The sequence below is a fragment of the Desmodus rotundus genome, chromosome 1, assembly GCF_022682495.2.
Source record: "Desmodus rotundus isolate HL8 chromosome 1, HLdesRot8A.1, whole genome shotgun sequence".
NCBI classification, from domain to species: domain Eukaryota; kingdom Metazoa; phylum Chordata; class Mammalia; order Chiroptera; family Phyllostomidae; genus Desmodus; species Desmodus rotundus.
In genome coordinates, this window is record NC_071387.1 from 212132162 (window position 1) to 212202916 (window position 70755).

Below are 70755 nucleotides of genomic sequence, written 5' to 3' on the forward strand. Positions count from 1 at the left end.
ACAGAGCTTGTCTATAACTCACACGGCTCAGATCCGCGCCCAGCCCTGCCCACCTCCACCCTCTTATCCTTCGTGTGCAGCCCCTGGAACGAGAAACGGGCTTAAAACTGTGTCATGAGTCAGTTCACAAGACAAGTGGCTGTCTGAAGTATGTGGAAAGTGAGGCCGTCACCCTGGGTTCTAGAACCCCCGGAAGCCACACAGGAGACACTCGCAACAGCGCAGATCGCTTCTTTCCATCCAGGGTTGTCGTCACCTGCAGCCACCGACTTTCCCTTCCTACGACAAACACCAAGAGGAGGTTTGTCCGCCTTGGCCAGATGCTCAGTTAGTTGGAGCGTCGTCCCATAACTGAAGGGTTGAGGGTCCAATCCCTCGTCAGGACGTGTATGGGAGGCAAACAATCATCACATTGATGTTCCTCTCCCCCGTCCCCTCTCTCTAAAAGCAATGACAAAAATGTCCTTGGGTGAGGACAAAGAAGAAGAAAAGAGGTGGGTCAGTGTCCGGGCCAACGACGCTGTAGGAAACCTGGACTTTCTCGTCCTTGTTCGATTTGATCTGAAGATGACGCAGGAACACAACCTGCAAAGAACAACCCCCATCAGGACTAAATCCCCTCAGTGGGGCTCCGTGAGTGAGACCAGAGCTTGCCCTTTGCCATTCCTGTCAGGTCCGACTCGTTCAAGAAACCAAACGGACGCAGCAAGCTAAGGAGCAGGGTTTATTAGCGGGGGAAAGTGGAGAAAGTGGAGCCAACCAAGGGAGGTTGGGACTTGCTTGGTTGCTCTTAGGGCAGGGTTTTAAGTGCAAAAACCCTCGAAGGGTAACTGGTTGGGGTGCCAGAGTCTGACTGGCTGGAGCTGGTGGCTGGGTGCCGTTTCTGCTGACCACTGTTCTCGATACACCTTGTCAGCCTCAGGTTAAAGCTGCATCCTGTTATGCTGGATGGGCCGACCCCACACCCCAATCTTAGCTGAGCATCTGTTTGTCCTGGGTGGGGTCGGCAGGCAGTGTCCCACGGTGCAGTTTCCGGCCTGGTGGTTTTCCATTCCTCCACGGCCTGCCCAGGTCTGTCGGTTCCTGACCTACATTCTTGGGAATGGGCCTCAGTCATTCTCTGGGAAGTAGGTGGGAGGGATAGCCCAGTCTCTCTTTTGCCCCTTGAGACCAAGGGGGGCATTGGGGAAACTCAGTACGTCCGTCTGGTGCCCAGCGAGAGCTTCCTGAAAGGACAACAGGAGAGAGACCACAGCACAAGCCTAAGTGTCCAGTAAGCCCAGCGGCTGTCAGCGCCACGCTGACCTGTGGGAAGGGCTTGGGTTTACTGCGTCCTGACCTTCCATTACCAACCACAGCATCTGAGGCATCTTGGGGGCCCTCGTCAGAAGGCATCACCTGGGCAGAAAGCTGCAAAACCAAAGAGAAGTAGGCTGGGGCACAGAGGACAATGCCCGTGGTCCCGTCTGAGAGGCACCATTCAGCGCTGTTTCTCCTCTGCTCCCCAGAAAGCAGGCCCTGACCCCCACCACGGCCTCAAGGATTTTGAAGCACCTTCCTCAGGGGAAGAAGGCTGAGAGGAGGACGCTGACGTCCTGCGAGGCCTGGGGTGCAGTGTGCGTCCCCTTACATGCAGGGCACTGGAGAGCCTTCCCGGCCCCAAGCGCACTGCACACACTGCACATTCACATCCGTGCCGGGGCCAGGCCGAGATGTGCTGCACAGACTCCGCCTGGAAACCCCACTCGTGTCCAGCAAGGGGGCTGGTGAGACCTCAGCCAGCCCGGGGTGTGGGACCCAGGGTGGCTGTGGAAACTGAAGGAGGGTGCTCAAGGCATTTGGAAGGGAAGGAGGCTGCTGAGGGAGTCAGACGGGGCTCTGCCGTTTGTAAAGGAAAGCTGCGGTGTGCCCGTGTGCGTGCACAGGGAGCGCTCACTCGCTGTGCTATCTGTGTGCCTCTGGATTATGGAATCGGGGTGGTTTGGTTTTCTGTTTCCCAAACTCACTCTTTTAAAACAGTAACTGCACATCATCAGAAGGAAACAGTAACGTCCCATCAAGTACGCGAGTCTGCAAAAGAAGATCTTAAAGTGCAAACTCCAAAATGTTACAGTTTTCTCCAGGTGATGAGATTAACAATCTCTTACTGTAAAAAAATCATTAAAAAAAAGCTTTTTTTAGTAACTTTTAAGAAGTCTGACATTTGAAGACAGCATCTGTGGGTGACATACGTCCCCAGGGGCGGCTCTCAGAGGCTGGGTCAGGGACTTCCCAGGGCAGTTAGGACCAAGGGTCAGACCAGGGGCCAGACCAGCAACAGGCAGGGAAGGGTCTGGGTGTCAAGACAAGTCTGCGAATTTCAGAAAGGCCTACCTGACTCCAGCTTGGAGGGCAGTGAGCTGGTCTGTGTTCGTGGCTGACCATTCTGGCGAGTAACCCCCTCAACAGCCCAGCTACAGTCCCCAAGCCAGCCCACAGCCCCCTTACCTGGGTGGCAGACAATCAGAACATAAACCAGGTGGGACTGGCCATAGCTGCGGTGGCCACTGTAGTGAAGAGTCAAGTGTGTGATGGAGGCAGGTGGCCGTGCCGTCTTGTCGCCTCAGCCACTGATTCCTTTTTGCCCAAGGACTCTTGACCTGCCCCATCCAGGTCCATCAGTGTCAGGTGGAGGAGTTGGGAAGCCAGTGGGTGCAGCTGGAGTGGCCTTGGAGGCACCCCAGGTGTTATAGGGACAGGACAGTGACTTCAGCTGCCCATCAAGGGCAAGAGACGCAGAATCCAGCAGATGTCCGGCTGCACTCACTCCTTGGAGCCTACTCTTCCAAACAAGGATGGTGGCTGCCACACTGACGGGTGGGCGGGAGGGGAGTGTAAACACCCAGCTCCCTGCACAAGGTGGTCTGAGACCCTGTGAACTACAGGAGCAAGGTGGAAACAGAAGGGCCTGTTATGACTTAGCTTGGAGAGCCGCACACCATTTTCCCACCACAGATCAGCCTGGTTGTGTGAAGGAGGGGCTGTACAAGGGCAGGGGTGACAGCATGTGGATTTGGGGGACACCTTGGAGGCTGGCAGCTACACTAGGAATGTGGTTTGCTGCTGAAGGGGAGGGAGAGGGAACAGACCTCTCTCTACTCATCTGGGATCGCTAAGCCTTCTGGGAGAGCTCCAGGGTCTGTCCTGGTCTGGGGTCATGGTGACCATCACCTGGCAGTCTGTGGTCCCCTCCCCACTGTATGTCAGTGCAGCCCCTCTGGCAGCATCACACCAGGACTCTGCCCCTCTCCCATGCTGAAAGCCACAGAATATTGAGTTTATGGTGTTCTCTCTGGGCTGCACTGGTGGGGGGGGGAGAAACAGGGAAGGGAAACAAAACCCAAGACACACACCTTCCTTTAAAAAAGCATAAAAAAAGAAAATAGTGGATATTTATTACTGGAATCCACACAGTTCATGTAGACACTCTTCATTCACAAGCCTGGCTCTGGGAGGACAAAAAAGTCATCGTCCAGGTCATGGGACTTGGGTGTCCCCCTTTGGGGAACCCACCCCAGCAGGAACAGGGTGGGTCGTGCTTAGGTCTCCCTCATGCAGGAGAGGGTGTGATGGGGTCCTCACTGATTGTTCGCCATCTCTCTGTATTGAACTTGGCTCTGGTTCTAAGAAAAGTGTGACCTCTGGGAGCTGTTAGCACCCTCGCTATGATTGTGCAGATGGGGATGTTTACCCTGTTCTCACCCTGAGTCTTGCTGGACTCCCAGCCATTGGGTCCACGGGAATTTTGTGCTCTTGGGCCATTGTGGACATCATCTGGGAACGGGTGGCCAGGAATGACCACCATTGTGCATGTCCATCATCCCATCAGACTCTACTTCACAAACAAGTTTAAAGATGCAATAAGTACTAATTTTGAGATGGTGTTAGTGATGCATGAAGCCCTGTGGGGCCCGGGTATGAGGGAAGTGCAGCACAGAAGCTGCTGTGTTGTTGGCTTCATGAACGCCATACGCAGATGGGGCGCACCTGTCACAGGAGAAACTCGGTTCTTCTTGCCGATGCAGTAAAGGATCACAGATCAGCAAGTGTACTAGTGTGCAAGCTGGGTGTGTTCGTGATACGCTCGCATGGATGAGGACAGGCCTTGCCGAGGTCGGGGTGAAAGGCAAGAGCACCAGGTCCTTCGTCCTGAGGACTCACACAGTTGCTGGGATGGGGGAGAAGTTACATACTAATTGGTGGGTAAAAGTGGTGCCAGTTTCCACGGGGTGTGTGACTAGCCAAATGTAGGTATGTGCTGGGGTAGTTAGCTCGAATCCTTATCTCGCTTCAGACACCATTTGGACATCTTGTAAAACAGATCCATGACAGAAGACAGTCACCCAGTTACCTAAGGGCTCTTTCTGTAAGCACTGGGGATCCTCTCATAAAGCAGACAGGGCCAGAGGAAAGCTATTAGCCAAGTTTGTTTTATGGGTCCTTCCCTCGAGCTCTGTGGACACCCTCCCATCTTCTAGGTCTTGGGATCAATAGTTTGAAGGCCTCTGCCAGATAGTGGAAACGATATCTAGAATCTCAGCGTGTTAGCACGGTGTTTCTTGTGATGCTGGAACATCTGGCAATAGAACTGGACCAGGCTCAGGACTGCTGAATTAGTGGGAGAGACATGTCTTCCTCGTCCTCTCTGCCTTGGCTTACCGTCTATCCCACCTAACACACCAGTGCAGGGACATGCTGTTCCCAGGGTCAGTCCTCAGTAAGGGGTGGGCAAGGGTCTTGCTTCACAGGTCACTCTCAGTAGCACCTGCCTGTGTTGAGGAGGCTCTGAGGGTGCGCAGGCTCAGTGGGAGGGTGGTGACCCGGAGGGAAGTGCATTCCCCACCTCAGGCCTCCTTCTCAGGGCAGCTGAGTCTTTGTGGGGAAAGCAGTGGGGTCTGCTCAAAGTCTGAATTTGTCTACAGACCCCTACCCTGTCCTTATCTTCCTTTGTCCAGCACTAAAGACCCGGGAGACATGGGCACTGAAGGCTGTTCAGCAGGACTTGTGATCTCAGCGATCCTCTGTGCTCACTCAACTTTGAATGTCAACCCGAAAGGCTAGAGTTCCCATTTCCATTGTACAGACTAGGAAGCAGGCACAGAGTTGAGAATCTTGCCTTAGGTCACACAGCTGGAGGAGACAGAGCTGAGACTCACACCCACTACAGACTGATGTGGAATCTGTATGCTGTGCACCAGGAAATGCTGACCCTGAAGGGGCAGCAAGGAGACTGAGGAAGACCAGGTGCCCAGACTGAGCCAGGCTCAGTCCGTGCACAAGCATACGTCCCTCCCTGTCAATCACCTCTGAGGCTTCAGAGGTTGTAGGAAATCAGGAGAAGAGCCCAGAGAAGCCAAGGGAGGAGGGGTAGGGGGATGATTAGGAGAAAAGGCCCCCTTCCCAGGAGTCTGGGGAATTCCCTTCCCTGGTGAGTCTGTCTCAAATCCCTTTCTCTGGGCAGTAACCAAAGTAGACGGACTCCAGACTTACACATTTGCAGGAGTTGAATTTCTGTAGCTGAGAGTATGAGTTCTTTGTGGCTCTTCCCAAACTCTCTGCTTTTAGTGATGGGGGGAGTGAGGGATGTGGGCTTCATATTTGTATGGAGACAAAACTTGTTAGAATAGGACGTCAAAAACCATGAATGAGATTGGTGGTGACATCCCCATATCACTATGGAACCGTTTGTCCATCTCGTCTCTTGTCATGAAACTGGAGGGTTTGTTTAACCAGTTACTTCTGTACTAATTACAATCTTGGGGAGAGTAAGGAGCCCTAGACTTCCTATGGCTATTGATATGCGACTTAATGCTAATGACTCACTCAGTCCACCTGCAAACATAGGGCTTCTCCCGAGTGTGTCCCCTGGTGTGTGATGAGATGTGACTTCCGTGTAAAGCCTCTCCCACACTCCCTGCAAACATAGGGCTTCTCCCCGGAGTGTGTTCTTTGGTGTATGATGAGATGTGACTTACATATAAAGCCTCTCCCACACTCCCTGCAAACATAGGGCTTCTCCCCTGAGTGTGTCCTCTGGTGTATGATGAGATGTGACTTCCGTGTAAAGCCTCGCCCACACTCCCTGCAAACATAGGACTTCTCCCTTGAGTGCGTCCTCTGGTGTCTTATGAGATGTGACTTCCGTGTAAAGCCTCTCCCACACTCCCTGCAAACATAGGGCTTCTCCCCGGAGTGTGTCCTTTGGTGTATGATGAGATGTGACTTACATATAAAGCCTCGCCCACACTCCCTGCAAACATAGGGCTTCTCCCCGGAGTGTGTCCTTTGGTGTATGATGAGATGTGACTTACATATAAAGCCTCGCCCACACTCCTTGCAAACATAGGGCTTCTCACCTGAGTGTGTCCTTTGGTGTATGATGAGATGTGACTTACATATAAAGCCTCGCCCGCACTCCCTGCAAACATAGGGCTTCTCACCTGAGTGAGTCCTCTGGTGTCTATTGAGGACTGATTTGCATGTAAAGCCTCGCCCACATTCCCTGCAAACAAAGGGCTTCTCCCCTGAGTGAGTCCTCTGGTGTCTTTTGAGGACTGATTTGCATGTAAAGCCTCGCCCACATTCCCTGCAAACATAGGGCTTCTCCCCTGAGTGTGTCCTCTGGTGTGTGGTGAGATCTGACTTGCGTATAAAGCCTCGCCCACACTCCCTGCAAACATAGGGCTTTTCCCCTGAGTGTGTCCTCTGGTGTGTGATGAGATCTGGCTTGCGTGTAAAGCCTCGCCCACACTCCCTGCAAACATAGGGCTTCTCCCCTGAGTGTGTCCTCTGGTGTATGATGAGATGTGACTTCCGTGTAAAGCCTCTCCCACACTCCCTGCAAACATAGGGCTTCTCCCCTGAGTGTGTCCTCTGGTGTCTGATGAGATGTGACTTCCGTGTAAAGCCTCTCCCACACTCCCTGCAAACATAGGGCTTCTCCCCTGAGTGTGTCCTCTGGTGTGTGATGAGAACTGACTTCCAGGTAAAGCCTCGTCCACACTCCCTGCAAACATAGGGCTTCTCCCCTGAGTGTGTCCTCTGGTGTGTGATGAGATCTGACTTGCGTGTAAAGCCTCGCCCACACTCCCTGCAAACATAGGGCTTTTCCCCTGAGTGTGTCCTCTGGTGTGTGATGAGATGTGACTTGCGTGTAAAGCCTTGCCCACACTCCCTGCAAACATAGGGCTTCTCCCCTGAGTGTGTCTTCTGGTGTATGATGAGATGTGACTTCCGTGTAAAGCCTCTCCCACACTCCCTGCAAACATAGGGCTTCTCCCCGGAGTGTGTCCTCTGGTGTCTGATGAGATGTGACTTCTGTGTAAAGCCTCTCCCACACTCCCTGCAAACACAGGGCTTCTCCCCTGAGTGTGTCCTCAGGTGTGTGATGAGATGTGACTTCCAGGTAAAGCCTCGCCCACACTCCCTGCAAATATAGGGCTTCTCCCCTGAGTGTGTCCTCTGGTGTGTGATGAGATGTGACTTCCAGGTAAAGCCTCGCCCACACTCCCTGCAAACATAGGGCTTCTCCCCTGAGTGTGTCCTCTGGCCTCTAATGAGATGTGACCCATCATTGAAGCCTTGCGAACACCCTCCATGCTCGGTCGTTACAGTTCTTGACATTCCTACTTTCACAAACAACTTGCCTGTGTCCTCTGGACTCTCTTTCTGGCCTCTATGGGGCTCTTCCTCCATCATTCTCTCATGCTCGCTGGAGCTCCTCATCTGTTCTGTGGAAGTTTGGAAAAAGGGTCTTGAGATTCTCCTCTGACTGATCCTTTTAAGCAAAGGTTTGGACGTTTCTTTAACCTCTTGACCTTCAGCTTTATCATTCCAGCTGTGAGTACTAGTTTGTTGCTGCTGCTGATTCTGATCTTCTGAGCAGGGTTCCTCTGCTTGGAGGTGTTTTCTTGCAGATGTTCCCACGAGACTCTGAGAAGGGTGGCTGCGTTTCACGTGTTGGCTGAGGAACTTCTGACTGGAGAAGGCCAGAGGGCAGGAGGGACACAGGTGGACCTCTGGCTTTGGTTCTGCTGAAAGAGAAAGGTTTGGTCAGGGCAGATGTTGATGAGAATGCCTGGGCTGCACGACTTGGCTGCTGGTGAGACCTGCCCCGTGAGTCTTTCTTACTGTGGTGACAACACAAGCTCCGTCTCCCACAAAGCGTCCACTCGCAGCCTATTTTCCTTTTTAGTTTTGTGCAGTGCACCTTCTTCAGAAATCCAGAAAGCCCCCATCAGGAGGGTCTGTTCTAATATTGCCCAGAGTAGGGGCTTTTGAGGAGCACGAGAGGCCATTTCACTCCCTGTGCGGATGGGACTGCAGTGACCTTTCCCTTCTATAGGCATCTTCTAAGTCGTGTTAAAGAGCAAACCACAGGCTACAACTAGGAATTGCTTCTCTGCTTTCCTAAACAGTAAAATAAAATGTCCTCCCTGACCTTGATTGTGTGGCTCAGTGGGTTGAGTGCCAGCCTGCGAAGCAAAGAGTCACAAGTTCGATTCCCAGTCACTCCCCTGAGTGTGTCCTAGGTTGTGGGCCAGGTCCCCAGTAGGGAGCGTGGGAGAGGCAACCACATATTGATGTTTTCCTTTCTTTCTCCCTCTTCCCCTCTAAAAATAAATAAAATCTTAAAAAAAAGTCCTTCCTCAAGCCTCACACCAGGCATTTATGCTTCATTGCATTCGGTATTAGCCCATTTCAAATACACTGAGAAGTCCTGTTTCAAAATATTTCTCCAACCACACTTCTTCCACGCCCGACTCCTGTTCCTCTCTGACCCACTGCCATACTCTCTCACTTGGAGATGAAACAATCTCTGAGGGGATTCCCCCGTGGAGTTTATTTTCTACAAATTAACAAAGCCCAATCATAACAGAGAACACAGCACTCTGCGGCTGATGACTACACGCTTTCACTCAGGAGAGTCCCCAGTGTCTCAACTCGGATCATTGGCGCTGCATTTCCGGGCTGCGGAGCATCTGTCTGATCTCCATTCTTACCCTCTGTGCTGTGACGAGACCCGAGTGACCCTCAGCCAATTCAACATCCCACCTCTTTTCTTCCCTGCACTAGTGGCTCCCTCTGCCTGGGACCCTTTGCCCGCAGGTATTGTTGTAAATGTTATCTCCTGAGAGAGAGCCCTTCCCGGACCACCTGCCACACCGCTTGTCTCCCACACTGATCCCTAGGCTCTCGTCCTGGATGAGTTTTCTCCAAAGCACTAACCGCTGTGCAGTGTTATGTACATGCAAACACGTGTGCCTGGGTTTCCCTCCTCCACCCGTCAGCCCATCCAGAGCAGTGATTCTCGTCCTCATGTTAATCTGTACTTCCTGGTCCCAGGACCCTGTGCGCAAGAGTAGGATCTCACCTGACGATTCACTGAAATGACGGACGAATGTGCCCTGCCTGAAGGGTGTGGCTCGGTGGGTTGGGTGTTGTCCCACAACCTGAAAGGTTACAAGTTCGATTCCCAGTCCGGACAAATGCCAGGGTTGTGAGCCAGTTGGGGGTGTGTGAGAAACCACCGATTAATGTTTCCCTTGCACATTGATGTTTGTCTCCCTCCTTTCCACTCGCTGTAAAAGTAAATCATTTAAAAAATAGGTTTTATTTATTTATTTATTTTTTGAGAAACGGGAAGGGAGGTGAAAAGAGAGGGAGAGAAACATCAGTGTGTGGTTGCCTCTCCCGTGCCCCTATTGGGGACCTGGCCCGAAACCCAGGCATGTGCCGGTGAGCCACTGGTTCACAGTCCAGCACTCAACCCACTGAGCAACACCAGCCAGGGCGATCTTTAAAAGATAATGAATGCCTATAAAAAATGTTTTACTTAGAAGTATGGAGGAAAATTAATAAGAAACAGCTATAAAGGTGTCAGAAAAACTGCTTTGGTGAGAGCTGGTCAGTGCCTGAAAACTTTTTTTCTTTTTTTTTTGCCTCTCAGCCTTTCAGCACTATATGCATTTGTGTATTTTGGGCATGAAATATTTTAAAAAGAGGAAAGAGAGAAGCAGATGGCGGCGTAGGTAGACACACTGCGCCTCCTCACACAACCAGAACTGACAGAAAATCGAACGGCAAGGAAGTCAGACACCAAGGAAATAAAAAATAAACATTCATCCAGATGGGTAGGAGGAGCGGAGACGGGCAGCCGGGGCGGAGAGGACTCGCGTTGCTGTGGAGGGACCGAGACTGGCGGAGTGTGGGACAAACGGGGCAGGCAGTCTGACCACTAGCAGACCTTGCGGCCCCACATTCGCGCAGATAAACCAAGAGGGCCGGACTCAGAGTGGTGGAGAACGGGGCAGGCAGAGTGCGGGTAGCACACTGCAGCCCCACATTCGCGCACAGATGGACCAGACAGACGGCAGGGAGTGAAGCAGACCGCGCAACCCAGGCAAACCTCTGACTGAAAACACCCGTGGGGGTTGGGGCGGCAGCAGGAGAGACTCCCAGCCTCACGGGAGAGGTCGTTGGAGAGACCCACCAGAGCCTAGAGTGTGCACAAGCCCACCTACTCAGGAACCAGCACCAGAGGGGCCCAGTTTGATTGTGGGTATCAGAGTGGAAGATTGGAGTCCGGTGGAGAGTGGAGCGGGCACCATTGCTCCCTCTCAGCCCCTCCCCCACATATAGCGTCACAGCACAGCAACCAGCGTTACCCCGCCCCGGTGAACACCTAAGCCTCCGCCCCTTAAAGTAACTGATGCGCCAAGACCAAAAAAAAAAAAAAAAAGGCCCAAATGACAGAACACTTCAAAGCTCCAGAAAAAATACAACTAAGCGAGGAAGAGATAGCCAACCTATCGGATGCACAGTTCAAAGCACTGGTTATCAATATGCTCACAGAATTGGTTGAATCTGTTCGAAAAGTAGATGAAAAAATGAAGCCTATGCTAAGAGAAACAAAGGAAAATGTACAGGGAGCCAATAGTGATGGGAAGGAAACTGGGACTCAAATCAATGGTGTGGACCAGAAGGAAGAAAGAAACATCCAACCAGAAAAGAATGAAGAAACAAGAATTCGGAAAAATGAGGAGAGGCTTAGGAACCTCCAGGACATCTTTAAATGTTCCAACATCCGAATTATAGGGGTGCCAGAAGGAGATGAGGAAGAACAAGAAATTGAAAACTTATTTGAACAAATAATGAAGGAGAACTTCCCTAATCTGGCAAAGGAAACAGACTTCCAGGAAGTCCAGGAAGCTCAGAGAGTCCCAAAGAAGCTGGACCCAAGGAGGAACATACCAAGGCACATCATCATTACATTACCCAAGATTAAACAGGAGAGAATCTTAGAAGCAGCAAGAGAAAAGGAGACAGTTACCTACAAAGGAGTTCCCATAAGACTGTCAGCTGATTTCTCCAAAGAGACCTTACAGGCAAGAAGGGACTGGCAAGAAGTATTCCAAGTCATGAAAGGCAAGAGCCTACATCCAAGATTACTGTATCCAGCAAAGCTATCATTTAGAATGGAAGGGCAGATAAAGTGCTTCTCAGATAAGGTCAAGTTAAAGGAGTTCATCATCACCAAGCCCTTATTACATGAAACGTTAAAGGGACTTATCTAAGAAGAAGAAGACCAAAAATATGAACAGTAAAAATGACAGCAAACTCACAGTTATTAACGACCACACCTAAAACAAAAACAAGAGCAAAGTAGGCAAACAACTAGAACAGGAACAGAACCACAGAGATGGAGATCACATGGAGGGTTGTCAATAGGGGAGTGGGAGGGGGAGAGGGGGGGAAAGGTACAGAGAATAAGTAGCATAGATGGTAGGTGGAAAATAGACAGGGGGAGGGTAAGAATAGTGTAGGAAATGTAGAAGCCAAAGAACTTATAAGTATGACCCATGGACATGAACTATAGGGGGGGAATGTGGGAGGGAGGGGGTGGGCAGGATGGAGTGGAGTGAGGGGGGGAAATGGGACAACTGTAATAGCATAATCAATTAATATATTTAAAAAAATAAAAATAATATATTAAAAAAATAAACTGAGGACTGAAAATTAAAAAAAAAAAAAAGAAATATTTTAAAAAGAAAAAATATAAACATTTTGCCTAAGAGTCAAAGGCATATGAATTGTGAATTTCTGAAGCATCTGATTTGAAACTTTACTGACTTTAGAGTGGATTTTACTCTACTTAGGAGTTGGATCATGAATATTTCTATGGAGAATTCTCTCTTCTCTTTCTGTTTTGAAGAACAGTGGTGCCTACCTCTCCCGGCCGCGAGATCTCTCTTCCACTTGCTGCCCCACTTGCTGCCCAGCTCCTGGCCATACTCGTCCCCGCACCAGACCAGCAGCTCACAGCCCGGCCTAACGACCCGGCAGGTTCGGTAGAAAATCTGCCCGTGGTATTGAAAGGCCACCAGGTTCTGCTCTTCATCATCCCGGGCGCAGTTCACATACCTGGGATTGAGGCAGATGAAGGGAAAGAAAAGCACAGCGATGAGTTCCCACTACCTGAAAAGCCCTTCCCGGATCACTTGCCACGCCGCACCATCCCCTCCAGCAAAGCAAAGTCCATGTTCAGCTCCTCACTGACTCTTACAGCCCTCAGGCTCTGGTGTCACCCACAGCCCCTACTGCTCCCGGGGACCTTCTGTTCAGAGTCTGAGGTCTGTCAGCGTGTCATGTGAACTCCTACCTCCAAGTCCTGCTCGCAGTGCTAATGCTGCCTAATACCATTATGTAAAACCCAGGTCCCGACTTAACCTCCACCCTGACTGGCCATAATATCCAATGATCTCTGGCTTCTCCAAACTCTAAATCAAGTTGTCTCACACCACAGACCCTGGTGCTTGATATAGGGCCTGCTTCTAAATTAGCTCACTAATTATTCAGTACTCAGCCCACGTCTGTTTTCTCTCAAGAGGCCTTTCTCCAACCCCCCTACACTTTATTTAGGGGGAGGTCTTTTTGTCTTGGTAGAATAAAACAGAAAAATACTAGTTGATTCCCATTCTGTTATCCCTGATAAGAGAGGGCCCCTCTCAGGAAAGGGGCCCGTGACCACTCCTCTGCAGGCCTCAGAGCCCAGCTCTAGTTAGAAGTGAGGCTGGGACGGTTTGCTGACCCCCAGGTTTGGGCCGTCCTTGGTTTGTGCTATCTTGACACTGTGCACTTCTTGGAAATTATAGTTAAATGTTTCTAAAAGCAATTGTTTTATGTCTGTCTGCAAGAAGTCCTACATAAGGACATGGGTTGTGTAACCTGTTCAAGTAATGTATTCCTTCGTCTAAACTGGAATATAGTGAGTGCTTAATTAATGCTCATTTGATACATTAAAGTGTAATCCAGTGTCCCTGGTGAATCTAGGCTGTTCAAGGTCCTTTCCAGTGCCCAGACTGTGTCTAGCAGAGAGCTTTACATTTTGAGGACGTATGCTGTACTTTTTTCCTAAATGTCCCCTGAAATGAAAGAACACTGTATGGAGAAAAAGAGGAAAAGGGATTAAGGGAGACAGCTGAGCGAGGCACGATGAGAGGGAAAGACATATGGGCCTGTGGGGGATGAGTTCCCTCTGGCACCCAGAGACCTGTTGACCTCACCTCATCCAGTTGGCCCAGGACTTGTCCTTTCCATCCACATACTCATAGCAGTTTCTCCCCTTGGCGATCTGTGTTTCAGAAAAGAAGTTGAAGACCTTTTATTTTTTTTGTGGGGAGGTAATAGAGGAATTATTTTACTCCACTGTCATCAAAGCTCTTGCAGCTTGCATGGGGATTCCACTGCCAGTTGTGACCACACGATATTTTCCTTCCTCATCATCTACACATCCGAGTCTGTCTGTCCAATCAGAGCAGGAGCCCCACAAGGGAAGAGGCACTCCTTTGTGTCTGCACCACTTTGCTCCCACTTACGCTCTGATCCTTAAACAGGAGCTCTGTGTTCATGTGAAGTCCCTTCAGTACACACAGCTAACCATGTTGTCCCTCCATGTCTAGCATGTAGGAGGTGAGGTCCCTCCAGGCCTCAGAAGGAATGTGGGAAGCCAGAGGACAGTGGAAGAGGCAAATACTTCTCACCAGCCAGGAGTATCTGCTCTTGGCTGCCTCTTCATCTTCTGTGATGTGTCCTTCATAAGGGCCAAAGTGCAGACCCACTGGCAAATCAGCTGCCTCATTCCACACTCCAAGCCCAGCCTCAGGGATGCCCGATGGCCCGATTCTCAAACCAGGGGGCAGGGTGAGGGCCGAGCGGTTGGGATGCCCCTTGTCCACTGCACTGTCCTTTACAAATGCAGGGGGCCCATGCACAGCACAGCTGTCGATGAAGAAGTTCTGACACTTCTCACAATCTGGAGGCGAGAGCAACAGGGGTTAGGGAAGGTATAGCACATGTTGCTGGACACAAAGAGCTTCAGAGGGCATCCAGCACTGACATCACTGAGACTCAATGCTGTACTCCAGGTCACTAGAGGGAGGGAATGATTTGGGGACCAAAGGACTAGATGAAATTGTTATATCATAACATGCTTCTTAGTGAGTCACTTACAGAGGTAGTCATCATCCTGGGGCTCGCTGACCTCTTGGTACACACGGCCCTTTCTTTCTCGTAGGCTGTACATCTCCACGTCAATCTCCTCTCTCCTGAGTGCTGAGTTGGAGAAGAGCAGGTGAGCGAGGTTGGTGGGGCCTGGAGTGTTAGTTCCCATTTTGTCAATTAACACAATCTCCTCCCATCAAATTATTACCTGTCCTTTTGCATACTCTGGTATTTTACTATTAACTATTGGTGCAGAAGACAAAGACTCCACACCAACTACAGATGACCGATTCAATTTTAGTTCCTAGATCTTCCCATTACCAGGTTTAACTTGCCAACCTGTAATCATTCATAAAGTATTTATGGAGTGCACATTATGTGTTAGGCCTTGAGTAAAGGCCTGAGCACCCAACACCAATAAAGTGTGGCTGCTATGATCACAGATGCATTTGTTGGACAACTTGCATGTCACTTGTTTTAAATGTAATTTAATGTTTTCAAACAATATATGAGCAATGTCTCCTTATCTTCACTTTACACATTAGCATTCAGGAGCTCAGAGCATTTACAGGATTTGCCCACAGCTCCAGTGCTAACTTCAGCCTCAGCTTAGTCCTTCTTAAAACCAGGCCCATCCAAAGTCCGCCCAACAGACCCAGGCCATAGTTATCAGCCCTTCTGTAGGACGGAGAGGAACTAACGTTTCCAAATTATGTTCTCTTACCCGACTGTCGTCTAGTGTGCTGTCCAAAGGCACACGCTTCTCCAGGAGGGGACGCTGGATTCTGGGCCTGCTCTGAGTCACTTGCAGTCATCAAATTTGCTGTTCCTGACAATTCCTTCAAACTGTACTCATTGCTTAATGGCACCTTCAGTATAAGAGTCACATATTAAAAAGGTAACATGTATTTAATTTTTTAAGGCCTATGATACATTTTACATGCACGTCTTTAAAACTTCAACCCTTAGAAATACCTAGGGAGTATGAATATTAGAGGGGATAAGGCCAATGTGAGTAGTGAATCCAAGATTAGAACTCATGCCTTATGACTCTTTTCTTTCAACTGTCTCTGTAATATTGAGAGTGGAGGATATTTGGAAGAGAACAAAGAAATCATTGGCAGAAACATATCTAGACAGTAAATAAAATGGTGATAAAATCTGCAATACCTTAGAAAGAATATTTGTACTTAGATTAGTTGGTTCCCACCAATTCTGTTTCAATAAGGCTGTATCAGTAGCTAGTTGTCTTCAGCCTCATGATCTAGAACATGCTAACTTTCAATGTTACAGTGAACGTGCAATTAAATAATGCTCACCAAAGTGTTCTGTGAATTGTGTAAAACAGTGTGAATGTGAGGTTACAGTCCTGCCATCAATTTACCCCTCAGCTCTCTCCATATTTCAAATCTCACAGAAATTATCTTCCGTGTTCATTGATCATCTTCTAGTTTAATTTGTAATTGTGAATTCATTCATTCAGCAAACATTCGGGGGCCCTCAGGGGCCCTGACCTGGGCCTGTGACCTCTGAGAAGATTTGGGTATGGACCTGCCTCTCAAAGAGCTCACAACGCAGAGGTAGGCAGGCTGAAGAAATGATTCTAAACAGGATGAGAGTGACCTCACTGGAACTCAGAGAAAGAAGCTGTTACGTCACCTTACAGGAAACGGCATTTGAAATCAGTTCCAGACAGACGAGTTTCTGTTGAAGAGTGTGTAACCTACATGAATTCCTTAAGTCATTGTATTATTTGTTGTTTCTCAGTCATCAAACCTGAAGCTCCTCAGGGGTTAGAGATGCTCTTTGATTAAAGCGGGAGGCTGTGATCCTGGACATTTTACATTCTTCTTCATCTGGGACCATCCACTGTGCAAACTGCCTATACACTGCATGCTTTCCTCAGTCAGAGGGTCTCAGTGCACCTCTCACGGGAGCACAGCAGAGAAGAACTTCGGCTGAAACCATCAGTCAGACGAATGATGTAATGACATATCGATAAAACAATGCAAACTTTAGAAAAGTATGACAGTTTATTTTTCTAATTTTTAAAAGATTTTGTTTATTTTCTTTAGCGAGCGGAAGGGAGGGAGAGAGGGAGAGAAACATCAATGTGAGAGAGAAACATTGATCACTTGCCTCTCACATGCCCCCCAACCGGGAACCTGGCCCACAACCCAGGCATGCGCCCTGACCAGGAATCAAACCGGCGATCTTTCGCTTTGCAGGATGACACCCAACCGAGTCACGCTGGCCAGGGCAAAACCATGAACGTTGTAATGAGTGTGTAAGTGGTTTAGAGAAGACACTGTGGGTTAGATTGCACCACCCCTGACACTGTGATCTTAGACATATAGTCAAACATTTATGTATCTCTGAAAGCTCACTTTCCTCATCGTAAATGGTGATAGTTATAGTGTGCACCTCATCAGGTTGTTGTAATGTTTAAGTGAGTTTATTCACGTAGAATTCTTAAAGTCTGAAACATTGTGAGAATGAAACAACTGGCAGTTACTATTGTTGCTGTAGTTGTTAACTGTTAAGCTGATGATGAGCCCTGGCTGGTGTGGCTCAGTGGATCGAGCGTTGCCTGCAGACTGCAAGGTCACCAGTTCCATTCCCGGTCAGGGCACAAGCCTCGGTTGCGGACCAGGCCCCCCAGTTGGGGGCGTGCGAGAGGAAACCTATACAAGGGTGTCTCGCACATGCTTCTCTCCCGCACTTTTTCTCTCCTTTCCCCTCTCTCTAAAAAAATCAATAAATAAAATCTTTTAAAAAAGATGATAATATCGGACAATGTGTTGAAGGGACCAGGAAAGGAAGGCAGAAGTTACCAGGGTACTTTCTGCATTTTCCTACTCTTACCTGCATTCCTGTCTATGAGGAAAATTTTCTTGTCAACAGGATTTGGGAAATACTCACCTTCTGGTGTTTACTCCGTTCCCTTCTGAAGGCCACCCAAGAAGGTTTCACTGAAAGATCATGAGAAATCAGTGTTTTGGTTGGTAAATGTTTCCAAAATCTGGAGATCCTTATCAGGGACACAGAATTCTGAATGAGAACAGTCCAAGAACAATCCAGGGTGATTGGAAAAGGCTTCCTGAGGTATCGTAAGGCCTAGGCTTCTGTTGGGGCCATCAACTAATTTCATTAGAAAGATAAAGAAAACAGACAGAGTGCCATCCACACTTCATCCGATGTTCATACAGCATCTATCACATTTATTAGAAATAAAGTGGCCTCTCCTGACAAAAATGTCGTAAAAGTGACTGCACAGAAACTCCCTGTCTTTAACACAACCCTTCCTCCGTCCTGCTTTCTTCATTCACACTGGCCTTGTCCGGGCTACGGCACCACGGCCACCTCGCCTCCTTTCTCTGGTCCCCTCCCACCCGGGCACTTACTGGCCGTCCCCGCCCTTCCTTAATCATTAGACTCCGGTCAGCACCCACAGTCTGCTGACCACAGAAGCAGAATCCCAGTCAAGTGAAAGACTGGACCTTGACTTCAGCTGTGTTTCAACCCCAGACCCATGGAAGTGGACTGGCCCTACCAAGCGAACACTCGTGATGCTGGACAGAATGGCACCAGGGCCGACACCAGGAAAGATACAGTGACCAACCCTCCCTACCCGGGGCCTCCCCCAAACTCCCGTAATCTCCGTGGTTAATACCGTGTCCGTCTGTCCCCATGCAGGCCGTGGGCAGCCGGGTGTTGGAACACTCCTCACCGACCAGACTGCCTCCCTCTCTTCCGATGACAACTATTCGCAATCAGTTATTTCTTACTCACTTGTATGTTCTCATACACTTACTGCTTATTACTGTATCTATAAATACATGTGATTATGTTGCACTTGAAAGTTTACACGAATAGCCCCTTACTGTGCGACACACTGTTTGGCATCTTGCTTGTTCGCTGGACAAGCGAACCTGCTCCCTGGTTAAGTCCCGAGATGCAGCCTGACCTAAACAGGTCCGTGTCGGCAGGCGGCTCTGGTTCCTCCTGCCCCTCACCTTGCCGCCTTGGCGTCCACTCTTCATCAGAGTCCTCAGGGTCCTCCTCCTGGAGCTCGGCGGCCGGCCTGCGGTGACACATGAAAGCTGGTCGCGGGGCCCTGAGACCTGGAAAGAGACAACACCTTTGTCCTGAATACAAAGAGCCTGGAGGAGGAATGAGCCCCAGGAAGCCCGTGTGACTGGCTCCCACGGGATGGGAGAGTCTACGACCAGTCGCTGTCGGCGCTGCACTGTCAGCGCCGGCCCTGCTCTGACCCGAAGGAGCAACTACCCCCCCCTTCGGCGTCCACTCGGGAGGGAGACGCAGGCGGAGGGAGGGGGCCGCCCCAGCCGCAGCCCGCCCAGCAGCCCATCAGGTCACCGGGCTCGTCCGGCCGGAGCCTGCGCACTACCTCGGCTGAAGAGCACGTCGAAGTTCCTCTTCCGGTTCCGGTGCCGGCCTTTCTCCCCGTCTCCCATCGCCGCCCACTCCTCCCCGGAGAAGTAGAGGGAAACGTCTTTCCAAGCTTCTTCAGCCTGGGGAGGAGAGTGGCACCAGTAATTCGATGATGCGCGCGAGAACGCAAGCGCTGTGGGCCCTCGGTGGTCCTTGTGCCTCAAGCACCGAGCCCGAGTCTCTCTCTCGGTCGTGTCCCGGGTCCCCGAGCGGCTGTTCCTCCGGGCTGCGTCCCGGGCGCCCGCCCGCACTCTGCGCCTTCCCCCGCTTCCCTGACCCGGCCCTGCCACGCGGAGCCCCGTCTCTCCCACCAGCGCCCTAAACACGCGCAACGAGGGTCACCCCGAGGGCCGGGCGTCTGCTGAGCCTTGACCCCCGCCGACACCACAGCTCACCTGAGGCTTCCGCCCCGTCCGCCTCGCTTCTCCCTCAGGGCGCTCCCGCGGGCCCCCGTCGGGGTTCATGGCGTCCCAGCCCCGAGTCCGAGGCGCCTGTGGAAGGAGAAGGCGCTGAGAGGGCCGAGCGCCTTTCCCGCGCTGGCAGGGCGCGGGGAGAGGGGGACGCGGGGCGCTGCAGGAGGAGGGGCCGGACAGAACGGGCCGCGCGGCCGCAGACTCGCCCGCGGGGGGCGCCCTCGTTCCCCCTTTCCCCCCTGCATGCTGCCTCCGCGCAGGCTCCGGGGCCGCGGCCGGGCGTCGGAGGGCCCCTCGGCCGGGCGGGCCGGCGGCGGCGCCAGGAAACGCGCTCTTCCCTGGGGAGGGCTCGGACTCGCACCGGGTTCTGCAGACACCGGCACGCGACGCAGGCGCGGCCTCCAGCACACCGCCGTCTCTCGGGCGGAGACGCGGGCCTGGTGCTCCGGGCTGCGGACTTTTGGCGCGCCTGGGAGAGGGGGCGGGACCTCTGAGGCCGAGGGGCTTCAGATTCCCCGCCGTTGAGTTAGTTTCCAGGACAACGGCATTCAGGGTCTCTGAATTGGGGGAAGCTTGGTCTTCCTGGGCGAGCTGCAGGTAGGGTGCCCGAGCTGAGGGGAACTGGGGTTTTCAGGCTGTTTGGGGGTCTAAGCGTTGGGGGTTAGGAGATGTGGGGTCCTCCAGGTTAGCGAAGGCGGGCCCCTCGATGCTCAAGGGATCTGCGGCCCCGCAGGATGAGGGCATCTGGGGTCTCTTAGGTTGGACTTTGAAGGTTTCGGGCTAAGGGTCCCACATGGCAAGGTTCCCGCTTACGGGTCAGTCTCCCGGGGCCCCTGCCGCGCTGCCCACCACGGCGGAGAGTCCTCTCCGAGCTCCCTGGTTTCCCACCCTCTGGAGGTGTGAGGGCGCGGGGGTGGGGCGAGGTTTCTGCCTGGACAGCCACGTGAGAGCAAGCCGCCAATCAGTGCTGCGATCCCAGGGCCCTGCCCGCCAATGGAGTCAGAAGAAGCTGAGAGGGCGGGGCAGGGGGCGGAACCAGCCTGTTATTCCAGGGTTCGAGACTGGCGGGAGGAAGACCCATCCCACCCCGCGGGGATTGGCTGCTCTCGGTCCAGTGAGCTCCTGTCACACAGCCTGCAGCAAGGACAGTGGCTTCGGGGTTTCCGTGGCTTGTTTTCCTGTGGCTGGTGAGGGACCCACCCTGCAGGAGCTGGGAGCCCCGAGCCGGGTGGACGTGGCCCTCCTGCCGCCTGACAAAGTGTCTTTGTTCCACCAGACTGTAGTCGGAATCCCCAACTTTCGTCTAGGCCCTTCCGTGCCCTCCCTTTTCAAACCCACTTTCAGCAAGAGCTGCTTAACCACTGAGGACACGGTCAAAACTGCATTGCATTCCGGGAAACTGTTAAGTCAGTAAATTCTGACCACCCAATTGGTAGGCACAAAGTAAGTTCTAGCGGGTTCAAAGATTTAAACACAACAAATGACATAATAAGTACACTGGAAAACACACAGGGAGAATTTCACGTCTCACAGAAGAGGCGTTATGAGTAATAGGTATGTTTAAGTAACTCAGGTCTAAAAACATTTCAGAAATAGGAAGACGAGATAAAACTAAATAAAAAAATACTGAGAAAACCTGCAAGTATTTTGCATAAAAATAATATACCAAATTTGAGGACCGGTCCACAGAGCAGGGGCAGTGTAACTGCTGCTGGCTTTCACAGGATAAAAAGGGAAGCGTGCCTCTCATCCTTACCTTGTTTCGAGCACATAAATATACCTTGATTTCCATGGATTGCAAATAAGCCAACTAGCTAATTATTACTGTGAAATTGCATAAAGGGAAACCTCACTAAAGTGGAGTTGGGGTCAGTGGGGGTGCTGTCACATAGCACCACCGGGGGTCAATTGCAGGAAAAATTGTCACAGGCCCCAACATGAAGATGTACCTACATGTGCTCCCAGGAGAAACCGACTCCCCAGCAACTCAGCCAGAGAGAAGCCATGGTCACCCTGAACCCACGCTTTTCTCCTCTGCACTTTCATTTGAAATGACCCCTCTCAACTTCCTCCTTTGTCCCTGTAAGGTAACGTACCTCTCCTTTAATTGTGGAGCTTGCCTATGGTTTTTGTACAGCTTGATTGTCCTAAATTGCATTTTTTACTGTTTCCGAATAAACCCTTTATCTGCTGGTAAAATGACTGGCTGCTATAGTTTTGAGGTCAACACAGTTTGGTGGCCCGTATGGGGATCCAGAGGACTCCTGGAATCCCTGAGGCTGATGAGCAAGCAGGTGCAGTGTCCCTGCTCTGAAAGGCTCGGGGAAGGGTCCTTTGGTGCAGACTCTCCGGTGATCATTTCCAGAATAGCCATCCAGAAATAGCATCCTCATGCCCTCTGACCCAGAAATCTCACTTTTCAAAATTTCCCGTGGTAGCCCTGGCCTGGTAGCTCAGTTGGTTAGTGTCCTGCCTATGTGCCAAGGTGGTCAGTTCATTCTCCAGTCAGGGCACATACGAGAAGCAACCAATGAATGAATACATAAGCAGAACAACTCTCTCTTTCAAATTAATAAATGAAATTAAAAGAAAAGCATAAAAAATGTCCCCCAGTTTTGCTTCCCTGTGTATGAAATGAAGTATGTTTAATATATTTTATCCAATACTTATATAATAACAGGTATAATTTTAGTATATATCTTACTAAATAGTAATATATCTTACATAGTTTAACAAATTCAATAGAAGAGAATTTGTTAAGTTATGGTTTCTAACACTGTGAAATATTATAGAACATTAAAAATGGGTGAGAATATATAACATTTCATTCAAGAAACAACCTAGTAAGGTGGTTCTAGTAGAATTTAACAGAGAATAATTTTCTTAGTAATGTTGTGATGTGAGAACAGTATCCTGCAAAACACGTTGTGTTAAAGAAAAACCAGGCAGAAGACACGTGCTGAAAGGAGACGCAGGGATCAGGGTCTGGGCAACGTGCAGGGGAAACTTGCTTTTCCTTCATGTCATTTGGAATGTTGTGTCATTTCTTTTCTCCTTTGCTTAGAATAAACCTATCTATACATATTTTTCGTAGATAAAAGAATGGGTGAGAAGTAGTTGGTTATAAATGTATGCATTTAAAAATGACTCACCAAAAACTCTGCCCACCCTCATTACACCCAGTGGCCCTGGCCGCCTTCCTTATCTGAATAGCACCCTGACCACCCAAAGTGTCCCATTTGCATCCAGAGCTCTGTTCCAGCAGGAACACTTCCATAGTGCAAAATGTACTGTGTCACGCAGTTACTGTTTGAGAGATGAAAACCATTTATTATAAAAACAATGAACTTTATATTTAAGTACTGGACCCAAGGTCATTAATAGAAATACTATTAAGAATATTATAAACCCTGACTAGTGAGGGTCAGCTTCTGTGTCTGGCATCTGGCAACTAGGGTTCATTGTCCAGCTCCAGCTCTGGAGTCTGGCTGTGGGGTCTTGGTTACGGATCTGGGTCCTGTGTCTGCGGTCTGTGGCCTGGGTTTGAATCTATTGGGCTATGGGTCTCGGATCTGAGGTCTCTTTGGGTGTGGCGTTGGGGGTCTCTGGGTGTGTGTGGGGTCCACGTGTATTTCTATAAATTTATAGTCGTTGGTTCCAAGTCAATGCCAAGAGGAGTCAGTCCCAAGGTTGGGGTGTGGTAATGATGGAAACTTCAGTGCAAATACCTCAATTTAAAGACAGAATGGCTGTGAGCACAGAAGGGTTGTTAAGAAGCTCAGTATTGTCACAGGTGAATAATGAAGCAGCACCCTGTGTATTGACTCAACAGTGCTGCTTCTCAGTCACGTAGCAGCAGGGCTGTGCGGAGGCCCCGAAGTGAGGCAGCCCCGGGGCAAACCCCCTCTCCCGCTGTGCTGCTCAGGCTTCTCCGCTCACCTGGCTGACCTTTCATTTCCTCTCTGCTGGGCTGCATTTGCACATGAAGAAGTGAAAGTTGGAAAAGGAGCCCCTCTGAGATCAGGCTGGGCGAGCACAGAAAAGGCCTCTAGTGGTGTCACCACAACAGACTAGATTATTACTATTTTTAAATTATGCCGTGTTTTCCTCTAGATCGTTTTAAGCCCAAACTGAGGTAGCCTGTTTTTGTTGTGGTTGCCGCTTAAATTATATAGAAGAATAAAAATAGTTGAAAATCCTACCTAAATAGGTAATAACTGCTATTATATTAAGTATATGTGCTTCTAAACAAGCTGGGTGTGTGTGTGGTGGGATGGGCAGAGGAGGGCAAAGGGGAAAAATTGGGAAACTGTAATAGAATAACAGTACAAAATTATTCAGTAATAAAAAGTATATACCCTTCTAGACATCACCACTTGCACATTTCCATTCTTCCGCTTTCTCTGGATTTAATTTATTATTCTGGGTTTGTAATGTGATGCAAAATTTGTGAACTTCCAGGCTTTCTCCCTAATGTATGGATTTATCAATACATTTTTTCCAGTGTTTTTTATGTACTATTTTTATTATCATTCAGTTCAAATTATTTTTTAACTGCAATTGTAATTTAATTTGTGGGTTATTTAGAAGTGTATTTTATAATTTTTAAATATAAGGACTTTCTAGTTATCTTTTCTTACTGATTGCTAGATTAGCTGCAATGAGAGCAAGAAACATACTTTATATAATTTCAATCCTTTTATATATATTTTTGAAATTTGCTCCTTAGTACATGGTCAGTGTTAAAAAAAAAAAAATTCCAAGCGTGGTTCTCTGCTGCCATCTCTTGTTCATTTTGGGAATAACATCTTAGTGCCAGTCAACAAGAGAAGTGGTTGATTCTGGTGGAATGTCAATGACTGTTGATGGCAATGGTATTTAGAAATGTATTTAAAAACGTCTAAATGTATGGACTGTCCAGTTTCCTTGTGGCTGGTTTCCAGATAATGGCAAAGGAAGCAATAAACGTGTTTTATGTGCCATTTGTTGGACTTGCTGTATAATATAAGAGTCAGGTTTTTAGAAGTTCCAAGTGTGCTTGAAAATCATTTGTAATTTGCTTTGTTTGTGGCGGCTTCCTGAAACAATGAAGAAATTAAAATCTATCTAAAATAAATTTTAACCCAAAAGGCTAAAAAAAAAACCCTGCTATCATTTTATAAGTAAAAACCGAACGGTTTGGCCAAGCCAGTAATAGGTATCCCAAGTGTGCATCTCTGCTGCCATCTCGTGGGGATTTTGGGGAATAACATCTTAGTGCAGGTCAGCAGGAAAAGTGGTTGATTATAGTGGAGTATCAGTGACTGTTGATATTTTTTTAAGACTGTTTCGAGGTACAAGTCTCAGGTCCCAATGTAAGTGACCAGTTCCTTGGGATCACTTTTTATGAGCACATCATCTAGACCAGACACTGGAATTAGGAGTGCACCATGGGTTCTTTTCTTTGATTATATCTTTAAATTACTCTTTGTGTATATAAAAGATATTTATTTCTGCATGTTATTTACCACACAATTTACTAAGTTGTATTATTTATAACTTTAAGTTGATAATTATGAGTTGTCAAGGTAAATAAGATATCATGCAATAATAAAATTACATTAGTTTAGCTGTATAGAACATAAAAAAGTAGTTAAAGCTTAGAATAAAACATGAAGACATGAAGAGTTAAAATTTGTCAGCTTTAAGTTCATTAATAATTAAATAATATAGTAACATGATTCTTAGCATTGTAAATGAGTTCAGGGCCTGGAGCAATGGTGTTCTAGAAATCAGAAGTATTTTGTAAGTAAAATTGTGCCCCTTGTAGGTTATCTGAGGAACTCACAATATGGCAAATGTCCACATTTTCAAAGCAGAGAACGTTAGATGGTGAATTCTGGAATCTAAAAGAGTCAGATTATAGATTCTAAGTTATTTTAAGAAACAATTACTGAAGAGTGATTTATGGGCAATGGAAAGAGACAGTGAGCCTCAGTGCTGCGGTTTATCACATGTGGTGCAGTCTCTTAAGGTGCCATATCTTCCTTGGCTTCTGAGGTTTTGTGGGTGTCTTCCTAGCCAAGGACATTCCTCCCCAGTCTTTGCAAGATGGCTGGCATTTTTATTTATTTATTTTTGTTGTTGTTCTTTAGCTCTCAGCCTCCAAGCTACATGTCCAGAGAGAGGCATGATTTCAGATCTAGGGTGCAAAGTCACATGCTGTTTGTGTTCTAATGGACTCTTCATCCTGCTCCATACAGAGGAGGGTTTCTCATGGCTATGAGATTGGGGGAATTTTCCCTGCATTGTAGGTGCTTATTAGCAATTAAGCACCTACATAGTTACCTCTATTCAGTGCATGACAGTAACTTCCACCTTAACCCCCCTAACAACAATCTGAAAGGTCTCTACACAATGTGCCAAATGTCCCTTTGGGGGCAAAGTCAACCTTAGGTTGAAAACCACTGATTTTTAAAAATTTTTATTTATTTATTTTTAAAGAGAGGGGAAGGAAGGGAGAAAGAGAGGGAAAGAAACATCAATGTGTGGTTGCCTCTCCCCTGGCCCCCACTGGGGACCTGGCCTGCAACCCAGGCATGTGCCCTGCCTGGGAATCAACTGTCAACCCTTTGGTTTGCAGCCCGTGCTCCATCTGCTGAGGGGCACAAGCCAGGGCGAAAACCCCTGATCTTCAAGCTGTGATCATCTTTGGAACCTGAGTGATCTGGCCTTGGTATGCAGTATTTTTACTATCATTCCATGAAAATTATTTTTTAATTCCAATTGGTTTATTTTTGGGTGGTTATTTAGAAGTGTATTTCATAATATGTAAATATAAGTATTTTCTAGTTATCTGTTGTTACTGATTTCTTGATTAATGGTAGTGAAAGCAAAAAACATATATATATATGTTTTTATATATATACTTGAAATTTATTGAAACTTGCTTTATATCACTATATAGTCAGTGTTTAAAAAAGTTTCCAGGGTGCTTGGAAAGCATCTGTAATTTGCAGTTTTGGGGTGTAGTGAAGTACTTATCCACATTGAATGCAATTTGCTTCTCATGTTATTTTAAAAATATTTTTATTATTTTGGGGGGGCTTTATTGGTTCTGGAATAGAACCTGAATGATAGAGGTTTGTTAAATCTCCTATTATGATTATTAATTTATATAATTTTCCATGTAGCTCTGTTCTATATAATTTTGAGTTTATGTTATTAAGTGAATAAAAATGTGGAACTAACTGGTAGATTGAACTGACTGATATGAAGTATTCCTCTTTATTTTTAGTAGTGTTTTTTTGTCTTCAAGTCTACTATGTTATTATATAATTTTCATTTGGTTAATGCTCGTATAGTATATTTTCCCCATTCTTTCACTTTAGATATTTTTTGCACATTTCTCTAGGTAGCTCTCAGTTTGTTATGTTAGTGATAAGTGGCTATTATAATCAATCAAAGAATTGATTTTGTCAGAGGATGTAATGTAGGAGATATTACATCCTCCTTTTTAATATTACATTAAAATAATGTAATATTTTTCCCATTCACTTGTTCCAACACCTTTTATTATATTATAAATATTTTCCCACAAGTCTAAGGAGATATCTTTGTCATAGAAAATTTCCATCTGATTTTGCATTTACTATTGGACTTTGTATTTTGTCCCATCAGTTTGTCTATTCAAAGACTATTACCCCACTGTTTAGATTAACGTAGATTTATAACACAATACATAGTTATATTTGGTTGAGCTAGGTTCTATTTATTAATTTGCTTTTCCAGGATTCCCTTTTCTTTCCTAATTTTAACAAGTGAACTGAAAATGAGTTTGTTTTAGTTTTAAAATGTTGATATTTTAAACTGTATCACAATTTATAAGCAACTTTGGGAAATTGACATTCTTATGTTTTTCATCGAAGAACACGATGCCACTTTACAGTTGTTCAGGCGTCTTTCATTGGGCATCATTGTAACATTTGTCCACACAGATCACTGCACATTCTTGCTGAGGTTGGCGTTAGGTGTTTTATCTGTTTTGTTGCTATTGGTTCTTTTTGATTCTGTCTTTAACTTTCTGTTTCTATATACATATAAAGGATATTTATATGTGTGTTATTTCCCCTGACTGTAACAAATTCTGTTACTTGTAATCATTACGTTGCTTTTCGTGATTTGGTAAATAAGGTATCAAGGTAAATAAGTTATTGTACAATAATAAAATTACATTACTTTAGTTATGTAAAAATACTTAAAGTAGATAACACTTGAAAAACTATGAAGAAATGAGGTGATGTGAGGAGCGAGAGAAAATCTCGTTGGCGGTGAGTTCATTGATGATGCAATAAAGCAGGAACAGGATACTTACCTTTAAGTGAGTCCAGGGCTCGGACCCCTGGTCCTGCAGAAACCAGCAGTGTTTGTAAGAGAAATCGCGCCCCCTGCAGGTTGTCTGAGGAACTCACGATCTGGCCAGTGTCCGCATTGTCCATAAGGGAGATTGGAGATGGTGAATCTGGGAATGCGGGAAAGCAAGAGTATTTACTGTTAGTGACGTCACAGAGTAGGTATTAAGGAGTGACGTGTGAGCGATGACAGGAAAGCCGTCATCCTGGGACGCCTGCAGCGCTTCACCACCGTGACTCCGTGTCCCCAGGCGTCGGGTCCCTTCCACCTGCTGCGCTCGGGCAGGTGCCCGCGCAGCCTGGACGCTTGCACCGCGTCTCGTCCACCTGCAGGGACAGGGAGCCGCACGAAGGCGCGTGTGTCCCTCTCACCAGTGTGTGGCTGGCCCGTATTACACACGAGACGCCCGTCCCCCAGCCGGACACCAGCAAATGCTTCACACGTGTTCACCGAGTGAACGCGCTCCCTTCCCGGGGCGAGACCGCGCTCCATCCCTGTCCTCCGCGTCCGGGTGGGGCCGCACCTGCCCGGCGCTGCGCTTGGCCTCCCTGCGGTCCTGAGCCTTTCGGTTCAGAGCCCTTCTCAGATCCAGCCCGTCCCCTCGCTGGCCCGCGGGTCCCCTCTCCTCCATCCCAGCGGACACAGGACGGGGGACGCACCGGCGGAGGACCCGCGTGGGCGGAGGAGCGTTGGCGGGGTCGCGCGGGGGCAAATGTCTTGGGACGCAGAGCGGAGGGGGCGGAGCGATGTCTGCCCCGGGAACCTCGAGAACTTCGGGGGGAGGAGCGACCAGGACGCTGCCCTGGGAGGGACAGAGGGGCTGGTGAGGGACGGAGGGGCCAGGAGAGGCCGGCGGGGCTGCGATCCGGTGGTTCGGGGTTCAGGTTCGGGGACAAGCCCGGGTGAGAAGAGAAGGGCGGCGCGTGTCTGGAAAGAGGGCTGGACCCTGGTGCGCGGTGGGGACAGGAGAGGGTGGGCTGGAGCCGCCTGGGGGAGGTTTGAACGGGTTACGTTGGGAGCAGGAGGGGAAAGGGCCCGCGCGGAATTCTGCTGGAACGCAGAGAAGGGAGGTTTGGGGACGGGGACCTGCGGGTGGGAGTAGGTGACGGAGACCATGAGAGACTCCAGGAGGGTTTGGGGGGAGAGCGATGGGGCAGGAGACAGGACACGGAGTCGCGCGCTAACACAGCTTTGGGGGGTCCTCTCCCCGGTGGGAAGGAAAGGAGAGCGGAGTGGAGCTCCTTCACCGCGGACGGCGCTGCGCACCCGGCCTCTGGCCTCTCTCGGGACCGGGGGGCGCAGCGCGGGTCCGGGGGTTTGCGGAGCTGGAGCCGGCTGAGCATCCACATGGGTGAGCTCTCCAAGACCGCGGAGCTCACCCCTCTCTTTCCTGGTTCTGAAAGAAGAAAAAACGGGAAAACCGGCGTCCGAGGACTGTAGTGAAGGAGCGAAGGAATTCACCCATTTTCCGCGGTGCGACAACAGGGAGGGGGTCGCTGGACCCCACGTGCAGACGCGGAGGCTCGAGTCAGGGACCCGCGCAGCAGGCTGGTTACACGCGCGGTTTTCTCTCCAGACCTTTCTTTGGCTCTTCCGGTGCCAGTAGGGAGAGTCAGCGTTTATGCATCAGAAATGTCCCTGGTGAGAGAAAGGGCTCTGTCCGAGCGGACACCGCCCCCGGGGACTCTGGTGCTCACTGTGTGCTTGGCCAGGGGAAGGGCTGAGACAGAGTTTTGCCGCGGTCCAGCCGCAGCAGAGTCCAGGGGGTCCCGAAGGTGCTATGAAGCGTCGGCCATGGGAGACAGACGACATCACGCCTCAGAGGACAGTGAAGCTCTGTTCCGTTTATTGCAAGCACAAATGGATTTTTATATTTTCCTTTTTGGCATAGATTAACATTTGCAAGTGCATAACATGATCAGTTAACTAGAAACATCAATACAAAGGTAACCAGGAAAAGTACGAAAGTTTCCATGGATATAATTATATTAAACAAAGATTGTTTTGACCAAAGTTTCCATAGATTCAGTTATAGTGAACAAAGATTATTTTAACTAGGAGAGTTATAAATCAGACAATTAGACATTTTCAGAAATTGTTCATAGGGCAAAAGTATACGGTAGATTGAGCAGAGGCAATAAGGCTTTTGTGATACCTAACTTAGCTATCTATCTTTTCTGTCTAAAATGTTTCTCTGTGTACTATAAACTTTAACTTCATAGTAACTGTTTCTATATGCTTAATAGCTAACCAGCTTTTCTTATTTCTATGGCTGTCTAATTGATATATATTCTTATTTAAGGTAAAGGAGGGGCTGTTACTTTAACGACTTTTAGACATTCAGGGGCTTGTTGACTAGAAACGTATTGGTCTGATTATATCCTGTTTGTGTCAGCTTCTGGTCAATTCTAAGAGTGGTGATCATTTCCAGGAGGTTCCAGATGATTAAAGCAGTAAAAATACAGATTCAAAGAAAGAGAAAGAACAAAATCACACACAGATCCCAAGTAATGCCACGTCCTCCAGGCCAGGATACGCTTCTTTGAAGACATATCCCCCATGTCTGGACTTTGTCAAACAACATGGTTGACCGTACTGGAACTGGACGTGGCAGAGTTTGGGGACAGTTCTGGTCCGATCAAGTGACATGACTGACGGAAACGGTCTTCTTTGCGGTAGCCACGGTGAGCAGTTTTCCCTAAACACAAAAGCTAACATTGATATTGTAGCCAAATTGGACGGGTCCCACATGGTCTGGAGGAATCAGGTAGAAAGTGTCAAGAGGGTAATTGCCTTTCTCTCTGGTTGTTAAAGTTGGGACCTTTCTTGCCAGGAGTTACTGCGTCTGAAGTTCTCGGAGCTGGTGTTGGTCTGTGACTTGTCATTATTGAGTAACTGGGACCACAGCATTGGCTGCCTTCGCCCCTATTTTCCAGTGGTGAGTGATGTGGAGACGGGAGCATTTCATTTCCTGGGGACTGTAGCTTCCAGTTGAGTTTTAACTATTTTAGGAGAAGTCAAGGAATATGTAGATTCATTTCAGGTGGAATTTTTCCAAATTTAATGGATTTAAGCAGGACGGCTACAAGGGGGCCCTGGGGCTGGCCCTTGACCCTTTTTATAAGGATACTTTGAAGCCCCAAGGCCCCTCACATCATTGCTGCCTCATTTATGCTCTTCTGCGTGTGGGGTTTCTGACTCTCTCCTGTGAGTGAGGTTCTCCCGCCTATGTATGTCTTACATTAGGCCATTTTCATTGGCTAATCTGTGTCATACCTGTGGGATTATTAGACCAGCCCAAAGATTCCTGAGGTCACAGGAAAGGTTGTTTCCCCACCATGTAAGCAAGCAGTCAGGTGTTTAATACGAGGTGAATTAGGGGAGTACATGTATGTCACCGTTTACTTAAGGAAGATTTAACAATTTAAGTAAAGTAACCTTCTCAAAACTGAATGATTGTGTCAGTGAAATAGGGAACAATGTACTAATGTAGCTTGTGGATATACAACTTCTATTTAATGTTTCAAAGGTGGCAATGAAGAGGGCCAACATTTTGCACTTGGCACGTTGATTTGAAACTGGCTGTTAAGGAAGGGAAGACTGAGATATTACTTAGGATTGTCATCTCATTTCTTCCTAAGAGGTTTAGTTGCCACAGTTTGGTTTAGGAAGAGAACTTCAGCACCATCACCTCAGCTTCAGACAGTGACACTCCTAGCAAGAGGCTGTTGACCCTCTTACCGTCTCCTTGTGTGTTAAGGTTTTGGGAATTGCCCGACAGAAATTAATCTGCCAGGTATGCTGGCTTTTTTTTTTTTAATTGCCTGCATGTTCCCCATTTACCTTTGAAATCTAAGACTCTGTTCTTCCATTCTCCAAAATACCCTGTATACCCAATATCACCTCCTTATATTTGGTATTCATTTGAATATGAATTCCCCTTGCCCGTATGTTTGACATTGAATACCTCCTGTTAATTAGATTATGTTAATTTGATTGTTATCCCAGCTCTTAGAACTTAGAAGGTATGGCAAAAATAATGTTTTAAACCCTGCAGTGTTGGTGAGCTGGCCGTGTGACATGCATGGCTGGGACACTAACTTCTGGAAAGTGCAGCCTCTGAGAGATTGTGGACATCTGCTGGCAAAAGTAAGCATTAATATTATATTTTGCTCTGTCAGCCTTTTTGGTCTATTTCTGCAGGGCTTGGTACAATTTAGTAGTGGTGGGAGTCACTTTCTTCTCTGTACGTTTACACCGGCATGAAAAGTATTTGTGAGGCCAGTTGCTCGGACTTAGGAGTGTTCTTCATTGACTGCTGGCTCTGTTTACATTGGGAGGACTTGGTTCTGCTCCTGCATTGGCATCTGGCAACTGGGCTCCATTGCCCAGCTCCGACTCTGGAGTGTGGCTGTGGGATCCTGGTTACAGATCTAGGTTCTGTCTCCAGGGTCTGTGGCCTGGGGCTGTGAGTCTGGGATGTGGAGTCTCTTTAGTGTGGCTTTGCATGCTGGGTTGGTGTGTGGGATCCACAGGCAGCTCTGGCTCTAGGGTCTGATGGATGGATTCTGGTGTCCAGAGTTCTCTGTCAGTCTCTGGTGTCCAGTGGCTGGCATTCGGTGTACATGGTCTGTCCTGGGTTGTGGGGACAGTTTTAGGATTGGGGCGGAGATCTGGCATTCAACTATTGGTTCTGGTTCTTCTCCAGGGTCCAGGTTCTAGACTCCAGGGCCTGTGTATGTTTTGGCATTGAGTGTCTGTGAACTTGATGCAGATCCCGGCCCACGGGATCTGTGTGCTGTGGCAGCAATAGACAAATTCACAGGGACTACAAAAATCCTGTGGGGAAAAAGGGATGGCATGGCCACTCTCTAAGTGAGAGAGGGCGTGAGGGCCAGAGAGAGCCCCTGAGAAAGCCCCATCCCTGCCTGGGCAGGTTTTCAGTGCTTTTCTGGGCAGTTTACATAGAGGATGGTCCACATTTACTGTGCCCATGCTCACTGTAGGTGATTACCTTTTACGTACAACCAAGGACAGAATGCTGCTAATTACATCAAAGAGAAGGATGTTACAGTTCCGGGGCGGGGGGGGGGGGGGGGGGGGGGAGTGGTTGAACTGGTCACACTCCATACTTGGGTGGTTTAGCACAGACTTTAGGAAGTTAAAGATACTCAGTCAACATTTGCTGCCTCAATCCAGGGTGAGGGAGTTTCTGGGAAAGCAAGTCTCAGAGCAGCCTAGGTACAGGGCACGCCTGATTCCCCACAGAAGTAACTGTGTGTATGGGCGTGGGCCCTGCCGGTTGGACCTCGCTCCCACTGGCTTTTCCGAGTGGGATCTGGGCTGCATTTCCCGTGCGTGGGACAGTTCCCTATACTCCATCTTGGCCGGCAGTCCCTGGTTCTACCTTTTGCACTCTGCCTTTATGTGGGTGGGAGACATGCTTGGAAATGTGGTCTCCAGAAAAATGTGTGGTCCTCTGGACAGTAGGGAAAGCATGCAGTAGTTGGGAAGCGCCCTGCCCTGTTTCAGAAGCTGTAACCCCCCATGGCTAAGGCTGAGTGAAAGACCTTGGCACCACAGGCCATTAAGGAGACAAAGCTTATCTCCCTGGCAGGGGTGCCGCCCCTGCCCACTTAACTTTACCCTGCTTGGCCCTGAGCCTGATCAGTTAGCCAATTATGGGTACGATTCCTCAAGGGAGGGATGACCTAAGACAGGCATGGTCAGGAAGAGGCCCTCAGGGAGGACTTGGGGGGCTATAGAAAAAGGCAGTGATGGACCCTCGCCCCTCAGCTTTGACATAGCCTGAGTCCTCATTCTGTCTGCAAGAAGTCTCCTAACCTCTTGGCTGCCTTACTTCCCCTGCCTGACTGAAGCCTGAAACAATGACAGAGGGCAGTGCAGCCCTGTGCTGGAAAGGGCGTTTCCCTGGTGCGGATCAGGCCTAAGAGGGAATACAAAAAACCCCGTGAAAACTGCTTTGCTAAGAATGCCCTCAGGTTTCTCATAAGGGTCCAAGCATGAAATGAGTTTGTTTCCCAAAGTTTCATAGCCCTTTAGCTAACTGACCCTGACTGAGAATAAGCCCTCAGAGTTCTTTGAATGTTACCTATTGTTTGATTCTTACTGCCTGACAATGATTGATGAGCTTTACCTGTATTCCTGTGCGAATTGCACCCAATAAAAGCCCATTGAGGAAAAGGGTCTTAGCCCTTCCCCTTGCATAGATCAGTCACCTTTCCTCCCCAAGCAGATCATGTCTCAGTAGACTTATTCTCATCCTCGGCGGATGGGGGGCTCTGCGGGCAAAGCTGATATAATAGCTGTCACTATACCATCTAATAAAACAGTTTTGAATGATGTTAAAGGGCAAGTATGGGTGACCAGAGACAGGTGATGGGGTGGGGTTGGGGGAGTGGGGTTGCAGGCTGAACTGACTTGTGGCTGAACTGACTTTTCAGCCAAACAGACTTATTGGCCAAATGGACTTTTTCACCAAACAGGCTTTTTGGCCAAAGAGGCCTTTTCGCTGACCCGATTTAAGGCAAGGTTCAACCAGCATCGCAGCCGCAAAATCGTATACAGTCCATTTTTTGCTCCCATAGGATTTAACCTAGTATTCACAGAGAATAGACGAATAGACAGTTCTGTTGTTCAGCACTTCCGAAAGAGACTCCTACAGAAGCTCCAAAATGAACCACCATAGGAATTAGTTGATAACTTGACCTGAATGACGCTAAAGATGATAATTACCAATTCTTGATAAACAATTCTTCACCCCTCAATGCAGAGGTCAGAAGCAGAAACTGGAAATGTACAAGGTTTGCACATGTGGGAGGAACCGAAAATGGAAAAGGAAGTCCAGGCAAAGTTGAGGAAACAACAGTACATACACCGATAGCGCCGATATTTTACTTTGTTTTTTTTTCTGCACCTCTTGGTGCAGAAATCTGTATAAATTTTACCTCCACGTTGTTTAAGGAAGCTGCAACAAAGCAAAGACAAACGAATTTCAAGCACACCTTCAACTTGTCAAAGACTGACGCTACTATGCTACAGAGCCAGTTCTGAGAAACGTCACATAAAACGTATCAATGGCTCCTTTGCCCTTAACCTGAAAGCCAGTCACAAGGTAACTGGACACCCCTGAAATTTAGATGTTTTCGAATGCACTTGTAAATACCACTGCCCCCCAAAGTCCTTGACATTCCACTGGAATCAACCACTTTTCCTGCTGACCTGCACTGAGGTGTCATTCCCAAGAGTGACCACGAGGTGGCAGCATAAACTGACAGTTGGAACACAAACTCTACTATTGGCTTCCCACAAAGGTTCCTTCGCTTTTTTACCCGAACGAGGCCCCTAAAATAGTAAACGCACTCTAGGCAAAGTTTAGTAAACGAGCCCGTAAACATGTCTGGAGGGGCATATACATAAAGTGAAAGTGCTTGTATTTTACTTCACTTTTTCTTACCTCTTCGTAGAGAAGTTTAAATAAATTTTACCTCCTCGTAGTTGAAGGATTCTGCATCAGAGAAACCAAATTACAAGTGATTTTCAAGCATACCTGGAACTTGTGGAAACCCGACTCTATCACACTACACAGCCAGATCCAAGAAATGTCACATAAAATATGCTTATTCCGATCCTGGCCGTTAATCTGGAAACCAGTGACAAGGTAACTGGCCAGCCCTGACATTTAGACGTTTTCAAATGCACTTCTGAATACCCCTGCTATCCGAAGTCATTCATATTCCCCTGGAATCAACCACTGATCCTGTTGAATTGTACTGAGGTGTCATTCCTTAGAAAGGCCACGAGATGGCAGCAAAGACCAGCATTTGGAACACATAGTGTACTAATGCCTTGGCCAAAAATTTTGTTTGCTTTTCACCATCAGATGCCATGACAGAGACAATTTTCATTCTCCCCCAAACAACGGGACTGAACCACTACTGGACAAAGTTGTCACTGTTTTGTTCCACTGCCCTCTCTCACCTTTCAAGCTACTTCACCGTTCCATCGTCCCACAACATTGTCCTCTTTCAGACCAGGGAACTCTTCCAGGTGTCTTCTGCAGTCTTGCAGGGAAGGAAAATTCCTCTCCAATAAGAGAAATTCACAAAGACCAAAGTAAACGGTCATGCAAAGTGCAAGCTCTGGTGAGGACTGCGGATGAATCCTGACTGCTCAGCGGGGCTGGAACACTTTCCCCCTGCTCACCGAAGAGAAATGTGTGTGCTCCTTCCTTATCCTGAAGCTTCCCTGTCTTTCCTGACAAATTCTGGACATTTTCCCTCAGGTGGCTTTCACCTGGTCTAACAGAGATCAGTACTTGTTGGGAGAAGCCCTCTGGGTTTCCGCAAGGAGCTCCCACCGCAGGACATCACCTCCTTCAGATGAAGACCTCCCTTTGGAGGGGCTGCTAGTGGTTCCTGGGCTTCCCTCAATATCTCCTGTTCCACATTATTCTCAAATATCAACGGTTCATCCCCTCACACTTTGTCTTGGAAATGGAATGTTTCCCTTCCATTTCCGTAGAGAACTGCATGTGGAAATTCAGTCAAGATGGGACCCCCACCACCCAGCTTGACATCTGTGGAACCCAAACGTCAAAGAGATTAACATAATCAAGCTGCTGCAAATGCTTTTCGACACTGGATTGGGATACTTTGAGTATATTGCCTGTCTCCCATGTGCCATAACGTGGTCCGTCTTCTGTTAACATCTGCCCTGGATGGCTCTCCACTGCTCCTGGTCTGCCTACTCGTGCGGTAACTGTCATGAGAAATCTCCTGCATTAATCTTTGCAGCCCACTTCTCACACGTTCCATCAGACTCAGCATCTTCTCCGTACACACCAAGCATCTTTTCTTGCCTTACACTTGCGCTTGTACCTTTCTGGAAATGACACAGACTGAGGGGCCAAAAATGTTCCTTATGTTCATGCATCTTCAGTGGGAAGAGGGCCACACACACATTCACCAGTTGTCATGAGGTTTTTCATCCCACAGGGATATGACAGTTGTCACGATACTGTCTAAACAACAGTTTCAAATGACATTAAAGGCAAGTATGCGGGACCGTTGCCAGGTGATGACATGGGGGCAACACAGAGGTGGTGCAGCTGTGGGGGACCAAACTGACTTTTTGGACAACTAGAAAGTAACTAGAAAGCCCTTACACTTAGATGTTTTGAAACGCACTTCTAAATACCACTGCCATCAACAGTCATTGATATTCCACTGGAATCCACCACTTTTCCTGACTCAACTAAGATGTCATTCCCCAGAAAGCCCACAAGATGGCAGCAGTATGCACACTTAGAACATTTTGGAAATGACCCTATTGTACCATCCCTGTGTTCTCAACCAACTTCAAAGGAGTGAAATTATAGAAAATGTTTCAGCCTCATGGCTGCTAATGTAGAACTCAGAAACAAAAGGTAACTGGAAAGTTCTTTTATTTAAATGTAATGAAAGACACTTCTCAAATAACATTCCACAAACCCTTAGTAGATAATTTACTATAGCCAATGACTTTTACCGCCGGCCTGCACGAAGCTATTATTCCCAGGTGACACACGAGATGGCAGCAGAGAGACACACTTGGGACAATTTTCAAAGGGACCATCCTGTGCTAAGGCAAGTTTAAACAAATTTCAAAGGACTGAAATTACATACAGTATATTTCTTACTGTCATTGCTGTTAACATAGAAATCATGAACAAAGGGTAACTAGTAAGTCCTGATATTTAAAAGTTACTAAATACACGTCTAAATAACATTACAATCAACACTCATTGATGTTCTAACTACACTCAACCACTTTTCCTGCTCACCTGCCCCTAACATGTTATTCCTCAAATGACCACGAGATGGCAGCAGAGACGCACACTTGGAACACTGTACTATTTGGCCAAAAGGTTCATTCAGTTTTTATGCAAAGACGCAAAGGAAGAAACGTTTTTCATTTTCACCAATAACTGTATTGAACAATGTATTCACCGTTTTGTTCCACTGCTTTCTGCAATATAGCAGGCCTCTTCATAATTCCATCTTCCCAAAAGTTTTTATCTTTAGGCCAAGCCAATATAAAGCCAGTTTCAACAAGCATCAGAGCAGTGAAATTACATACAATGTTTCTTAAGTGCTCTCATTTCACTTCAGCCAGAATTCACATTCCAGAAATGGGTCTTAGGAAAGTCCTTATATTTGGTAGTTATGTAATGTACTCATAAACAACCTCAAAAGTAAAACATGATTTGAATTACAAAATAATTGAAAATGAATGGTGATAAAGATACTGCATACCAAAACTCATGTAGGAAATCTTCACCCTTCAATGCAGATTATCAGAAATAAAAGCTGCAAATTTACAATTTTTGTACCCATATTAGGAACCTAAAATAGTACATTAAATCCAGAGAAAGTAGATAAAAATGTGCACAGGATGTGAGAGGGGGCCACAGATGTGGGTGGGGCTGGGTGGGAGGCCAATTTAGGCTGGGGGGCATGAGGGGCTGGCAATTCTGGGGGAGAGTTGAGCAACCACGTGGGCTGGAAGTTAGGTGCTGCCAGCTGCTGCTGGTCTCTGGTCTCTGTGGTCCCGAGGTGTTGCTCACAGCCTAAGCTGACGCAAGCAACGCAAACCAGGGACAGGAGCTGAGCTGTGTCGGAGCTATGAGGTGGGAGGGTGGAGGGCAGATACAGCCCCGCTGTGGGGAGCAGAAAAGGGGGGCCTGGCTGTTTCTGGGGTACACGTCTCAGGTCCCAATTTAGCTGACCACTTACTGTGGGACCACTTTTCTATATTTATCTAGATTATGTTTCAGTTATAGATAACTTTGGTCCATGGATATACAATGATACCCATTTTTTAACCCAAAAACAAGATGATATTTTTCATCTGTTAAAGTTGCTGTTGTTGGGTGGCAATTTCCAATTTTGTTCATACAGATCCTGTACGTTGTTGTTAAGCTTATTCCCAGTTTTTTTTAACCTGTTTTGTTGCTATTGAGTCTTTAAAAAAATTGTATCTTGAATTTACTATTTCTGCATATTTATTTCTGCATGTTATTTTTGCATCACTGCACTAAATTCTATTGGTGATACTTTTCCGTGGATTCTCATGAGTTACAAAGGTAAACATGCTCTCATGCAATAATGATCGTTAAATGGTTGTAGCTGTAGGTGACCTAGGAATAGTTAAAGCCTGAAAGAACACAGGAAGTGAGGTAATGTGAGGAGACAGAAAAATTTTCTTTGTTAGTCATACATAGATTAACGGCTCAATAAAATAGTAACATCCTTCTTAGCATTTTAAATGAGTTTGGGGCCTGGAAGCATGGTGTTGTAGAAATCAGAAGTATTTTGTTACAGGGAATGTGCCCCGGGCAGGTAATCTGAGGAACACAGAGTGTGGCAAATGTCCACATTTTCCAAGAGGAAAACTTGAGATGGTGAAATGTGGAATCTAACAGAGTAAGAATCTTTGTTCTAAGTGACATTATGAATCAGTCATTACAGTGATATATGAGCAGTGGAGAGAAGCAGGGATCCTCAGATGAGTACTGTGTTTAATCACAGTGTGATTTGGTCTCCTAAGTGGATGGGTCTTCCTTTGCCTCCAGATCTATTGCCTGGGACACTTCTCCCTGACATTTGTCAGATGGCTGGCCTTTTTTATTCTTTAAGTTTTAGCTTCCATGCTTCCTGTTCCAAGAAAGGCAGCATTTCAGACATAGGATGCACAGGGACATGCTGTTTGTATTCTAAGGGACTCTTCAGGATACAGAACAGGGTTTGTCATTCTCAGCACTATGGACCTTTCCGGCCCCATAACTCATTCACCTGGGGGATTGTCCTCTGCATTGCAGGTGCTTATTAGCATTCAGTACCTCTATTCACTGCCCACACCCTGGCTTCCCTTCCCCTCAGGACAGTCTAAAATGGCTCAGCACATTGCCTAAAGCCCCCTTTGGGGCAGAAATCACCTTTGGTTGAGAAACAGTTTGAAGCTTTTATCATTTTTGAAAGCAGAAAGATCTTGGTCTGGCATACAGTATTTTTATTGTTTTTCTATGTAAATTATTTCCCAGTCTGACTGTGATTTATTTTGGGAAGGTATTTAGAAGTGTGTTTTAGAACATCTAAATGTAGGGACTTTCTAGTTACCTTGTGACTGGTTTGCAGATCAATGGCAAAGAGAGCAATAAGTAGTTTGTGAGATATTTGTTGAAACCTGGTTTATAGCTGACTATAGTCATGGTTTAAAAAGCTCTAAGTGTGCCTGAAAAGCATTTTTAGTTTACTTTGTTGCTGCTTACTTTAACAGTGAGAAAAAAATGTTTTCACAATTCTACCCCAAAAGTTAAACAGAACTGCTATCATTTTATGTACATACACTTGCGGAGATGTCGACTTGCACGTTTCTGTCTACTTTCTCTGGATTTAATTAACTATTTTAGTTTCTAAGTATGGGCACAAAACTTGTATATTTTCAGCTTTTATTTTTGATACTGTGCATTTAAGGGTGAAGATGTTTCCCATAAGTTTTGGTATGCAGTATCTCTATCACCGTTCAGTTTACTTTGTGATTCAAATCGATGTGCATTCAGCTATTGGTTCTGGCTCTACTCCGGGGTCCAGGTTCTAGACTCCAGGGCCTGTGTATGTTTTGGCATCGGGTGTCTGTGAACTTGATGCGGATCCTGGCCAGCGGGATCTGTGTGCTGGGGCAGCAATAGACAAATTCACAGGGACTACAAAAATCCTGTGGGGAAAAAGGGATGGCATGGCCACTCTCTAAGTGAGAGAGGGCATGAGGGCCACAGAGAGCCCCTGAGGAAGCCCGATCCCCGCCTGGACAGGCTTTTACTGCTTTTCTGGGCAGTTTACATAGAGGATGGTCCACATTTACTGTGCCCATGTTCACTGTAGGTGACTACCTTTTACACACAACCAAGGACAGAATGCTGCTCATTACATCAAAGAGAAGGATGTTACAGCTCCAGGGGGAAAGTGGTTGAACTGGTCACACTCCATACTTGGGTGGTTTAGCACAGACTTTAGGAAGTTAAAGATACTCAGTCAACATTTGCTGTCTCAATCCAGGGTGAGGGAGTTTCTGGGAAAGCAAGTCTCAGAGCAGCCTAGGTACAGGGCAGGTCTGATTCCCCACAGAAGTAGCTGTGTGTGTGGGCATGGGTCCTGCCTGCCAGACCTCGCTCTTGCTGGCTTTTCAGAGTGGGATCTGGGCTACATTTCCCCCGCGTAGAACAGTTCCCTATACTCCATCTTGGTCGGCAGTCCCTGGTTCTACCCTTTTGCACTCTGCCTTTATGTGGGTGGGAGACATGCTTGGAAATGTGGTCTCCAGAAAAATGTGTGGTCCTCTGGATAAGAGGGAAAGCATGCAGTAGTTGGGAAGCGCCCTGCCCTGTTTCAGAAGCTGTAAACCCCCCATGGCTAAGGCTGAGTGAAAGACCTTGGAACCATAAGCCATTAAGGAGACGAAGCTATGTCCCTGGAGGGGCACTGCCTCTGCCCACTTTACTTTACCCTGCTTGGCCCTGAGCCTGACCAGTTAGCCAAAGATGGGTAAGATTCCTCAAGGGAAGGATGACCTAAGACAGGCATGGTCAGGAAGAGGCCCTCAGGGAAGGACTTGGGGGGCTATAGAAAAAGGGGGGATGGACCCTCGCCCCTCAGCTTTGACTTAGACTGAGTGCTCATTCTGTCTGCAAGAAGTCACCTAATCTCTTGGCTGCCTTACTTCCCCTGCCTGACTGAAGCCTGAAACAATGACAGAGGGTGGTGCAGCCCTGTGCTGGAAAGGGTGGGTTCCCCAGGGTGATCAGGCCTAAGAAAAAATATATAAACCCCGGTGAAACCTGCTTTGCTAAGAATGCCCTCAATTTTCTCCTAAGGGTCCAAGCATGAAATGAGTTTGTTTCCCAAAGTTTCATAGCCCTTTAGCTAACTGATCCTGACTGGGAATAAGCCCTCAGAGTTCTTTGAATTTTACCTATTGTTTGATTCTTACTGCCTGACAATGACTAATGAGCTTTACCTGTATTCCTATGCAAATTGAACCCAATAAAAGCCCATTGAGGAAAAGGCTCTTGGACCTTCTCCTTGGAGAGATCAGCCACCTTTCCTCCCCAAGCAGATCGTGTCTCAGTAGACTTATTTTCATCCTCGGCAGATGAGGGGCTCTGCGGGCAAAGCTGATATAATAGCTGTCACTATACCGTCTAATAAAACAGTTTTGAATGATGTTAAAGGGCAAGTATGGGTGACCAGAGACAGGTGATGGGGTGGAGTTGGGGGAGTGGGGTTGCAGGCTGAACTGACTTGTGGCTGAACTGACTTTTCAGCCAAACAGACTTATTGGCCAAATGGACTTTTTAACCAAAGAGGCTTTTTGGCCAAAGAGGCCTTTTGGCTGACCGGATTTAAGGCAAGGTTCAACCGGCATCGCAGCCGCAAAATAGTATACAGCCCAATTTCTGTTCCCATAGCATTTAACATAGTGTTCAGAGAGAATAGACAAATAGACAGTTCTGTTGTTCAGCACTTGCGAAAGGGACTCCTACAGAAGCTCCAAAATGAACCACCATGTGAATTACATGGTAACCTGTCCCGAATCACGCTAAAGATGCTAACTACCAATTCTTGATAAAGGATTCTTCACCCCTCAATGCACAGGTCAGAAACAGAAACTGGAAATGTACAAGGTTTGCACATGTAGGAAAAACCGAAAATGGAAAAGGAAGTCCAGGCAAAGTTGAGGAAACAAGAGTACATACACCGATAGCGCTGATATTTTACTTTGCCTTTCTTTCTGCACCTCCTGGTGCAGAATTATGTATAAATTTTACATCCACGTTGTTTAAGGAAGCTGCAACAAAGCAAAGACAAACGAATTTCAAGCACACCTTCAACTTGTCAAAGACTGACGCTACTACGCTACAGAGCTAGTTCTGAGAAACGTCACATAAAACGTATCAATGGCTCCTTTGCCCTTAACCTGAAAGCCAGTCACAAGGTAACTGGACACCCCTGAAATTTAGATGTTTTCGAATGCACTTGTAAATACCACTGCCCCCCAAAGTCCTTGACATTCCACTGGAATCAACCACTTTTCCTGCTGACCTGCACTGAGGTGTCATTCCCAAGAATGGCCACCAGGTGGCAGCAGAGACCGACAGTTGGAACACACACTCTGCTATTGGCTTCCCACAAAGGTTCCTTTCCTTTTTACCCGAACGAGGACCCTAAAACAGTAAACGCACTCTAGGCAAAGTTGAGTAAACCAGCCCGTAAACATGTCCGGAGGGGCATATACATAAAATGAAAGTGCTTGTATTTTACTTCACTTTTTCTCATCTCCTGGTAGAGAACTTTAAATAAATTTTACCTCCTCGTTGTTTAAGGTTTCTGCATCACACAAACCAAATTACAAGTGATTTTCAAGCATACCTGGAACTTGTAGAAGAAACCCAACTCTATCACACTACACAGCCAGATCCAAGAAATGTCACATAAAATATGCTTATTCCGATCCTGGCCGTTAATCTGGAAACCAGTGACAAGGTAACTGGCCAGCCCTGACATTTAGACGTTTTCAAATGCACTTCCGAATACCCCTGCTGTCCAAAGTCATTCATATTCCCCTGGAATCAACCACTTTTCCTGCTGACCTGCACTGAGGTGTCATTCCCCAAAATAACCACAAGATGGTAGCAGAGACCGACAGTTGGAACACACACTCTGCTATTGGCTTCCCACAAAGGTTCCTTTGCTTTTTACCTGAACGAGGACCCTAAAATAGTAAACGCACTCTAGGGAAAGTTTAGTAAATGAGCCCGTAACATGTCTGGAGGGGAATATACATAAAATGAAAGTGCTTGTATTTTACTTCACTTTTTCTTACTTCTTCGTAGAGAACTTTAAATAAATTTTACCTCCTCGTAGTTGAAGGATTCTGCATCAGACAAACCAAATTACAAGTGATTTTCAAGCATACTTGGAACTTGTGGAAAGCAGCCTCTAGCACGCTACACAGCCAGATCCAAGAAATGTCACATAAAATATGCTTATTGCGTTCTTGGTGGTTAATCTGGAGACCAGTGACAAGGTAACTGGCCATCCCTGACTTTTTGACATTTTCAAATGCACTTCTGAATACCCCTGCTATCCGAAGTCATTCATATTCCCCTGGAATGAACCACTGATCCTGCTGACGTCTACTGACGTGTCATTCCTACGAATCGCCACAAGATGGCAGCAAAGACCAGCATTTAGAACACAGTGTATTAATGGCTTGGCCAAAAATTTTGTTTGCTTCTCACCATCAGATGCCATGACAGACACAATTTTCATTTTCCCTCAAACAACGGGACTAAACAACCACTGGACAACGTTGTCACCGTTTTGTTCCACTGCCCTCTGCCACCTTTCAAGCTAATTCACTGTTCCATCATCCCACAACATTGTCCTCTTTCAGACCAGGGAACTCTTCCAGGTGTCTTCTGCAGTCTTGCAGGGAAGGAAAATTCCTCTCCAATAAGAGAAATTCACAAAGACCAAAGTAAACGGTCATGCAAAGTGCAAGCTCTGGTGAGGACTGCGGATGAACAACGACTGCCCAGCCAGGCGGGAACAGTTTTCCCCTGGTCACCAAAGAGAAGCGGGCACGCTCCTGCCTTATCCTGAAGCTCCCCTGTCTTTCCTAACAAATTCTGGACATTTTCCCTCAGGTGGCTTTCACTTGGTCTAACAGAGACCCGTACTTGTTGGGAGAAGTCCGCTGGGTTTCCGTAAGGAGCTCCCACTGTAGGACATCACCTCCTTCAGATGAAGACCTCCCTTTGGAGGGGCTGCTAGGGGTTCCTGGGCTTCCCTCAATATCTCCTGTTCCACATTATTCTCAAATATCAATGGTTCATCCCCTCACACTTTGTCTTGGAAATGGAATGTTTCCCTTCCATTTCCGTAGAGAACTGCATGTGGAAATTCAGTCAAGATGGGACCCCCACCACCCAGCTTGACATCTGTGGAACCCAAATGTCAAAGAGATTAACATAATCAAGCTGCTGCAAATGCTTTTTGACACTTGATTCGGATACTTTGAGTATGTTTCCTGTCTCCTGCGTGCCATAAGGTGGTCTGTCCTCTGTTAACGTCTGCCCTGTATGGCTCTCCACTGCACCTTGTCTGCCTACCTGTGGGGCAACTGCGCATGAGAAATCTCCGGCATGAATCTTTGCAACCCACTTCTCACACGTTCCATCAGACTCAGCATCTTCTCCGTACACACCAAGCATGTTTTCTTGCTTTACACTTGCGCTTGTACCTTTCTGGAAATGATACAGACTGAGGGGCCAAAAATGTTCCTTATGTTCATGCATCTTCAGTGGGAAGAGGGCCACACACACATTCACCAGTTGTCATGAGGTTTTTCATCCCAGGGGGATATGACAGCTGTCACAATACTGTCTAAAAAACAGTTTCAAATGACATTAAAGGCAAGTATGCGGGACCGGCACCAGGTTACATGCTGGGGGTGATGCAGAGGTGGTGCAGTGGGGGGCCGAACTGACTTTTTGGACAATCCCATTTAAAACAAGTTTCAACCATCATCACAGCCTCGAAAGCCCATACAATATGTTTTCTGCTCTAATGGCACTTGAGCTGGCACTCACAGGGAATGGATGAGGACAAAGTTCTGCTGTACAGACCTTCTCAAATAGACTCCTACAGAACCTCCAAAATGAACCACTATTTGAATTACTAAGTAACTTGACCTCTATGATGCTAAAGATGCTACGGACCAAAACCTGAGAAAGAAATTCTCACCCTTGAATGCACACATTAGAAACAGAGGCTTAAAATGCACAAGTTTTGCACCCATACAAGGAATCTGAAATGGTAAACAAGGTCCAGGCAAAGTGGAGGAAACGAGCCTGTAGAGATGTCCAGAAGGGCACATACATACAACGATGGCGCTTATTCTATTTTACTCTTTTTTACTTGTACCTCTTAGTGCAAAATTATGAATAAATTTTCCCTCCACGTTGTTTAAGGAAGCTGCAACACATAAAGCCAATGACAAGTGATTTTGAAGCACACCTGCAACTTTTAACAACTTGATTACACTATAAAGCCAGTTCCAACTATGTCACATAAATCACGTTTATTGTTCCTTGGCCATTATTCTGGAAACTAGTCTCGAGGTAACTGGAAAGTACTTACACTTAGATGTTTTGAAGTGCACTTCTAAATACCACTGCCATCAACACTCATTGATATTCCCCTGGATTCAACCACTTTTCCTGACTCAACTAAGATGTCATTCCCCAGAAAGCCCACAAGATGGCAGCAGTATGCACACTTAGAACATTTTGGAAATGACCCTATTGTACCATCCCTGTGTTCTCAACCAACTTCAAAGGACTGAAATTATAGAAAATATGTTTCAGCCTCATGGCTGCTAATGTAGAACTCAGAAACAAAAGGTAACTAGAAAGTCCTTTCATTTAAATGTAATGAAAGACACTTCTCAAGTAACATTCCACAAACCCTTAGTAGATAATTCACTATAGCCAATGACTTTTACCGCCGGCCTGCACGAAGCTGTTATTCCCAACTCACACACGAGGTGGCAGCAGCGAGACACACTTGGGACAATTTTCAAAGGGACCATCCTGTGCTAAGGCAAGTTTAAACAAATTTCAAAGGACTGAAATTACATACAGTATATTTCTTACTGTCATTGCTGTTAACATAGAAATCATGAACAAAGGGTAACTAGTAAGTCCTGATATTTAAAAGTTACTAAATACACGTCTAAATAACATTACAATGAACATTCATTGATGTTGTAACTGCAGTCAACCACTTTTCCTGCTCACCTGCCCCTAACATGTTATTCCTGAAATGCCCACGAGATGGCAGCAGAGAAGCACACTTGGAACACTGTACTATTTGCTTGGCTAAAAGGTTCATCCAGTGTTTATGCTAAGACGCAAAGGAAGACACGTTTTTCATTTTCACCAATAACTGTATTGAACAATGTATTCACCGTTTTGTTCCACTGCTTTCTGCAATATAGCAGGCCTCTTCATAATTCCATCTTCCCAAAAGTTTTTATCTTTAGGCCAAGCCAATATAAAGCCAGTTTCAACAACCATCCCAGCAGTGAAATTATATACAATGTTTCTGAAGTGCTCTCATTGCACTCCAGCCAGAATTCAGTTTCCAGAAATGGGACTCAGGAAACTCCTTATATTTGGTAGTTTACTATAATATACTCATAAACAACCTCAAAGGTAAAACACAATTTCAATTACAAAATAATTGAAAATGAATGGTGATAAAGATACTACATACCAAAACTTATGAAAAACATGTTCGCCTTTAAATTCACATTATCAGAAATAAAAGCTGAAAATTTACAATTTTTGTACCCATATTAGGAACCTAAAATAGTACATTAAATCCAGAGAAGGTAGACAAAAACGTGCACAGGAGGTGAGAGGGGGCCACAGATGTGGGTGGGGCTGGGTAGGAAGCCAATTAACGCTGGGGGGCGTGAGGGGCTGGCAATTGTGGGGGAGAGATGAGCAACCAGGTAGGCTGGAAATTAGGTGCTGCAGGCTGCGGCTGGTCTCTGGCCTTCGTGGTCCCGATGTGTTGCTCACAGCCTATGTTGACGCAAGCAATGCAATCTACGGACAGGAACTGAGCTGCGTCGGGGCTATGAGGTTGGGGGGTGTTGAGGGTAGACATAGCCACCCTATGGGGAGCAGAAAAGGGGGGCCAGACTGTTTCTGGGGTACATGTCTCAGGTCCCAATTTAGCTGACCACTTACTGCAGACCACTTTTCTATGTTTATCTAGAGTATATTTCAGTTATAGATAAATTTGGTCCATGGATATACAATGATACCCATTTTTTAACCCAGAAACAAGGTGATGTTTTTCATTTGTTAAAGTTGGTGTTATTGGGTGGTAATTTCCAATTTCGTTCACACAGATCCTGTACATTGTTGTTAAGTTTATTCCTGGTTGGCTTTTTACCTGTTTTGTTGCTATTGAGTCTTTTTTAAAAATTGTATCTTTAATTTCCTCTTTCTGCATATTTATTTCAGCATGTTATTTTCGCATCACTGCACTAAATTCTATTTGTGATTATTTCTCATCAATTCTCATGAGTTACGAAGGTAAACATGCTCTCATGCAATAATGATCGTCACATGGTTGTAGCTGTAGGTGACCTAGAAATAGTTAAAGCCTGAAAGAACACAGGAAGTGAGGTAATGTGAGGAGACAGAAAAATTTTCTTTGTTAGTCATACATACTCAATAAAATAGTAACATCCTTCTTAGCATTTTAAATGAGTTTGGGACCTGGAAGCATGGTGTTGTAGAAATCAGAAGTATTTTGTTACAGGGAATGTGCCCCGGGCAGGTAATCTGAGGAACACAGAGTGTGGCAAATGTCCACATTTTCCAAGAGGAAAACTTGAGATGGTGAAATGTGGAATCTAACAGTAAGAATCTCTGTTCTAAGTGACATTATGAAGAAGTTATTACAGTGACATAGGAGCAGTGGAGAGAAGCAGGGATCCTCAGATGGCTACTGTGTTTAATCACAGTGTGATTTGGTCTCCTAAGTGGACGGGTCTTCCTTGCCTCCCGATCTATTGTCTAGGACACTTCTCCCCGACATTTGTCAGATGGCTGGCCTTTTTTATTCTTTAAGTTTTAGCTTCCATGCTTCCTGTTCCAAGAAAGGCAGCATTTCAGACATAGGATGCAAAGGGACATGCTGTTTGTATTCTAATGGAGTCTTTAGGATACAGAACAGGGTTTGTCATTCTCAGCACTATGGACCTTTTGGCGCCACATAAATCCTTCTCCTGGGTGATTGTCCTCTGCATTGTAGGTGCTTATTAGCATCCATGACCTCTATTCACTGCCCACACCCTGGCTTCCCTTCCCCTCAGGACAGTCTAAAATGACTCAGCACATTGCCTAAAGCCCCCTTGGGTGCAGAAATCACCTTTGGTTGAGAAACAGTTTGAAGCTTTTATCACTTTTGAAAGTAGAAAGATGTTGGTCTGGTATGCAGTATTTTTATTATTTTTCTATGTAAATTATTTCCCAGTCTGACTGTGATTTATTTTGGGAAGGTATTTAGAAGTGTGTTTTAGAACATCTAAATGTAGGGACTTTCTAGTTACCTTGTGACTGGTTTGCAGATCAATGGCAAAGAGAGCAATAAGTAGTTTATGAGACATTTGTTGAAACCTAGTTTATAGCTGACTATAGTCATGGCTTAAAAAGCTCTAAGTGTGCCTGAAAAGCATTTTTAGTTTATTTTGTTGCTGCTTACTTTAACAGTGAGAAAAAAATGTTTTCACAATTCTACCCCAAAAGTTAAACAGAACTGCTATCATTTTATGTACATACACTTGCGGAGATGTCGACTTGCATGTTTCTGTCTACTTTCTCTGGATTTAATTGACTATTTTAGGTTGTAAGTATGGGCACAAAACTTGTATATCTTCAGCTTTCATTTTTGATACTGTGCATTTAAGGTGAAGATGTTTCCGTAAGTTTTGGTATGCAGTATCTTTATCACAATTCAGTTTACTTTGTGATTCAAATTGACGTGCATTCAGCTGTTGGTTCTGGCTCTACTCCAGGGTCCAGGTTCCACACTCCAGGGCCTGTGTATGTTTTGGCATTGGGTGTCTGTGAACTTGATGCGGATCCTGGCCAGCGGGATCTGTGTGCTGTGGCAGCAATAGACAAATTCACAGGGACTACAAAAATCCTGTGGGGAAAAAGGGATGGCATGGCCACTCTCTAAGTGAGAGAGGGCGTGAGGGTCAGAGAGAGCCCCTGAGAAAGCCCGATCCCTGCCTGGACAGGCTTTTACTGCTTTTCTGGGCAGTTTACATAGAGGATGGTCCACATTTACTGTGCCCATGCTCACTGTAGGTGATTATCTTTTACGTACAACCAAGGACAGAATGCTGCTGATTACATCAAAGAGAAGGATGTTACAGTTCCTGGGGGGAAAGTGGTTGAACTGGTCACACTCCATACTTGGGTGGTTTAGCACAGACTTTAGGAAGTTAAAGATACTCAGTCAACATTTGCTGCCTCAATCCAGGGTGAGGGAGTTTGTGGGAAAGCAAGTCTCAGAGCAGCCTAGGTACTGGGCAGGCCTGATTCCCCACAGAATTAGCTGTCCATGGGTGTGGCTCCTCCTGCCAGACCTGGCTCCCACTGGCTTTTCAGAGTGGGATCTGGGCTGCATTTCGCGTGCGTGGAACAGTTCCCTATACTCCGTCTTGGCCGGCAGTCCCTGGTTCTACCCTTTTGCACTCTGCCTTTATGTGGGTGGGAAATATGCTTGGAAAAGTGGTCTCCAGAAAAATGTGTGGTCCTCTGGGCAGTAGGGAAAGCATGCAGGTGCTGGGAAGCGCCCTGCCCGGTGTCAGAATCCCTAAAACCCCACGGCTAAGGCTGAGTGAAAGACCTTGGGACCATAAGCCATTAAGGAGACAAAGCTTATGTCCCTGGAGGGGCACTGCCCCTGCCCAATTTACTTTACCCTGCTTGACCCTGAGCCTGACCAGTTAGCCAATGATGGGCAAGATTCCTCAAGGGAGGGATGACCTCAGACAGGCATGGTCAGGAAGAGGCCCTCAGGGAAGGACTTGGGGGGCTATAGAAAAAGGGGGGATGGACCCTCGCCCCTCAGCTTTGACATAGCCTGAGTCCTCATTCTGTCTGCAAGAAGTCTCCTAACCTCTTGGCTGCCTTACTTCCCCTGCCTGACTGAAGCCTGAAACAATGACAGAGGGTGGTGCAGCCCTATGCTGGAAAGGGTGGGTTCCCCGGGGGCAATCAGGCCTAAGACAGAATACAAAAAACCCTGTGAAACCTGCTTTGCTAAGAATGCCCTCAGTTTTCTCCTAAGGGTCTAAGCATGAAATGAGTTTGTTTCCCAAAGTTTTATAGCCCTTTAGCTAACTGACCCTGACTGAGAAGAAGCCCTCAGAGTTCTTTGTATGTTATCTATTGTTTGATTCTTACTGCCTGACAAAGATTGATGAGCTTTACCTGTATCCCTATGCAAATTGAACCTAATAAAAGCCCATTGAGGAAAAGGCTCTTCCCAGTCCCCTTCCCCTTTGAAGATAAACCACTTTTCCTCCGCCAGCAGATCCTGTCTCGGTAGACGTATTTGCATCCCCAGCAGACTAGGAGATCTGCAAGCAAAGTCCCCACACACACAGTTCTGTGAACACAGTCACGAGGACTCTGCAAACCTGGGATGATGACTCAGGAGTGGGGGGCATTGCCCCGCAGAAGACAGGAATTGTTTTTGGGGAGGGTTCTAAACTAGGGTCCCTGCACGTACCTGGCCCCAGGCCTGCCCTGAAATGAGCCAGCCGAGTCTGTGAATAATATATCTCCTGGGACACTACTCTGTTTCTCAGTACCAAGGGGGGGAGCGCCTTACGGATGGAAGAACAGGGGATCTTCACGGTGGGGAGGAAGTGACGGAGGGGTCTGAGGGTTTCCCCCAACATAGGCCAGTTTCTCCCACCCCGGCTCCATGTGTCTGAGCCCCATGGAGGCACAGGGACGCTTATAGCAGGATGCAGGTGTCCTGCGGGGGTCAAGGGAGAGCGTGGGCACTTCCCGGGCAAGAGAGGGTGCCTGGGCCCCGAGAGAGCCCCCGCGAAAATCCCCAGCCCTGGCCCCAGTGGCTCCAGTGGCCTCCCCAGGCTCCTGCCCTGGGGCGTGGTCCCGCTCAGCGGGGCCCAGGTTCGCCCCAGGTGAATGCCTTTGTGGACACCAAGGACAGGAGGCCTTCGCTGCCTTCACGGAGAGGGGGTTTTCAAGCGCTGGGGGACCGGGGTCGGGGCGGTCACAGTGCATTCTCCCGTAGTTTAGCCCAGACTTTAGAGACTTGAAGCCTCTGGGTCCAAGTTGGGGCATCAGGGCAGGGTGGGGCAGTTTGAGCCAAAGCAAGAATCTTAGCCTCCCCGGTGGGGTGCAGGCCTGAGTCCCCTCGGATGCACGCGTCCGTGGGTGAGCGTCCCGCCCACCCTGGCCCGCTGCAACTGGCGCCGAACCGTGTCCGGTGCCCCGCTAGGGCCACAGGTCCCCAGGTCTTCCGTGGGCGCTCTGCCTCTGCGCGGGTGGGAGGCCTGCTGGGAAGTGTGGTCCACGTGAGAACGCGCGGTCCTCGGGGTGGCCTGAAGAGCTTCCAGTTCTCCGGACACGAGCCCTGGGACCCTGTGAACCTGGCCTGATATCTCAAGGGTGGTCACGTTGCCCCTAGGGAGGCTTGTCGTGGGTGGGGCCTGCCCTGCGCCCGCCGGGCCCCGCGTCTTGGCTGGAAACCGGCCAGCTGCGGCTCGGACAAAAGCCATCTCCTGGGGGCCTCCCCCCTGTTCTTCCATCCGTAAAGGGGGTCCCCTTTACGAATGGAAGAACAGGGGGATCTTCGCAGTGGGGGGGATGGGACGGACGGGTCACGGGTTTGCCGCAACGCAGGCCATTTGCTGGCACCCCGGCCCCACGGGTCCGAGCCCCATGGAGTCAGAGGGCCGCATATAGCGGGATGCAGGTGTCCTGTGGTGGTTAAGGGTCCGTTCGGCATTCTCCAGGCGACAGAGGCCGCCTGGGCCCTAGAGAGCCCCCGGGGATAGCCCGAGTCCTTGCCACAGATGCTCCTGTTGCCTTTTTGGGCACATTACACCCATGGGAGAACCGGCCTTTGTCTTTTGTCCTTTCTGTCACACCCAGCTCACACTGCCTTTTCCGAAAGTGTTCTGGGTTACATTTCACATACAAGGAATTGTTCCCTCTATGAACTAACTAATGGTCATTGACCCCAATTCAATGTCAGTATGTGTTCCAGTGTTGGGGTGTGGGAAAGAAGGGACCGTTATTTTTGGAGTTGCTCCGTTTTGGTACAGAATAGCTGTGAGTGCGTCATGACTGAGAGGAATCCCAGTGTTGTTCCAGGTGACTCATGAAACAGCACCTTTGTGGTTCAGGTGTGTAGTGTTGCTGCTTAGTTGTGAAGCAGCAGGGTTGAGCAGGCCCTGCAGTGAGTCAGCCCCCGGGCACGTTCCCCCTGAGGTTGTGCTGCTCATTCTGCTCTGGTCCTGTCATTTCCTCTCTGCTCCGCTGCATTTGCACACAAAGAAACGCACTTTGGAGAATGGGCCCCTCTGAGTGCGGAGTTCGGGGCTGGGTGAGCAGAGAAAAGGCCTCTGGTGGTGTCACCACAGCAATCTAGGTTATTTTTATTCTTAAATTTTGCCATGTTTTTCCCTCGTATTTTTTTAACCCAAAATGAGGATGACTTTTTTTTTGTTACAGATTATTTAAATTATACAGGAAAGTGAAAATTAATTCAAAATTCTACGAAAACTGCCAATAACTGCTATTGTTTTAAGTATATACCCTTCAGACTTCTCTCCTTGCCTATTTCCATTCTTCTGCTTGCTCTGGATGTAATTTATTATTCTGGGTGTGTAATATGGATGCAGAACATGTGAATTTTCAGCTGTTTCCCCCTAGTGTGCAGGTTCATCACTACTTTTCCCATATGTTTTTGATGTATTATTTTTATTATTATTCAGTTCCAATTATTTTTTAACTCCAATTGTGACTTATTTTGAGGGTTATTTAGAAGTGTATTTCATCAGTTTTAAATGTAAGAACTTTCTAGTTACCTTTTACAAATGATTTCTAGATTATCTACAATGTGAGCAAGAAACATACTTCATCTAATTTCAGTCCTTCGAATTTTCATTGGCACTGGCCTCATAACAATATGGTGGATATAAAAAAATCTCCCAAGCTGCATCTCTTCGTTTTGGAAATATCACCTTTGTGCAGGTGAGCAGGAAAAGTTGTGTATACTCGGTTGTCTGTGGATGCTGAATCCAGTTTGCTGCTCATGGTATGTCTTACATCCTTACTGAATTTTTTGAGGTGCTCTCTTGTTTATGAAAGGAATGCTCTATTCCTGACGAGAGAGGTTTGTTAAATCTAGTATGATTATAAATATTTTTGTGTCTCTGTTCTATATAATTTAAGTTTATGATATCGAGTACATGGTGAAGTTGGATCTTCCTGGTAAATTAAACCTATTGATATAAAGTGCTCTTCATCTCTACTAATTCTGTTTACCTCGAGGTCCACTGCATGTTATTACGTAATTTTCATGTGGTTTATGTTTGCGTAATACAGGATGGGAGAAAAATAGGGTCAGAGTTGCGAGTACGAGAATCAAAGTTTATCGTTGTCTTATTATTTAATAATTACGATATCATTTTCCACGTAAACAACTGTAAAGCTGCTTTTGTACCACCCTGTGTATCTGTTCCCGTTCTTTCACCTTCTGTCTTTTTGTACCCTATGTTTTAGGTAATTCCTATTTTCTCACACTTTGTGTCTTTCCCTTTTATTCTCAGAACTTTTTCAGAGTACTCTTTAATTTCATAAAGTATACATCATTTATGTCTGTCCACAGGTATAGTCGATTCCTGACTGATTTTGTTTAAGTGGACCACTAAAAATCAAACCCACAGATGAGGGGCGGGGCCTGTCTGAGGTCAGAGGCAGGACTGGGCTGCAGGTGAGAGGGGTGGCCAGGCCAGAGATGTGGGTGGGGTGGGTGGGAGGCCAATTTAGGCTGGCAGGCCTGAGGGGCTGGCAGTTCTGGGCCAGAGATGAGCATCGACACGGACCCGAGGTTGGGCGCTGCTGCTGGCCGCGGGTCTCTGCTGTCACGAGGTGATGCTCCTGGCCAAACGTGATGCAAACAACGCAATCCAGGTACAGGAGGTGAGCTGCATGGGGGGTATGAGGTGAGGGGACTGGGGGCAGATACAGCTACCCTGTAGGCAGCAGAAAAGGGGGGCCAGACTCTTCCTGGGCACACATCTTGGGTCCCGATTTAAGGGACCACTTCCTGTGGTACCACTTTGCTATATTAATCTAGATTATATGATGTTTATAGACAACTTTGGTAAGTGGGTATACACTGATACCCAATTTTTAATCCAAGAACAAGATAGCTTTCCTTTGTTACAGTTTCTGTTATTGGGGAGCAGTTTCCAATTTCGCTCATACCGATCCTGTACATCGTTGTTAAGTGTATTGCGAGGGTTTTTTTTAAACCTGTTTTGTTGCTATTGAGTCCTTAAAATATTGTATCTTTAATTTACCGTTTCTACATGTTTATTTCTGCATGTTATTTCCCCATCACTGCACTAAATTCCATTTGTGATACTTTTCCGTTGATTCTCATGAGTTATGAAGGTAAACTCGCTCTCCCGCAGTAATGATTATTCCATTTTGGTAGCTGTATATGACATAGAAATAGTTAAAGCTTGAAAGGAAATAGAAAGATGTGAGGTAATGTGAGGAGCTAGAAAAATTCTTTTTGTTAGTCCTAGATATATTAATGACTAAATAAAAGAGCAGCATCATTCTTAGTATTTTAAGGGACTTGACAGCCTGGAAGCAAGCATGGTGTTCTAGAAATCTCAAGTGGTTTGTTAGCGGGGATGTGCCCCCGATTTGGTAATCTGAGGAACACACAAGGTAGCAAATGTCCACGTTTTCAAAGAGGAAAACTTTAGATGGTGAATTCTGGCATCTAACAGAGTAAGATTCTTTGTTCTAAGTGACATTATGAAACGGTTATTAATGTGACTTATGAGGAATGGAAAGAAGCAGGGATCCTCAGATGCTGACTCAGTTTTATCACAGTGCGACTCAGTCTCCTAAGTCGTCAGATTTTCCTTTGTCTCCTGAACTTTTCCAGATGTCTTCTCAACTTGGGACACTTCTCCCCAGTATTTGCAAGATGGCCGGCATTTGTTGTTCTCTGAGTTTCAGCTTCCATGCTGCCTGTTCCAAGAAAGGCAGCATTTCCCATGTAGGATGCAGAGGGACATGCTGTTTGTATTCTAAGGGATTCTTCAGGATACAGAGCAGGGTTTGTCACTCTCAGCACTATGGACCTTTTTGGCCACATAATTCATTCTCCTGGGGGATGGTCCTCTGCATTGTAGGTGCTTATAAGCATCCGGTACCTCTATTCACTGCCCACACCCTGGCTTCCCTTCCCCTCAGGACAGTCTAAAATGGCTCAGCACATTGCCTCAAGCCCCCTTGGGGGCAGAAATCACTTTTGGTTGAGAACCAATGAGTTTGAAGCCTTTATCATTTTGGAAAACAGAACTTGCTCTGATATGCAGTGGTTTTATTATTTTTCTATGTTAATTATTTTCCAACTCTGACTGTGATTAATTTTGAACAGTTATTTAAAAGTGTATTTTAAAACATCTAAATGTAGGGACTTTCTAGTTACCTTGTGACTGGTTTCCAGATGAATGGCAAAGAGAGCAATAAACATACTTTATGAGACATTTGTTGGAACCTGCTTTCTAGCTTAGTATATAGTCAGTTGTAAAAATGTTGCAAGTGTGCTTGAAAATCATTTGTAATTTATTTTTTTGTTGCCTCTTACTTAAACAGTGAGAAAAACATTTATTCAAAATTGTACACCAAGAGTTAAAAAGAAACTGCTAATGACAGGGGACTCAAGAGTTGGAAAATTTTAGTTTAAGGTTAAAAGTTATAAGCCTAGCAAGTAATGTATATGTTAAAGGTTTTGTTTCAGAAACTACAGATAAGGCCTGTCCTGGCTCCTGGAAAACAGCTGACCTCCTGGGGCACTGGTAAAGATTACCCCCTGGGGAGAAGTTGGAGGCATCCAGACCTTTGTGTTCCAGGGAGAGACCCAAGGGACACAGTCAAGAGGAAAGGTACCCTGGGGTGGGGGGAGATGGAGACCCTCTTGGGCCAGAATCCAGCTGCTGAGTGGGCCTGGTGGCTGAGCCTCATGGGGCAGGGCTGCCAGCAGGCCTGACGGCCAGGGCGGGGACAGCGCCAGCTGGTGTGGCCCCTGCTGTGACTTTGCTCTTGTGGGAGCCAGGCTGTCTGTTTAGCTCCTTCTGTTCTCTGGCTTCCTGGAGAAGAAGAACCTATCCCCTGGCTGCTGGGTCCTGCAGCAGCCCCCGCCCCTGGCAGGAGCAGCCTGCTCACAAGGACTTGGCTGCTATGATTTGGGGGAGGAGTGAATTTTCTGGACCCCCAGCAGCCACATGAGCAGCTCCTCCATGTGAGGCTGGGGACAGTGGGCAGTTGTGCCTCCAACCAGATGGGCTCATCTAAACCAAAGACCCCAGGGGAGCAGACGAGGGCCATGGGGTCAGGTTGGCAAATGCGGCAGTCACACCATGGCCAGCCCTCAGCTCCGCAGCCCCCTCCTCACTGGCCCTCGAGCTCAGGGTCCCCGGGGCCTGAGGCGGGGGAGGCATGGGCATGGGCACCACACACTTGTGAGGAGGAGGGAAGAGCCCCCCCAGAATCCCTGCTGCCGCCACCTTGACTTCTTGGCCCTTGACTTCTCTCTGGGAATGATGACGGTCCCCTGCTGTTCTGGCCCCTCTCACCTACTCAGGGAGCAGGTGGAGCTGTTTCCTTTTTTTTTTCCCCTTTAATAAATTTTATTTTTTACTGAATTATAATAAGTAGAGAAAACGCACAGATCTTAAAAGTACAAGATGATATTTAAATACGTAAACCATCATGATAACCATCATTCAGATCAAGATGTAGAACATTTGAACACCCCAGCAGATGTGTCGCATCCCGGATGATAACTCCCAAAGTTACCCATTACTCTGACTTATTTTTACCCTGAGTTAGTATTTTTTTCATGAATTCCTATTTTTTGACCTGATTGTTGGCTACATGACTGCGGTCACTTTTTATGCATCCGTACACTTAGAACTTGTGTACTTTTCTGTATGTTATACTTCAATATTTTTTTTTACAGCCCACTTCACAGGCTCACACCCCTGTCCGCCCCACCTCCTCCCCAGGGGGCAGGGACCACAGAGAGCCTGGGCGTCCTGAAGGTGCTCCCATTTGGGCGGGGTTCCCAAAGTTGCAGGCCCTGCCCCTTCATTGCGCAGAGGAGGAAACTGAGTCCCAACCAGGGCAGCCCCGGGCCCAGGTCGCCAGCAGTGCAGCCCCCCACACCCTGCCAGGAAGTCCGCAAGGGGCATCGCAATGGGAAAAGTCAGTCCCTGGCTCGAGTACACGACCCGTGTGGCCAGGGCTCTCAGACACACCAGGTATGCACGTGGGGCCAGAGGAAGAAGGGGAGGTCAGCAATTAGTCCTTCTCAGAGGAAGGCTCCCGTGGGGGGCTTCCTAGACCAGTGATGCAGCTGGTTGTGGGGTCCCTTGTGGGGTTACAGCAAGGAGGGCTCCCTTTTCTCTGGATGATCAGAATCCACAAGGAGAATGGACACAGGTCATACTTCTGAGCTTTTACTCTGAAACGATGTGGAAACTCCCAGCCTGTGGGAGAAGGCGGGACAGGTCCCTTCCTGCCCCCTGTGAGTTCTCACTGTCCCCAGGCCTCTCCTGCCACAGCCTTTCCTTCAGCGGACGGCCTGAGGTGGACCATGGGCCCTGGACACTGGGTCTGAGGTTCCGGTAGACTCGTGGTGAGGGCTTATCACCGCAGGAGCCAGTCTTCAGGCTCAGGAACTGCAGCCCTGGCATGCTGGCTCTTCCCCTTCTCGGGGACCCTGCTGCTCCCCAGGACGGGTATAAACACAGGGACGGGGGTGCTCCTTGTGGCTGGTCTGCCTCTTTCTCCTCACTGGACAGTGCTGAGGATTTTTTAAAACACAAGCCCGTTTTATCTCCGACTTCAACCCACCCCCACAGCATTTTCCTTAAAGTCTTCCACCCCAGAGTGAAAAGCTCAGGGCATTCACTCCCTGGCTCCATGCTACAGCTGCCCAAACTGTGGCAGAGCTGGGATGAAACGCCACTCCCACCTGGTTTGTGATCCCCTGGGAAGTCCGGCACCGAGGAGGCACACCAGGGCTCAGCTTCTTTTCCGTGGCCTGCGGGGAGGCCCCCGAACTCCACGTCTTTGCCCAGTTTCAGGCATCTGTACCACCCTGCTGAACCCAGGAAGCAGGTGGCGTTGACGGCTCACAGCCCTTTGGTGAACAATTTAATTGCTTTTGCAGGGGGCTGTGGGGACCGATGGTCTTTTATGTTTTAGTTCTCTGGCCGAAGCCCATTTAGATGGTGCAGAATCCTCGGTCTTTGATTTCGGATAAATGCTGATTTCCATGAAAAAACCCTAATTATCTCCGTCTCTTCCCTCCCTCCAGGCAGAGTCCCCGGGGAAGGCAGTGCCTGCCCTTTGGCACCACGGAGGCCCTCTCCCACCCTGGTAACTTGTAGTGACACTGAGGTGCCCCCCATCCCCCATCTTGGGCAGCGCCCTCCCCTCCCCATGCCCAGGGTGCAGCTAAGGCCCTGATGCAGATCCAGCCTCTGGACGCCAAGGAGACCTGCATCCATTTGGAACATATTCCTGCAGAACTCCCCCCCAACCCTGGTTTTCTCCCCAGTGGTTGTCTTTCTGCTTCGATGGCTCTAACAACTTCTGTCTGTTAAACCCCAGGGGACCAGTCTCTGGGAGCAAGAAGGGTGAAGATGATGAAATAGTCCTTTTGTGGTTGGGTTTGCGAGTAGGAGAAACGGTAGTGAACTTGAGCAGACAGCATTCTGGTTTGTACCAGTACAGCGTCTGTGAGGGACCTGCACCTGTGCTCAGGGCTAGGCTCACCGTTTACCCCGCTGCTCCCCCAAAACATCCGGGATTGGGATTTTCTTTTTTTTTAAGCAGTGATTTGCCACCACGTGGGGAGGGCGGGAGGACGGCATTGGAGAGAGCATGCTGAGATGGGGTCTGCTGGGGCCCGTCCTGTCCAGGACAGCTCCCCAAACCCCCCTGCAGAACGGGGTGCACACACAGCAGGTCTCTCCCCCAGGCTGAAGGAGGCCGGGTTGACTGAGCTTTGGGGCCCTGGGTTTGTCCTATTGCAGTAATAGTGATAATGGTAATAATAATAAACAATAACTAACAATACCCTTGTTGTCATCCCCAGGGTTGGCTGGCTGGCTGTGGAACTGCTGAGGAGCATTTGTTTTAGAGTTATTTTCCACTTGTGATGTTTTCTGGATGGAATCCCATGCAGATGTGACATTAAGGGGGAGCCACTGTCTTCGGATGGGTGACTGGGGCTCGCCGAGGGTCAGGTCGGATCCGGCAGACTCCCACCTGGTCAGGACAGGCACCGGATGTATGTCCATGGAGGTGGCTCTGGGGAGACGGTGTCTCCTGTGTGTGGCGGTCTGAGCTCGGGCCACGGACTCCCATGGACCAGCCTTCAGCAAGCGGCCTTGGAGGCATGGGAGGCCATGTGAGCCTGGTCACTGACCCCCTTCCCCTGCAGGGAACACTGTTGGGGTGCACATTCCCCTCGGGGAATCATCTGCATGTTGGCGACGTGCTGTTCGAATGAGGCCCCCTCTGGCCCTGCACGTGGGCCCCTTGGAGGACGGGCAGCTGGCGTGGGGGTTCGGCCCAACCAGCAGAGGCTTCCTGTGGGCACATAACTGCCCCCCAGAGCCCAAGAGTCTGGCACACAGTCCCCACCGTGGGTCACCCTGAACTTCGTCCAATGGCGAAGGCAGCGTGGAGAACAGGGTTGCTCCTAGTCAGGAACCTGTGAACAGGAGCTGGGGGTGGGTTGACTCAGAGACCCGGAGAGGGGAGTGTGTCAGAAGCGAGGTCTGGCAGGGTCCACTCCCCGCACTGTGAGATCCCCATCGAGGAGTCGGTGGTAGGCCTGGGGTGCAGGGTTGGCCAGGAGCTGAGCGGCATCCACAGGCATCGGAGGCACCTCGACTTGGTGCAGTTAATGGGTCGAAACACTCAGACGTGGGCATTAAACACACTCATGAAATCCCCAAACCAGAGCTGAGCTGAGCTTCCAAAGTGACTGAGATGTAGAGCAAATAAAAGTCTGAAATTACAGAAAGCTTTTTTCAGAGATCGCTCTGCAGGACCAGGGGAGGGGCCCTCCTGCTCTCTGTCGAGTTGTTACAGAATTTTATTTTGTTTTTAACATCATGGTTTTTAATAAGAAACCATCTGGCAGCATCCCCCCCCCCCCCGGGGGTATTGTTTTGTGGCCCTTTTTAGCTGGAAGGCTGATTTTGTAATAATTTACCAAACTGAAGTGTCCTTTTCCTGATGCGGAGACAGGGGCTCCTGCAGGGGACATCTGTTTGCGGAGCATGCCTGGGGGTCCGTGACCTCGTTACACCTTGGCGGGTGGGGGGGGTCCCTCTCCCGAACACCTCCCAGGGTCTGAGTTGAGCACACGGGCCGTTCTGTTATAGAACACGCGGGGGGTGGTTCACGATAAAGTTTTACAGAAAGGATTCCCCTTTCTGTCTCTGGAGGTTCCCCCACGCACACACACACCTACTAGGTTCGAAATGCCCGCCGCCAGAGGAAAGACGTCTCTCAATGCCAGAGACTGGTGAAAAGGAAAGAAATTATTTATTTAAAAATCACACAGACTTAGAGTAATGACTGAATGTCTTCATTAAGATATTAAAGTCCTCTAGAATACCCACAGATGCACAGTCCTTCCCTCTCCCTCTGCCCAGTCCGGGGTACCGTGTCTCAGGAAAAGAAGTAGAAGTCCGTGATTCAGACTCCCGGCACCATCAGTTGTGTGGCTGCCGCAATCTGCAGTTAATCCAAAGCCATGTGGCAGTCCATGCCACAGCCCACCAGCAAGAGTCCTTTCTCCCCTTGTCTTCCCGGCAAAGTCTCTTCAGCTGCCTAAGCCGCGTGGCAAAAAGAAGCACTCCAAAACCACATGGTCCTCTCCTATTCACTCCGCCAAAGCTGCATGTTTCTCTCCCTTCTTCCCCAAAACCTCGTGGTCGTCCCTCTTCTCCTTCAGAACCACGTGGTCCTCTCTCTCTATGGCTGCCACACCTAGGTTTAAATCCCAGCGCCCATCTTCCTTTGCAGCCCCATTTCCGACTCCTCCTACCACCAGTTACACCTGCCAGCATCCCTGTATTCTTCCAGCTTTACTGGGCTGTCATAGTAAGTCCAGGCAGGTGTGGCCCCATGGCATGGAGCCAATCATCTCCACGCTCTCACGCAGGCTCTGTAACCAGCGGGAGTTGCTTCCCAGTTACATTTTAGGTGGAATTTGCTCCCATCCCCCTGGCTCAAATGTGCCCACAGCTATTTAACATATCTATGAAACCAGTTAAAGGTTATAGATATGTTAAATGACCGTGCCAGGGGTTAGCTGCAAAGCTCTTGCTACCCAAAACAGCTCTGAATGGCTGTGTTCCATATGTCCCTTCCCCATGCTCAGGCTTGTGGGTGTGAGGACATCCTATATATTTTTTCTAATATTTCCTGAACACCTTGAGCTCGGGACCCCATTACAAATCCCTTCTTATGGCCCTCCTCTTGGCTACACCCTGCTTCAGTTCCAGGAGGCGGCGCCAGGCCAACCCGAGCAGAGGCTGAGGGGCGAGGTGGGCGGCTGCACGCTGACCTTGGGGAGCAGCTGTGCCCAGGCTGCGCGGGGTTCTGGACACAGGGCTCGGAGGAGACTGGGCTGAAGCGGCCCAGGGAGCTCCTGCTGGGCACGCTGCTGCCGGGCAGCTGGGAGGCACCTCGGGAGGCGCAGAAGGAAGTGAGATGCCCCATTAGAAAGGGAAAACAGTGCCGAATACACAGCTGCCTCTAAAACATCTCCTGGTTTGGCCAGAGGTTCCGGGTGCCAGATGGGCAGTGCCAGGGAGTGGAACCAGGGCGCCCACCGACACTGCACCTCCAAGGGACACACAGGAGCGATTGGCCAGCAAGCCACACGGGCGGAAACTTAAAGTGGGAGGGAGGGTCAGAGAGGGACAGATGACAGGGGCATCTGTAGGGAAGATCCAGAAACATCCACAAACTGCCAGACTAACGCATGATTTTACCCAAGCCACTGGGTTCAAGGCCAATTTACAAAAATCAAGCTGATTTATTTAGAAAAGCAGCAAACAGGAAAAATTTTAAATGCCCCAGCAATGGCATGTGGGCATCTGTCGGGAGCCCACCAACAGCCGACCCTTGACACAGTCGGGACGGATGAGATGCGTCTGCACAGCAGAGGCAGCTGTGGCTGGATTTCCTGTATACCTCTTCTTGCACGCATGTCTTTGCTGTTACTAGGTGGTGGGATTTTTGAGCACTTGTATTTCAGGTCCACTGATTTGCAGAATTCCAACGCAACTGTACAAATTGATTTCTTGGCCGTAGAACAAACGTCCCTTATAACCCCTCTGCAGCCTACTTCCCCTACCTATTGGAAGATTAATATTAGACAATGGGCAGGCCATCTGCCTGGAAAATAGAGAAAAGTTTTACTAGATGTTCCCCTTAGTACAACCCCCCATATACCTTGGACAGGAATAATAATTGATGGAACTAGATGGGTAAAAGAGCAAGGAAAATACGTGAACTATTATGATTTAAGCACGAGGGAATAAATACAAAGATCATCCCCTGAAAAGTGCATAAGGAAAGAACTGAGACGGGAAGATGGATGGCTGAATTAGAGAGGCCCTTTAATAGTTACATATAACTGCTGGCTAGTCTAGCGTATCTTTTTGACCTATGCCAAATTCTGAACACTTTGTTAGACATCAAATGATCAATAGCCATTTGAAACTTTGTACATATAGTTACTTGTGGTTGTCTGACTGATAGCCCTCCTGGTCAAAATAACCTTTAGTATGAACAAATCTGTAGAACTTCCTGTACATTTCCTTGGTATTTCTGTATAAACTTTTCCTGCTTGAGAAATCATGCCATGCACCTGTTCCTTTGATGTCATATAACAAATCCCTATAAAAATAAAGCTTGATTAAACTCTTAGAGTTCGGTCAGACTCACAAGGGCTGGCCGTTCTCCGGCATCAAACTTGGTGTCTGATCCCCCGTTCGTCGCCTGTGCCGTCCATCCTTCGGGGACCCTGAGACCCGCTGAGGCTGGACCCCGGCAGACATCTATGCCTGGGAATAAGTCCCTGTACGGACCTCCACGTGGAGCGAGAGAACCCCCCAGAGGAACAGTGAGAGGGGATGGAGCACCGTGTTCACGCCACATTCACCCCCCCCACTTCAAGCCACATTCTTGCCGTGTTCACATGCCATCCATGCATGGATCACGTGCCATTCACACACTGATCACGTGCCATCCATGTGTTGTTTCCATTGATCACGTGCCATCCACGCTTTGTTCACATGTTGTTTACACACAGTTCACGTGCTGTTTGATAGGGGACTTAAGAGTTGGAAGATTTCAGTTTAGGTCATAGCTAATAAGCTTAATAATCAATGCCTGTAAAAGCTTTGTTCCAGGCACTGGTAGTGGGACCCACCCCGACTCCAGGAGGCCAGGAGCAGCTCCACCTGTGCGCCTCAGGAGGCCCACACCCAGTTCCAGGTGGTGTCTGAGCCATTGTGCTCCAGGTGAGATGCCCACCGCTAGGACACAGCTAAAGCCCACCGCCCAGGGTGAGAATGCTGAACTTGTTTGTAATCCAATGAACTTTTCCCTGAATTCCAAACCCCTACCTACGCTTTGCTCTCCTTATAAAAAGGGCCATTTTAAAATGGAATTTAGCTGGTCTGTCAGGGTACGAACCCGCCATGTTCTCATATCGCTGGCCATGTGCATAAAGCGCCATAAAGATTCAGTCCCTGTCGCTGCCGATTGGGTTTGGTAGTGGCGGGCAGCCCGAAAGCCAGTGTCTTCTCTGGTTTCATTATTTGGCGACTCCGCCAGGACCCACTTTGGGACTCTCCGGGAAGTGTGGGTATTTGGTGGGGAGTCCCATTGGCTGTCTGGGCTGAGAGGCCCCGGGGTTTTGGTTCAGAGAATCCCAAGCAGCTGCCAAGTGATTTCACTTGGGGATTCTCCCCCTCACCCCTGGCACTTCTCATCGTTTTTCACATTTGATGGAATCATTGCACTTTCTGGTTCAGGTTAAAATCCGGGGTCACAGCTTAGGTCATCTGGTAAAGGTACCATTCGGGGTTACAGAGCTCGATCTGAAAAAATGATGTCCGATCTGGTTTGGTTTGGGTACCCTGTGTTTGGGGCTCCATCTGGTAGAATGGGGGAAAAAGCCTCCGTTCCGGGAAGCAGCCCTTTGGGGCCAGTTCTGGCTAATTTGTCGATTTATGTCTAGCGTATACCTAGAGAGTATGTGGCTTTATTATAGTATTGCTCTGTTTGTGTCCTGTATAATTTAGACTCAGGAGAGCGCTGGTCACTGAATGGGTCTTTACGTTGCTGTATTATACTGTAACTAGAGTTGTTACAGTATAAAATCCGGTAAGTGGGACAAAATGCCTTACCTAGAAGTTTGTTTGAGTTTACATTATAAAGAGGCATGCAGAATTAAAAAAAACAACAACAGAAAATAAGTTAATGGCTCAGAGAAAAGGGAATTTGCATGTGAAACATAGAAGCTCTGAGGAGAGGGACCAGGAAGATCTAGATATTGTGACTGCTGCAAGCTGGTCAGTGTTCCCGCAGCCCCAGGGGAGTGGATGGGGAAAGTGCACCTGAACCACCTTGAATCGGTCAAGGAACCAAATTTGGTAGAGGAAAAGTCCCTACCGGGGCAGGGCAATATCCTTTTCAGAAAATTCCAGTGGGAGTAGGGCCAGAGGGCCAGCCTGCTGGATGTTATTGGACGCACACTCTGTTTTCTACATTGGATCTGTTAAACTGGAAAAGCTCAACCCCCTTTTTAAAAAAAATCTTTAAAAAAAATTTTGTTGTTATTGTTCAATTAGAGTTGTCTGCATTTTCTCCCCACCTCTCCACCCCACCCCAGCCAAACCCAACTCCCTCCCCTGCCTCCACCCTCTCCCTTTGTTTTGTCCACATGTCCTTTATAGTAGTTCCTGAAAACCCCTCTCCCCACTATCTCCTCCCCACTCCCCTCTGGCTATTGTTAGACTACTCTTAACTTCAATGTCTCTAGTTATATATTGTTTTCTTTTTTCTTTTGTTGATCATGTTCCAGTTAAAGGTGAGATCATATGGTATTTGTCCCTCACCGCCAATTAAAAAATGGGCAAAGGACTTGAACAGACACTTCTCCAAGGAAGACATACAGAGGGCCCAGAGACATATGAAAAGATGCTCAGCATCATTAGCCATCAGAGAGATGCAAATTAAAACCACAGTGAGGTACCCCCTCACACCGGTCAGAGTGGCCAACATAAACAAATCAACAAACACATGTTGGAGAGGATGCGGAAAAAAGGGAACCCTAGTACATCGTCGGTGGGAATGCAGACTGGTGCAGCCACTGTGGAAAACAGTATGGAATTTCCTCAAACCCTTCTCATAGAGATGATCCTGCTAAAATGACTGATTTGGTTGCATCAGTTTTTGCCACTCATCATCCCCAGTGGACAGACGTACAAGCCTTATTGAATTCTTTGCTTCAATAAGGGGGATGAGCAATGAGCAGAGGCTGGTGTCAGATAAGGCAAATGAAGAGGCTCGGAGGTTGCACCAAGAAAATCCAGATGGGGCTCTGGGCCTTCCCAGGGCAATCCCTGTAACTGAGCCCAACGAGGACCCTAATGGGGACGGCCTTCCTCTCTTAGAGCACTGTAAGGGATGCCTCCTTGAGAGAATGGGGGAAGGCATCCCTGAGCAGAAAAGGCTGACTATGGTGCAGGCGGTGCAACAAAAGTCCACAGAGGACCCCTCCCAACACCAGGAAACAGTTCAGGAGATTCCTGGGGATGGCAAGCGACTGCCACATTTGAATTCCAAACTTTGGGCTCATCGCCAAACCACTGTGTGAGGCTCTGAAGGGACCGGAATAGAGCCCTTTAAAGTGGACAAAGGAGTGCACTCAGGCTTTTGAGTGTCTGAAGGTGCACCTGGCTTCTGCACCGGCTCTGGGGCTTCCAAACCTACTGAAGCCTTTTCAATAATATGTGTGTGAGAGACAGGGCATTGTCCTAGGATTCCTCACCCAAAAGCTTAGTGACGTATGCAGCCCATCGCATAATTGTCAGGGAAATTAGATCACACTGTCCAGGGGTGGCCAGCCCACTTGAGAGTGGCCGCCGCCTGTGAGCTCTTGCAGGAAGCTGAGAAGTTTCCCTTGGGACAGCCTGTACCAGTTATGTGTCCCAGCAAGTGTTGAGCCTGCTGGAGCAAAAGGGAAATATGTGGCTTGTCGCTGGAAGAACGGGCAGGTACCAAGCCATTCTTCTCGCCAATCCCAACGTCTCCCTCAAAACTCTACATTAAATCCTGCCTCTCTTCTCCCCGAGCCCGACTCGGCTGCGCTAATACATGACTGCTGAATAACAGATGAAGTGTATTGTAGCAGAATTGATTTACAGGACCATCCTTTAGAAGAAGCAGACTGGACTCTCTATACAGGTGGGAGCAGTTGTATGGACAAAGGAAGCAGAAAGGCTGGGTATGCAGTTGTGACTCTTGAAGGAGTAGTGGAGGCCAAAGACCTGCCACCAGGAACCTCTGTTCAGAAAGCCGTACTGATCACATCAATGAGGGAGCTGGAATTGTCACAGGAAAAGAGATGAATGTACACACCGACTCAAGGTACGTTTTCTTGATTTTGCATTCACGTGGTTCAGTCTGGAAGGAAAGAGGACTATTAACCTCCAATAGAAAGGAGATTAAGCATGCAGCAGAAAATTTAAAGTTATTAGGTGCTGTTCAGGTGCCTTTACAGGTGGCAGTTAGGCACTGCCCGGGACATCAGAAAGAGGACACTGAAGTGGCTAGAGGAATCAATCTGGCTGAATGGGCAGCAAAAGAGGCTGCTAAAGGAATGTTTAGAATTCCCTTGGTACCTGTTCTGGACATGTCACAATTTGACCTTGAATATTCGAATGCAGACTTAGAGAAAGCTAAGGGCTAAGGTTTTGATGAAGAAGGTCCTGATAGCAGATGGAAAAAGAAGAAGAAAGGAGCTATATTGTGTTCCTGATCATTTAGTATAGCCAGTCATGAAGCATTTGCACGAGGCCACACACTGTGGAAGAGGCTCCTTAACCACCTACGTCAAACTGTGGCTCACAGGTCCCGGAATTTCCAGAGCCATAAGAAAAGTAATTGCTAGATGTGTTGTGTGCCGGAAGAACAACCCCAAACAGATCCCCATCAAAGGAGAGAAGGACAGCAACGCCAAGGACAGTGTCCACGTGAGGTCTGCCAAACAGACTGTACTCAGATGCCAAGGGTCTGAGAGTGGAAATATTTGTTCGTCTTTGTTGACGCCTTTTTCAGGATGGATAGAAGCTTATCCTACTAGAATGGAGACATCTTTGGAGGCAGTGAAAGCTTTACTGAAGGAAATAATCCCTCACTTTGGCCTCCCTGGCAGCATGCAGAGTGATAACGGACCTGCTTTTGTTTCAGAAATTACACAGAAGGTTAGTAAATTTGAGGAATCAAGTGGAGACTCTACACGGCATGGAGACTCAGGCTTCTGGGAAGGTAGAGAAGATGAATCACACCCTGAAGAAAAATGTAGCCAAGCTGTGTTAAGAAACTCATCTGCATCGGGATCCAGCCTTGCCTATTGCCCTGCTCAGGACAAGGGTGGCTCCTCGAAGCGGGATTCACTGGAGTCCCTATGAAATTGTGTACAGGTGGCCATTTCAGGCTACAATTGGGGTGGGAGATATGCATATAGGTTAAGAAACGAAGAGGAAGAAATACGCACCACATGTAAGTCAAATCTTAGCTGTAACCGATGACTTTGCCTGCGTTGGAGACTCCTCCCCTGTACGTTCACTGCATTTGTTGGAGCCAGGAGGCAAGGTGCTGCTCAAGACCTGGAGGGCAGGATCTCCAGAGAATTGACTGGGAGAGAAGCGGACTGGACCTTGGGACATACTCCTCACCACCCCAACTGCGGTGAAGTTGGCAGGAATAAAACCTTGGATTCATCACACCCGGATAAGGAAAGCACTGGAGGAACAATGGACCGCCAAGCCTCAAGAAAACCCGAGTCATCTTTCGGAAACGATGACTTATGTTGTCTTCATTACTGCCTGTTCGCTCCTTGTTATGGACAACGTATTCCCTTCAAACGGGATGAAAATATTTGGGTATATTTAGCAAAAACAGTTCTGAATATTTCTGACTTTTGTCTTGCAGGAGGAACTTATTTTGAACAAGCTTTTGCTTCATGTGTTATAGGTGTTTGTACTCCTTTGGAGAGCCTTAGAAATTATATTGTATTTGAACATATTGAAAAGAAAATGACCTACTCTGATATTTATAATTGGGCACCAGTGGTGACTATAAAGGACAGGGAAACGTTTTCATTGAAAGTCGGTATTGTAGCCCCAGCTAGAGGATGTGTAACTTTTGCCAACTGTACTAAAAACCATCTTGTGCTCTCAGCAGATGTGAAAATGAATTGCACCACCACCACCGATGTATCTCATGCTCATGCTCATGTAAAACGGCCCACAGGATGGTTTCTGACATGTGGAATGACTGTCTATTCTTATGTTCAGGCAAACACTCTGGGGGACCATGCTTTCTGGGGAGGCTGACGTTATTTATGCCTCCAAAGCCCCACTCGACCCAGATTCGACGGGATCTCTCCCTTACTCCCTTGTATCAGTGACTTACACCTCTTTAGCCCTGCTCAATATATGTCTTTAACTATATTTGTCACGACAACCACGGTAACTTATTTGAATATAGAAATAAGGAGATGAGCCTGCGCTACGGGAAAAGCTTTGGATGCCACCTCACAAGCCATCAGTGCCATTAGTCAAGAACTAGGACAAATCAGAGAAGTAGTACTAGAAAATTGTGCAGCTATAGACTACCTACTTTTAAGGCATAATCATGGATGTGAAGAATTTAAAGGACTCTGGTGTTTTAACCTCACTGATAGTTCACAACTCATAGAGCATAAGGTAAAGCAAGTAAATGATGTGGTGTCCAATATCAAACAGAGAGGGATTGTTTGGCATTGACGGGTCTAAACTAACCTCCTGGCTGCCTAGTACATCTGGTCTTCGAGAGGCATTTATGGTTTTTATCCTTGTCATTTTCTTCAGTATCATAGCTCGTTGTTGCGTACAGTGTGCCTCCTTATGTGGGTCTGCAGTTAGGTGTATTCCTAAAACCCCCACCGGACAGTCCAATGCTAAGTTGTGATCTCATAGAAATGAGATAGTTTCATACTAAAGGTGGGGAATGATAGGGGACTAAGAGTTGTAAAATTTTAGTTTAAGGTAAAAAGTTATAAACCTAGCAAGTAATGTATATGTTAAAGCTTTTGTTTCAGAAACTACAGTCTTGGCTCTTGGGAAAACAGCTGACCTCTTGGGGCACTGGTAAAGATTACCCCCTGGGGACAAACTGGAGGCATCCTGACCTTTGTGTTCCAGGGAGAGACAGACGACCACTGCCCCTGGGAACAGCTAACTGCCCAGGACGGGGATGTTGCAGCTTCTTTCACCTAATCCTCCCTGAATTTCAAAGCCCTCACCACACCTTGTTTATTTCCTGTTATGAAAAGTCTGGCCTGGAAAGAGAAGGGAAGATGGTGTGTTAGGGAATGAACCCACCATCTTCTCGGATCACTGGCCATCTGAATAAAGTGCCCATAAAGATTCGATCTCTGTCATTGCTTATTGTGGTTGGTAGTAACGGGTAGCCTGGACGCTGGTGTCTTTTCTGGTTTCACTATCATTTTATGTATATACACTTGCAGAGATGTCGATGTGCCTGTTTTTGTCTACTTTCTCTGGATTTCGTTTACTCTTTTAGGTTCCTAATATGGGTACAAAAATAGTAAATTTTCAACTTTTATTTCTG

General features: G+C 47.6%; 1 protein-coding gene and 3 long non-coding RNA genes across 6 annotated transcripts; 2 read left to right on the forward strand and 2 right to left on the reverse strand.

Annotated features, from left to right (window-relative positions):
- Nucleotides 1-711: 711 nt before the first annotated feature.
- LOC128779154 (histone-lysine N-methyltransferase PRDM9) lies at nt 712-20295 on the reverse strand. 3 transcript variants are annotated; one of them, XM_053915051.2, is made up of 12 exons: nt 19392-19654; nt 18953-19076; nt 18558-18665; nt 17464-17513; nt 15266-15410; nt 14551-14652; nt 14082-14353; nt 13605-13672; nt 12269-12462; nt 7682-8072; nt 2488-2752; nt 712-1410 (listed from the first exon to the last, which is right to left on the reverse strand). In XM_053915051.2, the coding sequence occupies exons 1-11, from the start codon at nt 19458-19460 to the stop codon at nt 2749-2751; spliced, it is 1527 nt and encodes a 508-aa protein (XP_053771026.1). In that variant the 5' UTR covers nt 19461-19654; the 3' UTR covers nt 712-1410; nt 2488-2748. The 3 variants fall into 3 exon arrangements, with proteins under 3 accessions (XP_053771026.1, XP_053771019.1, XP_053771023.1); XM_053915044.1 differs by lacking the exons at nt 712-1410; nt 2488-2752 and adding an exon at nt 20223-20295 and having other exon boundaries at nt 3436-8072; nt 19392-19487; XM_053915048.2 differs by lacking the exons at nt 712-1410; nt 2488-2752 and having other exon boundaries at nt 3436-8069; nt 19392-19695.
- Nucleotides 20296-27888: 7593 nt separating this feature from the next.
- LOC139440411 (uncharacterized) lies at nt 27889-29713 on the reverse strand. Its single transcript, XR_011650649.1, has 3 exons — nt 29498-29713; nt 29067-29196; nt 27889-27909 (listed from the first exon to the last, which is right to left on the reverse strand). It is a non-coding gene; the product is annotated as an uncharacterized lncRNA (long non-coding RNA).
- Nucleotides 29714-31930: 2217 nt separating this feature from the next.
- Nucleotides 31931-54461, forward strand: LOC128779638 (uncharacterized). The gene is made up of 3 exons (XR_008425712.1): nt 31931-31949; nt 53606-53751; nt 54389-54461. It is a non-coding gene; the product is annotated as an uncharacterized lncRNA (long non-coding RNA).
- Nucleotides 54462-57937: 3476 nt separating this feature from the next.
- LOC128779637 (uncharacterized) lies at nt 57938-60506 on the forward strand. Its single transcript, XR_008425711.1, has 3 exons — nt 57938-58070; nt 59132-59193; nt 59915-60506. It is a non-coding gene; the product is annotated as an uncharacterized lncRNA (long non-coding RNA).
- Nucleotides 60507-70755: the final 10249 nt, after the last annotated feature.

What these genes read in the sequence shown, in the direction of transcription:
- LOC128779154 (XM_053915044.1), bottom strand. Translation starts at nt 19,460, where the DNA reads ATGAACCCCGACGGGGGCCCGCGGGAGCGCCCTGAGGGAGAAGCGAGG. An exon ending in CGACGTGCTCTTCAGCCGAG is followed by an intron (nt 18,666 to 18,952) that starts GTAGTGCGCAGG and finishes GTCTCTTTCCAG; the next exon opens with GTCTCAGGGCCCCGCGACCA. An exon ending in CCAGGATGATGACTACCTCT is followed by an intron (nt 14,354 to 14,550) that starts GTAAGTGACTCA and finishes TCTCGCCTCCAG; the next exon opens with ATTGTGAGAAGTGTCAGAAC.